The following is a 71824-nucleotide window of genomic DNA, read 5'->3' as shown; positions in this document are numbered from 1 at the left end:
GGCAATCAATAAACTATGATGTTTAAAGAAGGAAGCATCAAAATACATCAGGGTGTCAACACCTTGTTGGATCGATGTTTGGGTAACAGCATCAAGGAGGACAAGCATGGATCCAGAAGAAAACGCAGCAAAAAGAAAACGGTCTTTTGTAGAACAAGCAATAGATGAGAGAAAGTACGATAAAAGGCTCGGTGCAACGCGAGTGAGTCTTGGGGATTCATTTGCTCACTAGAGGAGTCAAAAGAATCAAAAGGTTTAGCTACGGACGCACAAGTAGCAGCCTTTCTTTGGACAGGTAAAAAGAAAGTGAAAGAAAATATTTAAAAAATAGGAAAAAAACCCTAATTCAGGTGGCACCTTCCCCTCCTTTAAACTGTTATCTTGTGTTGTTCTGTGTTTTCTTTGGTTTCCAGGTTGTAGATGGAGCCTGTTTTATTTTGAAATGCACTTTCCTCTTGTATCTTGTCTGCATTACTTCCTGTCTTTTATTGGTTCCCGCCTATTTTGTGTTTCTCACCTGTGTCTGTCTGTTAATCGGTCCTCATCAGTCCCAGCCCCGTCCAGGGTTTCTCCTCCACTCCTCCTGCTCTCACACCTGTTTCTTATTGTGACACTAGTAGAGTTTGTATTTTATTTTGGTTTCCTGTTGTCATCTTTGTCTGTTCCTGTGTTATGTTTACCTGTCTGTCTTGATATTGTCAGAGGAGTGTGTTTTAGTTTCTTTAGTTAGTCTTTTGTTAAACATGGACTTCCTGCCTCCATGGCTTCTGCATTCAGGTACACCTTCCACCATCAAACCTGACCAAGACATCATTGGAAGTTGTAACTAACATTAGCAGATGTTGTTGGAATTCATTTCCTGCGAGCTGAAGTGGTTTTTGATGATACCGTGGCAGAGTGCGTCATTTGGGGGCCTTGGTGAGGTTAAATTCTCCGTGAGGTTGGGGTTGATCCTCCATCTATTCCTCCTCTGTCCACACTCCTTCAGTCGAATGAAATTCTCAGCTGCTATGGTCTTGTGGGGTCACTGCCCCCCCCCCCCCCATGCTCCCATGCGGAACAACAAAATATGTGAGTCTGCTGAGTTATTTGTCTGACATGTAGTTTACCTGCTGTGAGACACTTGCTGCTCTACAAGTGCCTCCTCCATCCCACAAATAGGAGTGTTTGTTTTTACACACACACACACACACACACACACACACACACACACACACACACACACACACACACACACCAAACAAAAAGGCAAAGTAATAAACACCCACACAGGCTATTTAAGTTGAGTGCATTCTTAAGGCCTGTGTGTATGTTTGTCTTCTATACATGTATTGAGATCATAAGTGGATTTTTAGTCCATACTGTCTTCCGTCAAATGTCCGCAGTTTCCAACATCTAGTTATCTTCATCCTGTTTTCGTTTTAAGTTTTAGCTGAGTAAAAGAAGACACTTCTTATCTTAGCGTCCGATCTTAAAAGAACACACCAACATTTTGGGAGACACGCCTATTTTTCATCCTCCCAAGAGACAGACTAGAAGATAGACACCCATTTCCCACTGTACACACCCATATACACGTGTTTTTTTCACACCAGTACGAACCTGCCAACACAAGCCAATTGCTCCTGTTTCCATTGTAAATAGATGAGGAGTTGCCTCTTTTTTTTTTTTTTTTCCTAGTGCGTCATGACACAAACACAGTCACTGCACCGGAAAGACGTGTTCGGTGTTGCCTAAACAGCATTGGGATGTAGCATCTTGGGCTTGAACACAACCTAGTAGTCAAAGCAGCATGGAGGACAGAGATTATGTCTCTACTCGAGTCAGTTCTTCAAACTCTGAGCTGACTGAAATACGCCAGAGGGCTGCTGCTTGAGTGCAGATGTGTTCCATTTGTGACTAGGATGGCATGAAGTTGCAGAAGTTACCGGCAGAGATGACGAGCATTAATTCCTCTGCGTATACTGTTGATAGCGGAGCTCCAACGGCACATCTCGTGTGTGTCTCAGATTGGAAAAGCAAATTCTGGTGTTCACCTGGGTCTTGCGTTCCCATTTATTCTGATCAGAACCAAGCCGATAAACACCCATGACTACTACAGGTCGTTTGATCTGGAACTGACGCAGACACAGCTGTTAAGTAGCAGACAGGACCAGGACATAAGTGGGTGTTGGTGGGTTTTTTTATGAGTTGGAATATTGCTACACAGTAGATAGCTTTTGTTAGACACTACATAAAAGGATTTAGGACAGCATCCAGGACATTTAGTAAACAGGAAATGATTATTGTCAATGCCTTTCGCAAAAGTCAAAGTGATGTCTACATTCAGCACTGTCTAAAAAAACTAAATGAAAAGCACATTACTGCACAATCACTGAGATTCATTCTCCAACGTCATGTCTCTGTGCGGGGTCCGGCCAGAGGACTTCAGGTCACAGGTGATAGTTTCCCTTGCTAGGCAACGGGGGGTCTGGTGCGCTGAACTCAGCTGTGACAGGACTCCACAGTTATCATCACAGGCCTGTTCCATTGCCTCCAGTGAAGTTTCCCCCGTGGAGGGCTGTCAGGCACAGACCCTCCACCGCCACGCAGAGAAAAACTCTACTGGGTTCAGGAAGGGGTTGTGAGATGGGAGGAAAACCTTTATGAAGCGCTGGTTGGTGGTGAACCACTCACGTACCAGGACAGCAGGGTGAAAGCTCACATTGTCCCAAACTATGACATATACAGGATGCACTGTTTGCTGATCCAGCTGTTCACGTGTAGCCAGTAGCAACTGCAACTACTAGCCTACAGTAACAGACTTGCAGAGTTGCGCTCTGACATGTTTCATGCTTAGTCTTTTGAGTGGAGAATGCGGTCGACGGTTGACCGGGACACACCGTTGATTCCATTAAAGTTGACATTGTTTTCAGTCACTCTGCTGGCTTTCACAGAGTTGGATGGCATTAATTTGAAGGACCCTCTCAACAGCGAGTACTTCTTTTTTATTGGAAGAAAGAATTTTCGACATTCAAAAATTTAGAATCAAATAGATAGCCAGAACTACTTTCCTGACAGGGCGCAGTGACTTCACACAGTATCGCAAAACCTGAGCTATTAAAATAAAACGTTCAATTTCTAGAAGAGCATGGTTGACTTTGTAAGAGAGGATCATTATTTCTGGGCAAACCAATTACTGTGCAATGACTTTTGACAGAGCTTTGCTAACATGTCCCACCTGCTATCATCCATAGCGCTAAGCTAGTTAGCGTCCCAGCACCCTAATGCACACACATAGTCGAGAGGGATATTCATTGTATTGTCCGGCTCCGGTGAGGATAGACGAGAAATGTATTTTCCCAAATGGTTAGTGTGTGTCACCAATTCAACTGCACATTGATGTCATATTGGAGTGGCGCTGCACTCTATTTCTTTTTATGATGTGAGAAATGTGAAGCATGCTCCTGCCTCCACACAGGTTGACCAACCAGGAGTCAGTAACTAAGATGAGAAGGAAATGGCGCTCTCCTTAGCAACAATCTCCTGTTTATTATTATAAATGATAAATGCAGCATCTTTACGATGCGGTTGAGCAAAAGACGGTATGTGTGTACGGTTCAAGTGGGAAATAATTTTAGATGGTTCCGGCAGTTATTCTGGTCAGGCAGCAGCCAAAGGAATCCCAGACGTCAACTCCTTCCCCCAGCCTCTATTTTACCAGGATGCAACTGAATCCGGCGACCACATATACCATGCACAAATCAACGGTTAATGCCGATGTCAACCATCCATTGCTGTCTCGTTCCACCGCATCTCTTTATGTCCAAGCTCGGAATGCTGCTGCAGTTGATGTATGTGGATTGACATTTATTACACATCATGGGAATTCTGTTTTCACAATGAAGACCATCTTGTGAAGAATTTAAAACATATTTCAGAGGCCAGTAAATCATCATTCCTGAGCAGCACTCACTTTGATGTGTCAGGCAGTGTAATAGTTGTGTGTGTTGGTATAAAGATGGTATCCATGTGTATCCTTTGACCTGCTGGAACTGTCACACTTCAAACAGCAACCGTCACAATGTAGAAGGCATGAAAGGTGAAATATATGTGCCATAGCAGGTCAGAGGTCAGTAAAGATGTGAGGTCACGTTGACTGGTGTCCTCGCTCCCTCCCAGCTGTTCAAATTCACAACTGGGCAGTGTGTGTGTGTGTGTGTGTGTGTGTGTGTGTTTGAGGTGGGGGTGTTGTCATGATGACAATGTAAATATCTTTGTTCTGAGGAAGGGAGGCCATTTGTCTCCCAGAGTGTGTCCTGGCGTGTCGGACTGTTTGTGTAAAGGAAGGAAGATTAGCAGGCCAGCAACCTATTTCTGGTGTTAGATAGCAAACATGCACACATGCGTGCACGCACACACACACACACACACACACACACACACACACACACACACACACACACACACACACACACACACACACACAAACATACAAATACATACAGTTACCACAGTTATTTTTGGAGTATTTACACACACCACTGAAATAGAAATCAACATTTTACCAACACCTTTTGTCCCTAGTTAACTGGCCTGGTTTTTGACCCTAAACACACACACACACACACACACACACACACACACACACACACACACACACACACACACACACTGAATCGAGTATTTATGAGTGTGACTGTGACCTTAGAAAATCCAGTCAGTTTCTTCTTGATGTTCCAAGGCTAGATTCTGGTATCAAGGGAGTTGAGTATTTGCTATCAAAACCATCAAACACTAGAATACAGGACTGATAATATTTGTGACAACATTTAAAAATGGCTGAAAACCTGCTTCTTGACACTCACATTCTTGGATCTATATTGAGTGTCTATGTGTGTGCGCGCACACACTTTCAAAGTGTGATTCTATGATTATGTTCCTGTATGGATATGTGTTTTGTGTGCACATACTTATTATGACCTGTTCTATTTGCGTCACATTGTACTCTGCTTTAACTCAATCTGCTCCAGGTTAATCATCCTGTGATGCACTAAGATAAAAAAGTGAAAAAAAAACCAACTCGTTGGGGCTATGAGGTGACTCCAGAATGGAATCTAATTATTGACACATTGTGAAATGGATATTTACATTCAGATAGATTTTAATAAATGTGCGACTGTATGAACAGATGACCTACCGACATCTTACGATCACATCCCAGTGTCAGCTTCTATCGGCTCTTTCTCTCTGCAGCGTAGCCTCCTGCAGCCTGGTGCTTAAACAAATTCATGGAAATCTGGGGATGCAAATGCGATTGGTTAATGACTGTGTGATCTTTTATCTTTACTGGAAGATCTGGTTACACGTACAACTGATGGAAAAGTGGCGATAGTGTGGTAACCCTTTTTTTGTTTTTCCTCTCTTTCTCTGAAGGCGGGGCAAGTGCCACCACATACACACACGCACACGCACACAACAGACAGCTTTCACGGCTTAAGAGCAGCTGTGGTGAGTTGACAAAAAAAATACATTCAGCACTGCAGTAAAACCTTGAACCCACCATCATGTCGTCATCAAACCACGGGTTCCACAAGCACCTCCAGAACCGTGATATTTCTACCTGCTTTGTCTGCCGTCTCCCGTCATGATTACACCACCGCAGCGTCACTGAAAATGAAATGAAAACTAAAGAAAAATGAAAACTGTGTGTCCACCACCATCATTTGGAAAGCCAATGAACAAAGTTTGGAACTTAATTGAAAATATTTTTTATGATTTTGAGTGACCAAGGATTTCTTTGGTTGATTAAAGCCTTGGTGTCTCAGGATCACCCCTCGGGGGATGTCCCATTTAGACCTGAGAAAGATTCAGGTGGTCAAATGACAAAGGTCAAGGTCACTCTATGGTTCCACGACAACCACGGTGTGGAGTGTTTGCTGTAGTCATGTTGATAACCAGTTTTGCAGGGAAACTCCACATTAGCACTGAAAACAGACTCTGCCTTTGCTTTGCTTGCCAAAAAATACAATGCCACATTAGTATTTGTTTTTATTTACATAAAATGTATTCATATTTATCTGCATTAGCATAAAGAGCAAGAGCAACTGACCCCCCACCTCCAAAGGGAGGAAAGGAGGGAGGGAGGAAAGGAGGGAGGGAGGTGTAGACTACCAGCATTGTTTCACAATCAAATATGTTTAACTTGGAGCCTGTTTCTGTCTCAGTATAATGATCTGAATATTTTTTCCTTTCCAATAATGGTGCATTTCTTGTCACTATCTTCTACTTCTTTGTGTTTTTTTACCCCCCTGTGCTGTTCAATCTGCCTCCTGCTGATTGCCTACAGTACCAAGTACACGCACACACACACACACACGCACGCACGCACGCACGCACGCACACACACACACACACACACAAACACTCGCTGTGAGAAACAGGAACAGGGGAGGTGGGGGTGTGCTTCCTGCCTGGCTGTGTGTGTGTGTGTGTGTGTGTGTGTGTGTGTGTGTGTGTGTGTGTGTGTGTGTGTGTGTGTAACTGGCATGTTTCCAGGTGGTAGAACTGCTGGGGACTAGTTTTAATGGTCACACAAGAAGCCCGACTGTAGATGAAAGAGCCTGAAATGCAGCAGAAGGCTCCAATTACTGCTGGTATGAACTTTCATCAATATATATATTTTTTTAAACTAGGAACCCTGAAGGAAAATATCATAAATGCCTTAATGCTATTATATATATAAAATACATGTTTCACCTTCTCTCATGTATCTCATTGTATAAGTCTCATTTAATATCCAGTTCTACAGTGTGCTTGTACTTTAACAAAAACTTTCATGAAGATACTGACTGCAAAAATTGTAGTTTTTGTTTACGTGTATAAATTTGACCTCGGTCAAAGTTGTGAAAATTAGGCTACATCCTTATCTCATTTGCAGAGTGGATTCTCCTTCACATTTATTGTGCAATACTGTTCCAGCCTGTCACAGATTGATGAGAGCACGTATTACACAACTGGTCACGAAGATCTTTCACTGGTTTATGGTTGCACACATGAAATACATGAAATATACAAACGAATCTTTAAAATTTATAGGCATTGTTTAATGACGTTTGTTATGTGTTGCCTTTAGTACATTCAAAACTGGAGGTCACTTGTGTAGGGTGGACCTCTGTCAAGGTCAACTCAACCAAGCTGATGTAGAAGTGAATTTTTGGGTTTGTCAAACGCCTCTGCCTCGAAATGTGCCAGCTAACTCCTCCGTACAAGCTTCCTCCTTGCCCTCCGCTTTAGTGTACTTGACAGTGTCGTATAACTGTGAAGCAACTAAAGAGTACATACCTCCATCAAGGAGGCTGAATGGATACAGAACATAAACATAATACTATCCAAAACCTTCCCGGAGTGTTCTTCCCTACCGAGTCACCCATCTGGAACACGATCAAAATGGTCGTTCAACCATTTCACTTGAACTCAACATCTCTAAGAACAGTCTTCAAGGTCCGAGATCAGCGATTTTGATTCAGATCAAAAGTTAATCACTTGTCCCTTTTAGTGTTCCTTATCTTTCCACCAAATTTCATCCATGTACGCAAACAGTTTTTTTCTCTCTGCTTACCAACCATTACACTGGAAATGGGGCCACAGATCCAGAATATGTTCACAAGGATCCACAGGCAGACATGTTTTTCTTTCAACCATTTCACATTGAATCAAGGAGTTTTATGGAAATCTGCCTACAACATGTCCAGAAAAACCCCTCTTGTAGCTATATCCTGCTAAAGGCCAGGATGAGTCTTCATGATCCAGGATCTACGGTTTGATCCAGATCACCTTCAAAAGTTAATCCTGTAAATATCACCTTTCCCGCCAAGTTTGAACCAAATCTGTCCTGTATACAAGCAAATGCACGCCCTGTGATCACAGTATTTCCTTGGTGGAAGTATTTGCAAATTCCAAATACTTTGCTTGAAAGAGGCGCAATGGTAGTATGAACATTTCTGCATAGGAATCCTTCTTCCAGCTTTTCTAGAGGGATTACAAGGCAGAAAGTGAGAGTTAACAGACTATTTGAATGGAATCTTACACACCGTTGTAGAAGGCCGTAGAGATAAATTTCTTCCCCCGGTGCAATAATAAATCAAATTGGGTGGAGATGCGTACACCTTATTGTTTTCAGCTATAGATCTATAACAATAGCAGGTAACAGATATGTGTCTGCGGTGACGTACGCAGTGTAACACCTGATACCTGGACGAGAAGTCGGACCTGTTGGGGAAAGTGACGGTAAGCGGGTTTTATTGCCTGAGGAGCTGAGGATGATGGGATTGTTTTGTTGTTTAAACAAGTAACAGCTGTGGGCCTGTGTGTGTGTGTGTGTGTGTGTGTGTGTGTGTGTGCGTGCGTGCGTGCGTGCGCGCGCACATGTCAGGTTATGTGCAGTTACACAATGTTGCAATGAACAACAAGCTCTCAAATTGTTTGTTTGGACCCTCTGATTCATTCATATTTCCCAAACTGATACAGATCACCGTTGGAATATACTGATGGCTTTGATATGTGTGGTGACACTGGTGGTGAAGGTCTGGTTAGCTTTAGGCCCAATAAACATTTGGTAAGGGAAAAATCATGGTTTGTGTTCAAATGACCACTTCTGTACAGGTTAGGAAATGATCATCTTTTTTTTTTTATCATCGTCTGAACTTGGCGGTTGGAAACAGGAAATGAAATGGAAAGTCCTGCGTTTGGTTGACCCGTCCACTAATATATTCCAGTGCAGCCACTTTCTCACTATTGAGGAGATCTGATTTCTTTCTTCCTACTTAAATGTTTTCAGTTTAGTTTGTTTTCAATGGCTGCATTTATGACCAGTCTGGATGTTTTTCGAGGGAGGACGGTCTGGCTTGGTGCGCACACGTAAGTGAACCCTGAGATATCAGATTCCAAGACAGAGACAATTGGCGGCCCTGTATTGTTATTGTCTTTGACTGTAGTAAATGTGTATGTGAGACAAAAACACTGAGTCTGTGCACTTGGACAACTTCTTTGTGAGGACCGACTTGAGTTTTAAACAGCTTTGTGAGGACATTTTGGTCAGTGCTCACTTGGCAGTGTGGAGGTTGATACTTGACTTTGGGTAAGGTTAGACTTGGGCTTAGGGCCATGCTAGGGTAAAGATTGGGGTTAGGCACTCTGTTGTTAGGTTTGAGTAAGGGACTAGGGAATGTGTGTGTGTGTGTGTGTATTTTTTCACTCTTGTGTGAACTCTAAGCCTTGACAAACCACCTCCCAGTGAGGACGTTTTGACTTGCGAGGACATTTTGGCAAGTCCTCACAACTTTACCGGGCTCTTTGAAGGTATTGGTCTTAGGGTCAGGGTTAGAATGAGGTTAGAGTTCGGCATTTAGTTGTGCTAGTTTAGGTTGATGGAAGGAGCTATGGAAAGAATGAGCTGATGAATGTCCTCACAAAAATGAAAAAAAAACAAAAAACGTGTGTGTGTGTGTGTTAGGGTTAGGAATGAGATGGTGGAGGAGAGAGGGAATACATTGTCCTAAGTGTTACCATGTGCATCATCCATCAACATATAGATTCCATCCATTCCTCTCCTGCTTGCACAACACACTGTGCGAGTCTACTTAAGAATACACATTTGGTGTTCGTGCACGTGTGTGCACACTGCACATATTTGCTGACATTTCGAGAGCAATTTGTGGTGTTATGAAATTTTTTTTTTCCCACGGTAACCTGCTGTTCTTGTGCGTAAGGTCCTGCAGCTATTGAAAAGAATTCAAGTAGGTCTACTTTATGCTACACTGCTGGAACTTTGGGCTGTGTCAGGGTGTTCTGTTGGAACCACCTTCATAGGAAGTGTCTCAGGGGAGAAATAAGTATTCATTATAGACTGCAAAGTAAATTTTGAAGGCACCAAAGCAACAACAGCAAGTTTTGAAGCGTGTCTTAAATCATTACAAGTAGAAAGCTAGCATTACGCTATGAGCGAGCAACATCATGGACGTATGACTTTATTGCCGCCATTACTGGCTTTGCTCTTTTTTCCTGCTAAGTTCTGATGACCTCTCAAGCTTGACTTTATTTGAGGGTTTTAAATGAAAGCCTGTTTTAAAAACCCATGAACTTCGAGAGGAGGTGGTTTAGGATTCAACCATGCTAAATCATCTCTTGAATTTTAGACTCATTCCAACTGGACGGCACAGATTTTCCTCCTCTTCCTGTCCTTACGCATTTGCTGTTGTTTTTGAAAGGTCTGCATCTACACAGCGGTCAAAGCTGTCACAAAATGGTTACGTCAACTTACGACTTCCACGATTTTCATATTTCCTTCCCAAAAATACGTGCTTACAGCTCATGCTACATATCGCTTCATACCTGGAATGTAAATGAATGATGCTCACTTTCTTTTATTTCTGATGTAAATTATAAATCTTATCATTTCCGACGTGTAGCAACAGGCTGAGGGAGTCGCACCCTGGCTGGCCAATGTTGTGTCACTTGGAAATGCAAAGAATGATGTTCTGGACAATGGCCTCTTCACCACCTCGTGCTTGCTCCAGCTAACCATCCCCTTATGACTCCACCAAAGAATCCCGGACTCTCACAATGGGAACCGCAAGGCAAAGGGCACACAATCATTTCCCAAGATCATAAAGTTGTCAACCACACACACAGACACACACGTACACACACACACACACACACACACACACACACACACACATGCACAGTCAATTGTGGGTGAGATATTGCTGAAATGTTGATATTTCTGTTATCACATATTTGAATATGGCAGGTCTGGATGGGAGAGTTATTTGCCGACTCGGCCCTGGAGCTGATATGTCTTTAGACGCGGGTGTGGCTCTGTATAAACACACATATTTTACACCTTCAAGACTGAATGAAGGCAAACAATTATTTTGTGACGTGTGGAAAAATGAAAGGAGAGTTCATGAAAGCGCTGGACTGATGATGGAGCTGCAGAGAGACAAACCTGGCAACTGTTCATTTGATGTCCGTCACGCCCTCTTTTATTTGAAGGAACTGAGATTAACAATCTCAAACCGAAATCTGTTACAGTTCTGCAACAACACAGAATAAAGTTTGATAAATAGAAAACTGTCTGTCATAGGAGAATTAAGTCTGGATTTTAACAAGGGTCAATTACCGGTTCGTTATTAATAAATCAGCGCGCAATTTCAATAACTGAGAACACACTTGGTTAAAGAATGTAGTATTTGTTGGAAATAAAGTGGGAGCCCATGTGACATCACTCCATAATCAAGCCCAGCACTCAGTGATGCACTGAAAGCAGCCTCAAGTGTGGTTACGCTGTCTGAAACTTGATGCAGACAACATTGTGCGCAGTTTTAGTAGCGCGAAAGTCACAGCAGCACATGTAGCCTACAGAGCACTTGGTCAAAAGCTGTTTCAGAATATTTATTGAGCGATTGAGTTTTTATTTTAGTATTATATATCCATTCAGAGCTCATTATAACAACATTTTTAGAGTTGTGCATGTATAAATCAAAAGAAATTATGATTAAAGATGCCAAACCGTGTCTTGAGTTTCAGCTCCTCTAGTCGTCAAGTTCCTCAGAATCATTTTTGAAGTATTTCTGAGGCAATAAAAAAGAACATGTCCAAAATAACAAGTTGATTATTGTGTTGTATTACTTGGCTTGTTGTCTTGAGAAAAACAAAAGGTAGCTGTCAACCCATCGTCTCAACACTGCGTGGTTGAGTTGTGATCTCCAGATAACTGGGGTGAAACAGTAGGTCTAAACGTGGCCCTTCTCAGCTTCCGTACATCTCAGGCCCCTCTTCTCTTCTCTTGCCCCCTTTCTCAGTACTTTTCATGCCACCCTCTTCTAACCTCTCCTTTCATCTTTTTTAATTTCCTTTTCTCTCCCTTCCTCTGTGTCCGTCTGTCTAACCAGTTTTCTTTTTTCCTCTCTTTATCGTTCCCAGAGAGGAAACAGAATTGAAAACATCCCCCCTTATAATTTTTGTTCACGTTTTGACTCTGTTGCCACACACACGCGCGCACACACACACACACACACACACACACACACACACACCCTTGTACTTATATCTTAGTGAGGACTTTAATTGACGTAACACATTCCCTACCTCTCACCCTAAACTTAACCATCTCAGCTGACTGCCTGACCCTAACCTTTACCCTAAACCTAACCAGAACCTGATTCTAACCTCGACCCTAAAACCAAGTCTTGACCTTCAAACAGCCCTTTAAAGACGTGAGGACCGGCTAAAATGTCCTCACTTTCCAAAAATGTCCTCACTCTGTTGTTAAATATGTATTCTAGCAAGTACAAGAACACACACACACACACACACACACACACCTTCCTTCAGTTTATTATACCCCCAAGCCACACCCGCTCCAGCCTTCCGACGCGCGTTCACGGGGCCAGGGAAGCGCGCGTTTCTTCCAACTTCTTTTTGGGGGGCCGGTAGTTTTTGGAGCGTCGGCTGTGTCGCGTCTGGAGGCTGACCTGTGCGATTTCTTAGCATTAAGCCCACACACGGTCACTGAGGAACTTGAATTTCTTCTCGGTGAGTAAACTTTGTTCTGTGCTGCTGGATCTTTGCAGCCTCCAACACGTTCATCCAAGGTGGCTGTGAAATGTCTTCAATACTAAAATATCCTTGTGCTGAGTGTCTATCAGACCTGCAGCTGTGGAATATTTAAATAATGATGCAAATGACTTCCTCTTCACTTTATTATTGTCAGACGGGTATTGTTGTTGTTGTTGTTTACTTCGACTTGTTTACACTATTTTCATTTGCGGCTGTCTTGGGCCTGATGGGTATTTTTACACACATATCGTAACTGCTTCTGCTGAGTGGCTCCAAGTTTCAGAGGAAAGGGGCGTAGTCAGCCCCCCCGGGTGTGTGTGTGTGTGTGTGTGTGTGTGTGTGCGCGTGCGCGCGTGTGTGTTTGAGTGATGATAAACGGTTGTAACTATAGATACCCGTACGTTAACATAAAACTACATGAGAATAATATTTGCAGAGACTTCCCTGCATGTATTTAAAGCCGTTTTATTATCTGAATCTTTGCGGTTCTTATGTGTCTATGTGGTACATTTCTATCAGATTACATGGAACTGCGTTATCGAGTTGTAGATTACGATAATTGGTCGGAAATCTGCTTAGAAAACACAAAAACTTCCGTACTGAAAACACAAACTTGTGTGACGATGTATTTAATAAGAATGCGCCCTCCTGTGGTTGCAACTATCAGCTGCATGCAGGTTTCTCGAGGATCGAGAGGGACCGGGTTTCTCACACTTGGGAGATGAAAATGTAACTTTGTTATAACTCTTGCATGCATGTAAGGTGACCTTGGTTTTCCTATATGTTTTATTATTATTATTATTATTATTATTGTTGTTGTTGTTGTTTTTGTTGTTGTTATGTGGAGCCTTTGAGTGGCCATAGAGATTTGTTTTTGGGAAGGCAAACTAAATTATTTTGAGCAGAGATATAACTTTTCCCCTCAATTTAGGGATTCATATTTTTGAAGTTATAACACGTGGCCTTAAATATTACTACAATATGCGTGCGTGAGCTAGTCGTATTATAACATATACATATCTGTACATATAAGCATGTAAGATTTAACAATGGTTGCAGTGGGAAGAGGAAGAAATGGGTGGAAAAAGACTAATTCAATCATTATCACACACATCATGTTGCTATTTTTGTGTGACTTGTGCTCCAGATGTATTTGGAAAAACTTAATAATGATGTGAAATCCTGTCACTGTACTGGAAACATTCTCCTCTCTTCTAATTTTCAATGTAAATGAAAACCAGACTAGAATCTTGACTGTCCGGCGGGGCAGCAGTCAGTCAGTGAGGTTGAGGTGATGGTTTAAAAGGAGCAGATAAGGAAGTGATGGAGGGAAAAAAGTAGGAGTGTGGAGGGATGCCAAGAGATGAACAGGTGCCCCCCCCCCCATCACCCGCCCGCTGGGCCCCCCCAACTGTCTGCCATGTGGGAAACATTACTCAGTGCTGTCACAGTAGGAATGTGTCTACACACACACACGCGCGCGCATTCCTGCGTTGGAGGGAAGTCTTTTTAAACACAGCAGTTGTGTGCATGTGTCCATTTTTATAGACTCCTGATTTGAGAGGAATGCACGTGCGCGTATACTCTCTCTCTCACACACACACACACACACACACATACATACACAGGCACACACACACGCATTACAATCAGCTGCAGTGTGATTTCGACATACCTGAAACATTCATTTCCAAGCTTCGACATCACAGTTTTTTTTTTTTAGCTTAGGAACAGAGAAGAAGTTACAGTGAGGCTGATGTCACCAGGCTCGCGACCTTCAGTCTTTGTGTCAGTCTGGAGCACAGCAGCTCACTTCAGGTAGAGGTGAGGACGCAGTCAGCGTCGCCCATGCTGCTGGTAAAGATGTTTCATTTATACTTTATTAAAACAAGACTTGGATTAAGATGGGGGAGATGTTGGAGTGAGACAGATCACAAGTACATAGTCGTCATCTGAAAATGGGTCAGTGCATTTGAGAGGTTTTTTTTTTTAAGGTGATCCAAGTAAAGGAGCCTTCTCTTTCCCAAGCCGTGGAATTGTCAGGTGCGACACACCTTGTGAGTGCAGCTCAGATATAAAACTAAACTGGTGCGCACGTCTGCGTGTTGAATTAGTAAACAAGGTATGATGGGTTCGTAAGATGTTTGTCACAGGTGACAAAGCTCAAAACACAACAATAAAAAGTCAAGTGAGTGTGAATTTGTTCGATGATGCGGTATTTCTAGCTCGGAAGGAGAAGCAGGATTTACAGAAATACTCTGAGTAACTAGTTACACTGCTGCAGCTGTAGTTGTGGTGCAGTTTAATTTCTTGCTTTAAAGTCACTGAGATCAACGGTGTGTGTATAGTGTGAACGTGTGTGTGTGTGTGTGTGTTTAGGTTTTTGTGTCTTCTCTAAACAAAACTATGTTTGGTCACTGGCTTTGCTCCAGGGAAGACATGCCTATTGTGTTTTCTCTAAAAATAAACTTTAGCTCTCGGTATTGTTATTGTGCAAATACACACACACACACACACACACACACACACACAAACCGCAGTCCAATGTGCACAGACACACACGTATGTTGTGACCTGCTGAAGTCACTTTTTGGGTATTTACAAACAGTACACTTCCATTCATTTCCTTGAGTCTTACCCCAACCACCGGTTGTCTGTCTGACTTGAACCACAGATCCAGACATCAGCGTTTTATCAATTAGGGTCACAGCTTTTGTGCTTTGCTGTTCATGGGGCCTGCAACTAACCAGTACCCTGAAGTGTTCCAACTCAAGGTCTAATCCAAACCTAACCCAACCCTGCTCTGACTCTAGCTTGCTGACTTCTCAGTTGATGTTCGGTTTTGAACATCAATAGAAAAAGAGGTAAGAAAAAATGCTGATAAAACCTGACACCACATGCAACTCACTTGTTAATTAAATTGTCTTTCCCCAGGATGGAATAGGAACTTCCAGAGCTTTTATTTTAAATTTAGAGAGGGATGAGTACTTGAACTCATCCTTTAATCTATGTTTTTCAAAGGTGATCTTTTTTTTATATTTGAACAATTCCATAACACATTTTTTCCCCCTTTTTTGTATTTCACTAAATATCAGCGACATTGTCACTTAAAAAGGTCGCATTCATTAAAAAAATGAAGCACTCCAGACCGACTTCTGGTGATTCTAGTCCAGAGTGAAGGTTTGGAAGAGGAAATGTTGCATTTCTCTGCTGTACAACCTCATAAAGAGCCGGAGTACTTCGCTGGAAGATTTCTTTCTCTTCCTCAATTAGTTTTTCCATGGCCAAAAGACAGAACAAGAGAGAGAGAGAGAGAGAGGGGGAGAGAGAGAGAGAGATGTGGGGAGGGAGAGCGGGACAGTGAGAGAGACGGGGGAGTGAGATCCAGAGGCCCAGTTAAGTCTGTGGCTTTGTGTTTTATGAAAAGAGTAAAAAAGGACATTAAAAGTCAGCATTTTCCACCAGGCAAGCCGAAACACACACACACACACACACACACACACACACACACACACACACACACACACACACACACACACACACACACACACACACACACACACACTTGCACCGTGTCCCCCAGCCTCCTATTATAAGGCTGAGTGGAGAGTAGGAATGGTAGCATTTGTCAGTGTGTGTGTGTGTGTGTGTGTGTGTGTGTGTGTGTCAGCGAGGTGGCTGTTATCCTACACAGTCTACCAATCCAGCAAATTTCTGTGATCAAATGATAAATGATAGGAAAATTGAAGGGAATAATATACATAAAGAGCCACGGCGTTATGTTCCTCTTTTGAAAACAACTTTAGTAGAAACATTCCGTGGTCATTTTGAGTGTGTGTGTGTGTGTGTGTGTGTGTAAATCTTCTAAAAACATCAGTTTCACAGAGAAAAATAATAACTTGCAGCTTTGTTGTTCTTTTTTTCTCTTGTTCTTATTGCCTTTCACTCCAGGGTCTAATCTTTCAGTGACTTGAGGATGATGATGTGGGATTATCACTTAATTAGATGATGAAGATTGTAAGCATTTGATGATTGACACCTCACAGCTGTTGCCTGTGTTTTGTGAAATTAGTGTTAAGCTTATCCTTACTAGCACAGCTAAATGAGCGTGTGTGAGTGCGTGTGTGCGTGCGTGTGTGTGTGTGTGTGTGTGTGTGTGTGTGTGCACGCGCGCGCGTGTGTGCAGCCTGATGTGTCAGAGGTGAGTGCCTTCCCTGTCAGTGCTGGGTGAATCAGAGGAAGAGTAATGGAGTAAGTTTTGGCATCATTACACGAGAAAATGTAATCTATTACTTGGAAAAACATCAACATTCAGTCAGTCAAATCCCAGTAGTGATCATCTATCCACAACAAGTCAGCTGTTCTGCCATTTTTATCAGCCGAAAGAGGGAAAGAAGGAATAATAACAGTAAATTAGTATTATTGCAGATTTTGCACAATGCTTCTTCATAAGTTGAGTTATTTATATTGAACTCACACAACCACAGAAGGGCATGTATTTGCAAGTTATAGGTGTATCAAGCATAGATACTCTGAGGCAAATTTGACCCCTTTACAAGTGAAAAATGCTCAGTCAGTTTATGTTGAATGCTTTAAGATTCATTTTTCACAAAAATGGAAATGTCATTTCATCTGTAGTGTTGTGATTTTTGGAAAGATCTGATTATGTTGGGGAAGTGGTTGAATGTTTAAAATTATTTGATTTACGTTCCGCGATTTCGCAATCAGTGTTCACGAACTGCAGAGCTGCGTTGAGGATTGTTTTGAACGGACGGTAACATCCTCACTGTGCTCTTAAGGTCTGAAGTTGGCCGCGTTCGTCGACACCCCAAGAAAAGGAGCCAAATGTTGTATTGAGCTTGAAATTCTTCACCGAAAGTTGCGACGCCTTAAGTGTTGGATAGTGATTTCTTAAAGTCTGTTTGCTGTATCTGCAATAAACAATTATGATATGAATCATGGGCGGCACGGTGGTGCAGTGGTCAGCACTGTCCCCTCACAGCAAGAGGGTTCCAGGTTTGAGTCCCGGCTCCATCACAGGATCTTTCTGTGTGGAGTCTCCATGTTCTCCCTGTTCCTGTGTGGGTTCTCTCTGGTACTCCAGCTTCCTCCCACAGTCCAAAGACATCGAGAGAGGACGAGGCTGATTGATACTCTAAATTTACCGTAGGTGTGACTGTGAGTGTGAATGGTTGTCTGTCTCTATGTGTTGGTCCTGTGATGGACTGGTGACCTGTCCAGGGTGAACCCCACCTCTCACCCGTAGATGCTGGGATAGGATCCACCCCCCACCCCCCCACGACCCTTAACAGGATAAGCGGAAGAAAATGGATGTAAGGATGGAGATGTATGCCGTCAAAATTTACACCAAAAGTCCACCATTAGCATGTATTACACTCCAGACGCGCATTGAACCTCCCATGCACGCACAATTCAGTGAACAAGAGCGCTACTCTTAACTGCAGGCACAAAAGTCAACAAATGTGTGCATGAGTTGCAGCTGTGTGTGCTCTCAGTGTATCATTCTGCTTGCTCGTTGGTCCAGTCCCGCTCACTTGTGTGAAGTGTAAAAAAAAAAGCACAGAAACAATCATTTGTCTATGATTGGCCACTTTTCCATGATCCCCGCCCAGTGACCCCAGTTGCTGGAGCTTCCATAACTAAAACATGGATGTATCGAGCTATGGCGGCATATTTCAAAGTAAAATTGTAAAACTCTTTCTCACCAAACTCCAACTCAGCCACGTTAGCTTGATACATCCATTTTTTAGTAGGGTTCCCCCGGTGACCATCTCAAAATATCCTTGAGCAAGATACTGAGCCCCGAATTGCTTCTGTTGGCCCTGTGACGGACTGGTGACCCGTCCAAGGTAAACCACGCCCCTCACGCAGTGTCAGCTGGGATAGGCTCCAGCCCCCCCACCCTTAACCGATAAGTGGTATAAAAATGGATTGATGTGGTGTAATGACAGTCATAAATTTCCCAAAAAAAACACACTCAAGGAAAGTACAGACACTCCAAAAATGTTTAGAAGCATTACTTTTTCATTTATCGAATCTTTATTTAATCGGGCGGATTCATTGAGCTCTAGATCATTGTCCCAAGAGAGGCCTGACACCAGAAACGTTCATAAACAACAGGAATAACAATTATACACAGAAATAAAAACTACAGCCAAAGATAAAGTAAGAAAACAGTCATAAAAAAACATCCCATTGTAATAATTTAAAACCTCCTAAGGGGAACACAAGACTGTGGTGCATAGTAACAGTTATTAAAGTATTACAGTAAATATACTTTGTTATGGTCCACTACTGTGTATTCAGATTATTTACATGCACAGTTCATAAACGCCCAGACTTTTATGTCTGCTGTCTGCATAGTAAAATAACACCATGGGGTTTTTTTACAGTTCATGTTTGTGTTTAGAAATGAGTGTGTGTGTGTGTGTGTGTGTGTGTGTTTGTGTGTGTGTGTGTGCGTGCATGTGTTTGTGTGTGTGTGTGTGCGTGCATGTGTTGATTTTGTTTTTCTCTCTCTTCCCTCCATTTCCCTCCAATGGCATTCCTTTCCTCCTCTCCCTGTCTCCTCCCTTGCCCCGCCCTCCTTTCCCTCAGACAAACAGAGCAACCAGAGAGGGAGACCCTGTGCGTGTGTGCATGTGTGTGTGTGTTTGTGTGTGTGTGGATCAGATGCAGGTCTCCGCTTGTCCTTCCTAACTCTGTCTGCTCCATCTTTCCCGTCTGTCTTGTGAGCATCACTGTATCCTGAGTCAGATTTAGTGCTGTAGACACTCAGCTAACTTCATGTCTGACCTCCGACCTGTTGCTCTCAGCTCTAAAAATACATCTGAGGCTCATACTTCCACCCAGCGTGATATGTTACACCATTATTTGCTCATAAAAGTACACAACAGAGTCATATACTTTATCTCATCAAGTGTATGTACTGTATGTGTGTAGGCTACGTGTGTAGGATGTAGTCCTGCAGACCAGGATGAAGAGATCCCTTATCTTAATGTACTTCGACTTTCCTGAATGAATGAAAAAAATGAAATAAAGTAAATACAAAACGCTGGCCAACAAATGTTTGCTTCATTTGCATAAATTTGTTCATAAGATTGGGGTGCAAATCTGCTTCTCCAGTCTGATTCTTACAATCTGTCAGAAAATCGCTTACATGGAAGCAGGTTTTTGAGGATCTCGTTATATCTCCTGCGTACGTCCGTTCCCCTCCTTCTCAGACAGGGAGGGCCGATTTTCTCGTAACACCCTACAGCCAAATGTGCTCACACAAACTGCGGCCTGCTTCCTGCTGGCGGGTCGGCGAGTCTGTTTTTACTGTGACTCCATTTTGGCTGGGAGGGCTAATTCCTCTGCTGTCTGGCTCGGTGTGTGTTCACTCACATGTGTTTTTCAAACATATTTGTGTCTCTGCCTGCTCAGCGTCTTTAATGTCCACTGTGTTGGGAGTATAAAATCAAAATCATATGTGAGTGAGCTCTTTTTTTTGTTTTTTTTTTGCAAATACATAGCTTCGCCTGCAGGCTCAGATAAGATGATGTACACAGTGCATGCAGAGAGCACAACATAATCCTGATTATATAATTTCACAATTATCTACTTCAGACATCTGCATACGACCCAGTTTAAAGTCGACAATCCTCTGCCGCCCACCCAAACCTTCTATCACGCACTTGAGACTAAGATTAAGACTAAGTATACATGTTGGTTTCATGAATAAAATCAAATAGGCAAAAAGAACAGACACCAATACAAACACACACACACACACACACACACACACACACACATGCAATGGCAGTGATGATAATAGTCGTATCTGTAAAGAAATTCCGTCAATAGCCTACAATGTAAGGTTCAGAAAAGGACACCCTTGTCCTAATGTCCGTTAGGCATCAATCTGATTATAAAGCTGGTAAAATGCTACAAATACAAGCTACAAGCTGCGACAAAGAGCAAGAACGTGACAGATTCAAAATGCACGGTGGGAAATCTTGTTTGAAGGTTCCTTTTTCCTCTGGCTAGGTTCCAGGTTTGACCTTTGACCCTGCATGCATCTGTCTTGATGTGCTTGCGTCCTCGTTGCACCGCTCCTCAGCATTTGCACCGTTTGCAGACGTTAACAGTTAAATGCTGGTGATTTGTGGAGAGGTCAAGACTAAGGCCTCTGATCGCTGCGGATTAAAGACTCCAGTGTTGTGTATTTTTGCAGTTACAGCTTATGCTCACATGATATGAAGGCATGGATCTAGACAAAACATTTACCTCACGCGGCAGAAGCATTTTCAGTAATTTGAGGGAAGACTCTGAGACTGCAAACACTTAGATTGGCCCTGCCATTTTCACAGTTGTATACAAATGTTGTTTTTAACTTGTTGCAGATGTCGCACATGAACTCTGCTGGAATGATTCTGTGCGATATATTCTTTGCCTCTCGGGGATTTTGGAAAGATTTCAAATAATTTTAAGGGTTTTTTTATTTGTCGTATTTTTATCTGCACTAACTTTAACTCTTTGCTTCAAGAGATTCATCTAATAGGTGTTTTTGTGTGTATGATTAAAGTGGTATATCTATATGTTGCTCCAGACAGACTCCTTTCATGTCGGAGATCTTGATCCACCCCTGATTATCAGCCGGCCAGACAACCAGAATAAACACACAGGAGCCACCACCCTCCTAAATTAAAGTCTGCACATTCACAATCAGCCGGTGAGAGACGCCAACTGAAGCAGATATTTACCTGGCCTGAGCAACGTGCAACAGCTGGCAGAGACGTTAGCCTCAGCGAAGGGCAGCCATGTTGATCATCTTAGCTTTCATCCTCCTCTTCCATGTGGCAGCAGCCATCCTCCTCTTTGTTGCAACTATATACAATGTGAGTATCAGCCAAGAAAGGTTGTACATTTGCAGTACAGGGTGTGTTTGGTAGCTTTACCTGTGTGTGTGTGTGTGTGTGTGTGTGTGTGTGTGTGTGTGTGTGTGTGTGTGTGTGTGTATAGGCATGGTGGGTAGTGTCACCACCTGGACAGAGTATCATCTACACCGACCTGTGGTACTCCTGTAACGCCACCTGTTACCCCGTGGAGAACAGCCATACTTCTGATGCAGGTAACACTCACTCTTTCCAGCCCATGGGTCTCATTTACACACAAAATGGTGCCTGAAACAGTTGTGATTTATAAAAATGAATGTGCACTCCGTTATATTTTTGACACGATGATGATGATGACATGATGAGGTGGAGGTTTGATTTCAGATTCTCTTAATTTTATCATTAATATTCAAAACAACTGTATCTAGATTGAAGTGTGCCATAATTACACCATAAATACCTTGGAATTTGAAATTATATAAAATTAAAATCAACACGTGACCTTAAAGAAATTATGCTCCAAATTCATCATATTCTCCGTGTCATCTGATGCTGTGACATCACCTGTATCATCCCCACTCACACAGACACACAGAGACACACACACACACACAGACACACAGACACACAGACACACACACTGATGACACCATGTTATGGCATGAAGTCGTCAGTCTGACGATTCCTGCAGTGAAATTCGCACGTAATGAGGCGTGGTCGACTTTTCTCGCTCTTCCTCGGGGTCCTTGTGGCTCCACTGATCAAGTGTGTCAATCATTCATCATTTGTGACCTGCTTTATATTGACCAATTATGGTTAAATGTGGGCGTGTCGAGGCAGATTTCACGCGTGCACAATTCTAGGCAGGGTGTTATTTATAAAGGGAAACTACTTGTGTGTGTGTGTCTGTGTGTATTTGTGTTTGTAACAACTCCTGTCCTCTCTCTCCACAGCCTATCTGCAGGCGGTCCAGGCTTGTATGATCCTGGCCACCATTTTATGTTGTGTCAGCTTCTTTGTCTTCATCCTCCAACTCTTCAGGCTCAAACAAGGAGAGAGATTCATTTTTACTGCTATTATCCAGCTACTGGCCTGTGAGTGAAACACATGTATACCTTTACAAAAAATATATACTGGAGTTGTTATTTTAATTTTTAGTGCAGCTTTGATCATCAGTTTAGACATGAAGCGTAACCATCTAGTTATTTCCATGTACACCCTCTTGGTACATGCACGTGAAATCTTTAAAACACACACGTAACCCCAGCATCGTCTCACACACTAACGAATCACCTTGTCTAATTCTCGTCCTCCCATCAGGTCTGTGTGTAATGATTGCAGCGTCCATCTACACGGCTCAGAAAAACTCCTTCCACGTCACCAGTCTCCAAGAAGGTTCTTATGGAGCCTCCTATATTCTGGCCTGGATCAGCTTCCCCATGACTCTCATCAGCGGTCTCATGTATTTGGTGCTCAGGAAACGTAAATAGACGGTTTTCACGCACAGGCAGGCAAAATAGGAAGACTTGGACATGTATCTATCCAGACGTAACTGTTTCCTCTGTAATACTGCACATATTCTTTTTCAAACCCTTAGATTTGAAATTACTGTCAATTTACTGAACCACTAATCCACTGTTCAAGCAGTACATAAGTCCAGCGTACACACTCATTCACTACAGATAGCCACACACCACTGTCTCCTAATGGTACAGTGTACCCTTTGAATACTGCAAAGATGCCCCCCTCCCAGCACTCCCAGCATAGTGGATGGATCCACTATGCAAAGGTCAGCTGCGTCTCTACTTTCAAGCATGACGGCCGAAAAAAATATCAATCCGGAAACATTTATGAAGTCGAATCTGCCATTAACTTACTGCAGTGGCAGAACTTTGGTTGATTCAATGTTCTATTCCTCGTTTTAAAGACGGAATGTGACTTTTGTTAGCATTGACCCAGAGGATCCCCCTGCAGCACCTCAGACCCCTCCCCCTTTTGTGAGCTTGAGTGCAAATAAAAATGATATCATAGCATCAAAATCTGCCTTTAGGCACATTAGGAGGCAATGAAACAGCAACTCATGTTAGATCAACACGGCCTGCATTAAAAGGCGTTGTTTTTTGGTAAGGCTGGAGCGCTAATATCCCGCTAACCTCTGCTAGCTTAATGTTCCAGCACGCTCCAATGTGTCACCGGCTTTGTCAATGAATCAAAGCCGTGTACTTGGATGTCTAAATGATTATCTGTTATGGAAAATGATAAAGGTTGATCGAGACCAAAGTACTACAATTTCCCGTTGAGGTTAGCAGACTAGCCTGCTTCTTTTCTGGTCCTTAATAATTATGATAATAACAATAATTCCGTATGATCTTTCAAGTTTCTGTGTCTGTTCACAGCATTCTTGAAGACCAGTGCGTGCAGTGAAGCACATGCTAGACTAAATGAATAATTCTAAAATGTTGCTAACGCTAATGTAGCATGCAATAATTTGGGCCTTGGAGATGTAATTTGAGTGAATCCTCAGCTGTTTGATTGCTTCATTTTGTTCAGATACAGATTTCGCTGAGCTGCTAAGATGAATTATAGTTAAACCCCACGACCGCTCAAGCTCAAACACCGTTGGCTGGACGACAGAAGCCAGAGGGATGAGGTCTGCAGCTGGAACCTGCACAGGTGCCTTCACTGGTTCATTTGCATCAAGTTGAGGTCAAACTAACTCTACGCAAATGTACATGAATCACCCTGCCTCCTTTTGTCTCCATTTATCGGAGGCTGTCTGATATATCTGGTTTCAAAGTGTAGAACTTGTGGAAGATGAGTGAGATTTTTCTTACCGGGGACTTTCCATGGGTCCGTAATTCTTCTTCCTCTTTTTTTTTTTTTATTTGTAGGAGTTATAGAAAACAGATTTTGTTTTGTACATATTTGCTGTGTCTGTTTAGTTCAGGTAATTGCCCAAAACTTAGAAACAAGAAGAAAAAAAAAGAGGAAACATTAGGATGTAGGAGATGTAGTGAAGACGTAGATGGGATGTGATATGTAGGAATTTAACTGGCTGTTTGTATTTGTACGTTACTGACTTGTGTTTTCATGATGAACAGTAAACCAATGATGTGATATTTGGGATTTAAAAATGACAATATAGAAACACGCAAGCTTGAAATATTATTCCTTTTCATTCATCACTCTTAATTTTTTGGTCACAGCTTCAATGAAAAAGAGACAAAAGCTATTTATTTGAAGCAACTGTGTATGATTATTTGACATACAGTATTTTCCCCATCTCCTCGGGCTCCTGTTTATTCGTTCCGCGCATGTGCTCTCGCATTAAATTCCAACGCATATTTAAATCTCTCCTCCAGGATTATTTCTGACTGCGATATCGACGTGATTTCGCTCTCAAAAGGCTGTTTTTCAATTTTCTTGCTGGTGGTGCGGGGGCCGAAACATTTAAAATAAACTCGCTGGGTATTGGGCACTTCTAGGAAACAGATATATCATGAAGTAAAGTTCCTGTTTAGTCAGGAATATTAATGTCGGGCAAAATTAGAGGTAACATACAAGCCCGCTGACAATGAAGTTTCAGGGAGAGGAAGTTGAAGTAAAGATTCTGCTCTGCTGTCCCAAGATGCTTGAAAATTATCGAAATAACAAATTGGAGAATTGTGATGTTTGGTGTTTTTGTTATGTCTGTACTGTACAATGGGCAGAAAAGGAGTTTTTATGTATTGTATGTCATATTCTCCTACCTTTAATACTTCAAAATGGGTCAAAATTTGGTATAAAACAAATGTTGTTGTTTTTGTTTTGTTTTTGTGCAGAAAACCACAGCAGCAGATACTCTTAGATGACATCAGTGGTTTACCATTGGAACAATTTGGCTTATTGTTATAATTTAAGGATTTCTGTTATAAATGCAGGGTAGCGTAGTCATTATAGGCCTTTATAAAATAATAGAACTGTAAAAATGTCCGTCAGGTCATGTAAGAACATCAAAAAGGTGAAATTGGGGTGATGGGGATATTTTTCCAAACTCTCTCTGCAGTTTAGATTTTTGTAACCCTCATTAACTGCACACGTGACTCACTTCACTTTATAACAAAGACGTGGAAATAATCAATGTTATAACTTAAGAGTTTCTTTATCTACATAGGATTCATCCGGACTGCTTTTATTTTTCTATTTTGACAAAAGCTGTGAGGACACCGAGATGGGATTTTTGCTTTTATGTTCTAGACCAAATAAATTATACATCCTTGTCCCCCCCCCGTGTGTATCAGTGTCACTCGCAGCTTCTTTGCCAGAGATGTCTGCTACTGCCACCATGTGGACTGTTAGAAAACTACACCTCACAGTTGTGGTCAGGCTGCAGAAAAGAGGCACCTTCTTTCATCTCTTTGGATCCTGAAAGCTGCAACGGAGAAGAAACAAAGAACTTCATGCAGACGGATTTTTTTTGTTGCCCCTTAAATATACACTAAAATCTATTTTATAGGTTTTTGCCGAATCTGTCATTACGGGATCTGTCAGCCGCTAACTCTGCACTGTGACCATGCCTATATTTACTAATTGCTGTACTTGTAACAAAAATATCAATTGGTTTTATCTATCAATGCTACCCTGTAGGTGACCTTTGACCCTGTCTTTGATGTCTGCCCTGAAGCTATTTTTGTCATGTGACTGACTGATGTTTTGTAAGGTTTGATGTGTTATTAGGAATATAAAGTGATGTAAACAAAATTACATTAAAATTAAAAATGTCTGTCACCATAGATGGTTTGTTTTATATTTTTCTATCAATTGTATATATTTATAGGTTAAATGGTTATTTAGCAACACAGAATGGGCAAGGATCATTATTTTTAAATCAATATTTTCTACAATTATTGATCTATAATTGTAACTGCACACTTTTATACTGTAAAATTCTTCATTTATTGATTTAACCATTTAACATTTATATAATGTACAAGGGAGATGGATAAAAGCAGCTTCGAACAATTCCAAATAAGGCAAAAATTACAGCCATAACAATTACAGCAAAAACAAAAGGTAGTGGCAATGAGATATGTGGCATGTACTGTATGTATGATATATGTTCTGCATGGATGGATTTAAAAAATTTTTTTTAGGGTGATCTGAATGAAGGGCGGCACAGTGGTGCAGTGGTCAGCACTGTGGCCTCACAGCAAGAAGGTTCTGGGTTCCAGTCCCAGCTCCAGCACAGGATCTTTCTGTGTGAGTCTCCATGTTCTCCCTGTTCCTGTGAGGGTTCTCTCTGGTACTCCAGCTTCCTCCCACAGTCCAAAGACATCAAGAGGGGACGAGCCTGATTGATACTCTAAATTGACCATAGGTGTGACTGTGAGTGTGAATGGTTGTCTGTCTCTATGTGTTGGTCCTGCGATGGACTGGTGACCTGTCCAGGGTGAACCCCGCCTCTCACCTGAAGGCTGCTGGGATAGGCTCCAGCCCCCCCCCCCCCCCCCCCCCACAACCCTTAACAGGTAGAAAATAGATGGATGAATGAATCTGAATGAATAGGAACCATTCCTCATAGAACTTATTTGTAGGACACGTTCATGTAGATTGGTTGATTCAGGAGTCTTTTGCTAATTGTCTGTTTATGTGAACAAAGGGATGATGTGAAAAAAAAAATCACATTTCAAAACGACAAAAAGTGACAGAAACTAGAGGCACTGAGCTGGAGCTGTCAAGTCTAAATTGAGAAAGCAAAGATAGTTTTATTAAAATTGTAGAAAGTAGAAAGAGAGGATTGCTGTAACTGCTTAAGAATGGAAGATTGATGAGATGCTAATTTAAGGGACTGATAGGAGGAAAATGATTCAAGGGGGGATGTCTGTGTGTGTGGAGTGTGTGTGTGTGTGTGTGTTAAATTTTAAATATATTGATTCCATCATTAAATATGGGCCAGTCAGATTTTTGTCATGACATACAGACCAAACAATACTCAGAATTATGCAAGAGTAGAAATCAGCTTGTGGATTCCTGCACATATTGATGTGTATAGACATGAACTTGTAGGAAAAAAAGTGATGAAGTACAGAGAAGTAGAGGTAAGTATGACTTTTAAATATAGGAAAGTAGAAAATTATTAATTAACAAAGAAAATCATGAACAGAAATGGAAATGAAATGCCAGACACTGTGAGACTGAGGAAATAAGAGGCAAGACAGGAAATAAGGAGACACAAGAGAGAGAAATAAAAAAGAAAATAAGGTATAAAAAAAACATGCCATGAGTAAATATGAACACCAGGGAGGATTTATTTATTGATCCGATTTTTAGATATCAAAAAGAAAGCTTGACAGACGACCCCGGTCTATTGTCAGCGTATTAGAATTCATCATGTGATGGTCATGTCTTAAAAGGTGTTTTTTGGTTTTTTATGTTACCTCATTTACCAGAGTCACGTCCCAACACCATGACATTAGTTCTCGGTAACCAATCACAAGAAACAGGAGTACACAAACAATGCAGCAGGTAAAGAAAACATTATATTAAAGAATGTCACAATCTTGAAATAAATCATTTTGACTAGCTATGATTTTTCTTTACAACATATTTTTCAATTAGAATGAATGAATGAAATTTTGATTACTGTGTCATTGCATACAACCGTATCCACAGCCCACATGAATTCCAAGAGCCCGAGTACAAAATATATCATGCCATGTTTTACTGGAAAAGTCCAAGTCTAATCATCACAATTTGTACAGTCCAACAGAAAATGGGACTCTTTCCACTTCACCCTAATCACATTTAACACACAATCTATTTTCCTCCCGAATATTTTTGAATCGACCAGTACCGAGATAAACGAGATGTTGCATATAATTCGGGGCCAAAATTCCGTTTGGTTTGGTTATATATATATATGTGTGTGTGTGTGTGTGTGTGTGTGTGTGTGTGACGGGTCACAGCTATCTTTATGGGGTCATTTATTTTGCACAGCTCTCTCCTGCAACACAGCATACAGGCACAGCGACAGCGTGTGAAATTATCATCAGTCTCAGGATAATCACAGTGGAGTCCTCTTTTTTCTGTGCCCATTCTCAATTTTCTCAATAAACAATAAAATAAAATACACAAATATGTTCACATGAAATAGAAACAAAAATTACATTCAAGTGTGATCGTATAGTGCATATTGTTGTTCCTCAAACATAAGCAAAAACCCTCACACATAATCCATTATGTGACATAAAGATGATTTTAGAAATTTTAGAACATATTAAACATTTACTACAAGTATAAAAACATATCTTACACAGTATATGATTTAGAGGTAGACAAATGAATGCCAGTCATTTAGTAAAACTAATAAAATGGCTGCTCATACAGACAAATTAAACAATTAACATAATACTATGTAAACATATGACCTGCAACACAGCATACAGGCACAGCGACAGCGTGTGAAATTATCATCCAACTCAAAATAATCTGAACAACACATGAAACGAAGGTAAACATTTAAGCTAGTTTAGCATCATTACAAGTTTCCAAAACGTAGTTTCATGGACTAACAACTCACAGTAAGTGCTCAAAACAGTTAGTACAAATCACAACAATAACATTATAGAGCAAAATATAAAGTATGAACATCTAAATCCTTCAGAAAGTCTTAATTAGTGTTAATTATCCCAGACAATGCCTGAGGACGTTTTACCACAGTGGAGTCCTCTTTTCTACTGTGCAGTTCCCACGCCAACCACTAAACCACTAGACGGCGGTGTTGCGCCTTTTTTGCCATAATTTACCAAGCACAAATCTACTCCGTTACACACACACACACACACACACACACACACACACACACACACACACACACACACACACACACATGTATATATATATATATATATATATATATATATATATATGTATGTTGGATGTATTATATATATGTATATATATTCTTAATTTTTTGCTTTAACTTTTTATCTTTTGCTTTTCAGCCATTTTTCTTCAAATCTCAGTAGAACCGTGTTTTTATAGAGTTAACACGACAGCACAGGTTACTCCTAGAAACATAAAGCATAGCCACCCCAGGTAGAGTTAAGCTCTGTTGCCCATTGAGAACCGTATAATTTAGTCCACATGAATACTTTATTACTTATGAATTATTATGCTTATGAAACGCACTCATCCTGGGATTCATTTCCCACATTAAAAATTGCAAGCTACTGATAAAGTAACTGAAGAAGAAGAATTGAACCGGAAGTGCTAACGGACAGCCGCCACACCGAAATCCCTAAAGTAAAGTTACGTTGGGATGATGAAGTCCTCCAGGTATAAGTCTTTTATCACTCTTAGACAAATCTTTTTAAATGTAGGGGTTGAACGGTACCTGGCGTCGTCATTCGTTATAATTTACTTGCCCGGTTTATTAGGGTGAACATTTGTTTAGCTAGTTAGCATCTTTAGCAGTGAACCCCTTAGAGACCAGCTTGTTGGTTTATCAGAAAAAAACTGGGCAATAAAGCTATTACATAGTAGGTCGTTTTTGCTTAATGTATTTAGTGCAAACCGCCATTAAAAATGCACGTAACAAACTCAATTAAATAGTAAAAGTCTCCTTCCCAGCTCACGAAGAGTCCTTCAGGTGCTGGTGAAGTTTGAAACCAGGGGCTTCCCTTACCCCCAGCTTCTCTACTTTGAGTTTTGTTTCTGGATGCCGGTTTAGGATCATTGTCACTCTGTTATTATAATATCCTAATATTGCTGTTTTTTATAACTGCAGAATACATCAAATCCATGAAAAGTCTGTTCTGAGTCACTTACTAGTTTTTGACTCTTTGGAAAAGTTGGACAAACAGTCAGCATACACACAGAGTTAAGAAGTGCTGGTGGGCCTGTAAATACAACCAGAATAACTGTGCTACGATACAGAAAATGATTTACCCATGTGGTTAAAACACAGTATAAGTATTCATTGTTTTGTTTTGTTTTTGGTTTCATCTCAACAGAATGTGTCAGTTGGTGGAAAAAAAAAAAACATCACCTGGGGTTCAGGTTCCCTCGACCAAAAACCAATTGGGATTTTTACACTGCGCTTTGGATTATGGTAGAAAATAATCTTTACGTTGAAAATGTTTGAGACATACGGATTTGGTTTTAAGGGTTCAAATGTGCAATTATCAGGGGTGAAAATCTGATGTTAGGCTCTGAGTGAACTACATATGGGATGTTTGACTTTGCTTCGTAGCTTTGTCCTTCTTCTGTGTTCGCTGGCGTGCGATGACCTCTTTTAGCCACTTGTTAGCAACCACCTCCTTCAACCCAGAAAGCTCTAAAAGTCCTGAGTTTGAGGTGGTAGTTACTGATGTATTTTTTGCTGCAGCTTCAAATGTTAAAATATCTTAGGCAAGTGATAACCACACGCTGTCTTTGAGGCATTTAACCAAAAAACCCCATTGTCTATGAAATGAGTCAACAAGACATTCAACAATGCTAAGTAGCTCACTCCTTTCCAGGTTTTAGGACTCATTCCTGGCCTTGTACATTCACTGATGATCTGCGTGCTTCTTTTTTCTTGACAGTGAACTTCAGGTTTAGTGTGAAATGGCACCTTCAAAATCAAAGAGGAGGTTATACTCATTTGAGATGACCAACAATGAAGAAAGTGAACACAAGAAATCCAAACTTTTGTCTAGGGCATTAAAACAGAGTTCAAAGAAATCCGATTCAGAAGTGGCCCCGTGTCTTCTGGCTGAGTGAGTCCACCTCACACAACTCGACGACTGCAAAACTGCTTCCAAGTCTTTGTATCCTCACTCAAAAAGTGTATTTTTGCCTTTGAAGTACTCTGAATTTTCTGTCGCTCACAGCTTTCTGTAGCTTTTTTCCCTCTTGTGTCACATCTTTGTGATTCCAGAATGCAGAGTGAGCCAGCTAATTGTGCCCCTCTCAACAAAATACAGAAAAAACTGTCCGGAAATGTCAATTACAAACTCTCAAGTCCATTGTCCAATATAATCCACATTGTCTTTATCAGCTGTATGCTCAGTAATCCATAAACGATTTGCACCCCCCAAATATTCCATTTTGGTGCTAACATGAGTGAGCGCCAAACTGGAATAGTTTTAGCAAACATTTTAATTTGAAAACCTGCTTAATTTTCTCTGTTTTTAACATTTGTGTATAGAGTGAAGAGGACGTCCCCCCTGTCAGCGTCCTCAGGGGGAAAGATGAAAGTCTCCCGATCTGAAGTGAGAAAACAAAAAAAGAGAAAAAAAAACAACTCAGAGATTCTGATCTGTTCACTTATTTTGGCAAATTCTCCTTCCCACTACAGCTGCAGAGAATAGTGGAGCAGGAAGTCTCCAGGGTAGTGACGGAGAATGAGACCAAGCTACAGGATCTAGCAGAACTTATTCAACAGCTGGATCATGGATTCGACTATGAGAGCGTCATCAGAAGACTGGAGGTTGGTGGACTTCCTTCTGTACGATTTTATGAGATGAGAGCAAGTATATTACCTACGTTACCGTTTTGCTCACTTGCCCTATGGGTGTGGAAGACTGGTTAACCAACTCCCTTTCATGCTGTTATTTTTGTCCTGCCCAGGGGTGAAAGTGAGCCGGAACGGGCCGGAACTCAGTTCCGGTAAAATATTCACGGCCGGAACGGAGTTCCGTTAAAAAAAGTAGGAGAGGGGAGCTGTCAAAATCCCATAGTAAATAAAGAAAACGACGTCTGAAGGCGGTTTCACTCTGAACGCGGCAGACGCGGCGTGCTGCGCGGGGTGGGGCACAAGCACGCTCAGCGCTACCAAGTTGCTGGGCTTGGTTTGGTGAAACCGGCCTTGACACGGAGTCGTGCCCATGAGCACATCGCCGCATGCCAGGCATTTCTGGTCGGCTGACAGATGGACACGTGGGTCACGTTACCAGCATTGTTAGTTTTGATTGGTTAAAACCACACGTGTTCTGCTTTCATGGAATGAAAAAAAGAGAGAGAAAACACAACAGAGGGCAAAATCAAAGAACTTGGCTGCTGGCTACCTGCTTTGGCACAATGCAACGTAAAATAAGTGACATGTTTAAGCGAAAATGTGACAGAGTTGAAGAAGTAAGAGAAAAAGTTCGCAAAGTTAGACCCAGGGAAGATTGAGACTCAGAGCAAATCACTGATGAGAATGAGTTCCAGGGAGAGACTGTCTCTGTGGAGTCTACCAGTGAGAACCTATAGGAAGAATAAATCATTGAGTGATACTGATGATCTGTTTTGTCATGGATGCGTGTCTGCCTGTTCCCTGTTGTCAGCACTGTAGTGGGCAGTTACTGTAAAAAGCAGTTTTCAAAGCATTTCCAGGGGTAGCGCGGGAAGGGTGGGGCTATGGGGGCTGCAGTTGTGTGGGGAACAGACACCCGAAAACTGGAATAAAAATCACCCAAAACCATAAAACTTCATCGGCGGCGCTTTTGTTTTTTCATGCGTGCGTACAGTTCCGGCAAGACTTTTCAGCCACTTTCATCCCTGGTCCTACCTGAAAATGTTGAGACCTTTTTTTTTTTTTTTTTTTAAATTTCTCTCCGCTTTTTTCTAACTAATTCCTACCAGTTTTACAATTGTTATTTTTTTCCCTTTTTGTCTTCAAATCTAGCAGTTCCTTATAAACTCAGTGAATCCCTCTCTATACCACAGGCACGTGTTAAACTGATGACCAAGAGAGCAGAAGCGGCAATCGCCCACACAAAGAAAACAGAGAAAAAGGTTTTGATATTCATCATGAACTGTGTCATTAATTACCTTACGATACCAAAAGATGCATAAGAGCCTGTGGGATACGCCGATAGAACATTATTACTCTGCCAAATGTGATGAATCTCAACATTTCTATGTTTTTCTTTTTCTTTTTTTTACTTTCAGAGTTCCCCGCTGTTGCTTCGTGAGGTGGACGTGATCAGGTATGGAGAAGAGACACAGTGGTTTGGACTTGAAGTCATTTGGATGTAATCAGTCCTGATGTCACTTGACGTCTGCCCCTGCAGGTCTGACTCCGAGGATGAACCCATAATTCTATCACAGAGTAAGAGCCCAGCAGCAACATACGAACCAATGAATGGTTCTCATTCATCGGGAAGTATTTAACGTGTTCACTGGTTTTCTCCTTCAGCGGATGGACAGAGCATCGATTTCAAAGACAAGTCCAGTGATGTCATTCAAATTATGGTAGGTGAAGTTTATTCTCTTCGTTGTTTTGAAGAGCTCGTTTGGAGAAGAGATTCCGCATCATCAGCAGCTTTGTGCAGTTAGGCTGAGCAGCAGCGGCTTCTGCCGAGACTAGAATTAAAACCGGACTTATCAGAGCACGTCGCTGTTGCAACATCATTTGAAGAGAACGGATTTTGACGAAAGGACAGAAGGTCACTTTCCCGCTCTTTTATGTGCATTTTCATTTTTCACAGAAAGAAAATGGTTGGAAACCTACGAACGGGAGTGAATCAGGATTTTTAAGCTGGGGGGGAACGTGAATGAATTAATAAATGCAAATAAATTCAATGGAAATCAGTTCGGTGAATAAATGATGACATACATCAGTCATGCGATGTCCCCGGAACTCTTCCAAAAGCCCATAGCTGTAAAATTAGCTGTTAGAAAATTCTTAAATATCATTCAGTCTTTCAATAAGTTCTACGTCCATCGCGTTGGTTTGGTCCCCTCCATTTGTATCTGGGTTTCTTTGAGGTTTGACTGGCGTTCTGTAATGACATCGTCTTGCTACGCCGTCGTCTCCTGCAGGGGTAGACGGGAGAATGAGCGCACCAGTTACTGTTATTCAGTGTGAAGCAACCACGAAAAGTCCCATAACAGCAGCGGATGGAAACAGGCATCATTTTATACTTTTTTTTTTGCGGAACTTATGACAACACGGTTCAAATTCGGAAGGAAACCTGACTGGAGACAATTAAAAACAAAGTTTTTCGGTTTTTTAGATGCTTATGGCTGATACTGTGTTTGCAGTGTGGATCCACAGCAGCTCTCACAAGTTGGTGTACCATTAAACGGATGCTGAACAGTGTTGACTAAAAAAACAAAATAAGATTATTTTTGGATGCCTTTGACGAAACCCATCCCTTGTTTATAAATTATGTTTTTAAATCACAATTTAGCACAAAAAATGGTAAACACATCTGCCGTCAATACTGCTTTCATTTAAGATGCTGTGTTCTTACATAACAATAAAGCAGCGAATCCAGTCGGGTTTTTAAATAAATACTCCTGGACGTCTCTATCTCGAGTAAATTAAAATATATTGAAAAGGTTCAGGATGATTGAACTTTCCTCTCCACAGGAAACCACCAGAAAGGCGCTAAAGAAGATGCGCGCAGATAATAGAGGTAAGCTGTTTCAAATCTGTCCCCTTTTATTTTTCTGACCACATTGACAGTGTAGAATTGTCATGATGAACGGTTACATGTTTAATAGTCTGAACTATCTATCTTTCGCTACTTTTAAGTCTCTCCTTTTTTCACGTCCCCTCTGGTAAAGCGCTGACGTCCGCCATCGAAGATTTAATCGATGATCTGCCTCCTCCGGTTCTAACTCCTTATGGCTCTCCTGAGCTGAAGGTGGGATGCTTTTACTACTTAGCACGCATAAATATTTCACGACATACACAAGCAAGCCGAAAAGTTGTCCATTTTAAATTCATATTTCCGTATTTTTTTTGTGTAATTCAGAAACCCGACATGATCATGAAGAAACAGCCAAATGTTGATCAGGGACAAGAAATCAAGGTTGAGAAGTTGAAGGCGTTCAAAGAGACGAAGGCTGAGCAGATGAAGGAGGAATGTCTGTCTCCCAGCCATGGCAACAAGCCCAAATCCTCACCTTCACAGCAGGTCTCACTCACACACACGCACACACCAAGCCCAAATGAATAATTATACGTTGCTGTATTCACATTTCCTGCTCTTTTTCCACCTCTAAGGATGAGCTGGCATATCCTCCCCTTCCGCTGACCCAGTTCCCCTCCACCTTGAACATGGAGGCTGCCTCATTCAACATCCCCCTTAAGGTCAAAGTCCAGCTGGCTCTCATCAAGCATCCTGGTTGTCTCTCTGTGCTGTGGAACACGGAGGAGAAAGACCCCTCCGAGGCGCCCATAGAGAGTTACAGGTGATGAGCGGCGCAAGCTTGTCGTCCTCACTGAGCTTTCAGCTAAACACAGTGCAGGATGACATCATTTCCTGGGGGAGGTACACCGTGGAGGGCAGTGGTTCTCAGCTGGTTGTTCGGGATTAGAATTGCGTTGCAGAGCCATTTTGATTGTGTCTTTGAGGTGTGTGTTTGTGGAAAAAACATCTAGGAAAGAGGTGTACACAGCAATTCAGATCCTGTGCTTTTATTTTGAAGGAAATCCATTTCCCACGATGGAATGTAACAACGTGTTTATTATGAAGATGATTATGCTGATGAAGAATTGCTACTGACAGGACATTCTGTGTTATACAGAGTTGTCCAGTTACATGAAGCTACAGCTGTATTTAGTAGTTGATTTCTTTCTGGTGAATTAATGCTGCTAATTTGAACGTATTAAGAAGGAATATTTTCTTCACGCTCTGCCATCTGCTGGCCACTCAGGTTCACTGTGACACTGTTGTCTAATGTGACTTGTGAATTTTCGAGACTTCGGTCCCAGCTCAGTCGGTTAAATTCAGAAGTGTAAATCAAGCCCCAGGATCCGTCTCTTAGCGGGATTACGCTAAAATGTGCCGACTTCAATGGAATCAGGCGACAAGGTGGAGCGTGAGCTAAGATTGATCCATCTGAATGATGGGGTCTTGTAACTTTGACCCGTTTCTTTGCTGTTGACCTTTTCCTCACTTCCTCATGAAATATTGACAGGACAACACAAAGCCCAGAGAGAACAGGGGAAAAGAAGAGGAAGATTTTTTTTTTCTACATTGTATTTTTTATGTCAAGAACGAAGTTCAAATGTTGAAGGGAAAAAACTTCCATCTAGGAGTAAGCTTTAGCCGTGTTACTGGTATGAGCTGTCCGATAAGAAAGCAGTTTCCTTTCTCAAAATGGTGTTTTAACTTCAACGTAGAATTTAGACTTTAATCTCATTGTGCCCCGAACCCCCCCCCCCCCCAAAAAAAAAACAGATACTTAAAAGTGCCTCTCTCATTTATTTTCACTGTATTCCTCAAACTTATATTCTGATGTGGATATTTGGAGATCATCGTGACAAATTTCTAATATTAATTCTAATTATTTGGGAAATATTTCCAGATATAAACGGTGATGCCCCATTTGTAGATGGACGTATAGTAGAAGTGCAGGTTAAGATATTAAGATGGTTTCATGTCTTCAAACATTCAAGACACATGAAGCTAAACACAGGTGTTGGTTTTTGTTAGCTTGTTTCGATGGAAATCGAAACTGCAGATGCCAACATCCGAGGCCGGTGGTAGAAGCCAGATGGCGACAGCATCTGGTTGATGTCAGAATAGTCCAGTTATCCACTAGAACTTTCTGGGTTGCTCGCTTCATCTGCTCTCTCTCTTTCTCTCCCTCTGCGGCAGCATCCTCATGACCATGGAAAAGGTGAAGGGTTCTGGCGTTCTACCAGATTGGAGTACCTTGGGTGTGGTGCGGGGCCAATCCCTGCCCATGTGTGTGTTCATCACCAAGTACAAACCTGGGCACAAGATGTGTATTGCGGTGGTGGGCAAAGACGTATATGGCCGCTATGGACCCTACAGTGAAGTGGTAACAGCCATCATCCCTGAATAGCTGAGAGGAGGATCCGGGACCACGTCAGACCGCGTCAGTTAGAGCAGCGACTGTGCTGATGGAAGCGCCCAGCCTTCATGTGTTGGTGCTGTAAATTAAAGTTCCAGGGACCCTTAACAGATGAGCGGTACAGAAAATGGTTGGATGGATCCAAATACAGTGCAGTGGGATTGCTTCCAAATGTGATGCTTCAGTGAAGAAAGTTACGTTCTTGGCACTTTGTTCTCTCTTATTATGACTGACACTTGTTTATTCTGCCTGGACACACACACACACACACACACACACACGCACAGAATATTTCTAAGGTTTTCAGTCAGTTGCCGGTGAAGCCTTAAATGATATAAGTTGTGCCATTACATTTTATATTAAATGTTCATTTGTGAAAATTAATGCTTTAATAAATTTGACAGAACAGAATCCTAATGTCAGACTGATTTAATGGATGTAATGGAACCCACAAAAATGGGGCATCTTTTCCTTCTTCATTAACCTCCCCATCCTTGAGGCTCTCCTGAAGGAAGCTAATGAAGGGTTACTCAAACCGCTCTTTACTTTCGACCGCTTTTTTCATTTTTTTTTTCGTGTTGAGTAAAATAAAACAGTCTGTGTAGACGATCAGTGCTCAAACGTTTTCCCCTGGAGGGCTGCAGGCTTAAAGTAAACATAGAGGGACGGGACTAAAAAAAAACCCCATCTACTTTCTGGTATTCCAGAAAGTAGAGCACTGCAGCAATCAATTCTGTAGGTAAGAAAAACATGCATTGATATCTCCATGTTGGTTCAAGAGTGATAAGTGGCTCAGAACATATAAACAGGCTACCAAGATTTCCTGGTTAGACGCGTAGATAACAGTTTTTGCTAGGTGACATGCGTGAACCCAACAATGACTGCACTTCCAAGAAGAAAAAATGAAAATCTTTTCATGTCTAGGGATGATGTCACCTCATGGGAGCGTATAATAAGAACAAGGAAGGTCCTAGAATTGACCCTTGAGGCACACCATACTTAACACAGGCAAAAAGGAGACACGTAACCTCACATAACTTCTGGTGCATATATAGGAGTAGAGTATAGGAGTATTCAGTAAGGCTGCCCCCCCCCCCCCCCCCCACACACACACACACACAGCAGAGTGATAGTGCTCCTAAGACCACTGAAAACACACACACACACAGTGGCTTAATCAGAGCTGACAGTGGAGGAGAGACAGGGTGATGAAGAAATGATGAGGCAGTGGTGAAGTGGAGAGAGAGTGATTCAGGAACAAATGTGCTCCTGGAAGTTTTAAAGTGAAGTGTCGGCAGAAAGGTGACCTGCTTTTTTAGTCCTGTCCCTCATGTAAAATAGATGGTCTGTTTCGCATTAATTTAAAAAATTTGAAGTATTTATTTAATTATTTCCCCCACCAATAGAAGTCAAACACCCAACAGCTGTATGTCAGGAGTAGTTCTGGTATCAGGACAGGTGAGGGCAGTGGAGAGGTCAGGCTGTCAGGTGGAGCTGCAGGAGTGACACAAAGCAGGCCCATGCAGGGAGACGTTGGACATCCACAGAGACGCTGTTGCTGTGTACGAGTTTGACTTGATGTATTTACACGACAGGTGAAGTAAGTAAGAAACTCATTCATTCAAAAAAATTGAAAGAAATAAAACTGAGTGAGCTAAAGGTTAAGGTTTGTGTTAAGTGAAGGTAAACTATGATTTTATGATTTATTGCATTATTACGCATGATTTATCTTTGAAATATTGAATGTTGTTCAGTCGTTGATATTTCGCCCCTTGTGTGTTTAAGGTTATCAATCTGCTCGATCTTATTTCTACTTCAACGTTTTAATAGGAAATTGTGAAATAAAGGAGGAGAACAAAAGAAAAGCTGAGTTGCCAAAAATGCCTCCTGTACCCACTTTACTTCCAACTTCCTCACGATACGGTTAACAACAGCGCACCATTATACTTTATTACTGATTCACTTTTCTGGTCTGAGCTGACATTGCGCTTCACCATTCGAACAGACGCAGACATAAACACAACAGAGTACTCGATGGTTGAGGAAGCTTTTATTTCCTGCATGTAGCCTTGACCTTTAGAGGTCAAGCCATCATTTTAAAAGGTAAGAGTGATTTTCTTTTCTTTGCCCGGCGGTCAGAATGAGTGTCAGTAGCGCTGGCATTGATCAGTAGAAGTTTGAATACACAGAAACAGCCACACCACCGGTTCGGCTTCTGCTTTGCCAGATAATGTTTTGTTATCGTTCTTTCCATGCCCACTCACAAAAACATCTCTGATAAGAGAGCAACAACTATTTCAGAACAGGATATTAAATATATACTTTATAGCCTCTATCTGAATCTTAGTTGCAGTCCAAAGGTCGTCATTCAGTCAGTGTGGACTATGACAATTATTACAAAACAGGCTGTGCTTTTGCCTCAGTAATGCTAACGTTTGTGAGGTATCAAGCGCGATCCAGTAAATACTCAGAAAGAAGTCAGTCATAGCCACAGATGTGTAAAAACAGAATCTAGTACATTCCAGAATGTAGGACCGCCCTTCCTTGGAACACAGAAATAACTTGTCTTGGAAAAGCCAGCCATCTGCAAAATCATCAGCAGTTCATCTGCGGTGAGAGGGGGCTGGGATATGTGCTACATTTGGGAGGAAACTCTAAGCGCTGTGTTTTTGGGTTAGAAAGCAGACTTTTGCTCCATTGACTAAAGTTTCTGTGCAACAAGGGAGGGATCTTTTTTAGCCATTTTTCTCCCTCCCTCTCTTTCCCCTCTCTCTGTGGTCCGCCATTTTCCTGCTTGTCTGTGCTCACACACACACACACACACACACACACACACACACACACACACACACACACACACACACACACACACAAAACTGGGTTCCCGCCCACAAACAGCTGGCTTGCTGTGTCCAGTTTTTCTCCCTGTTGTTCTCATCTTCTTTCCCTCCCAGAATGAAGCCACGCTGCCACACAGACAAAGGCGAATGTATTTCATCGTTCAGTTTCTAGGTTTGTGTTTGCGTCGGTGTGTGTGTGTGTCTGTGTGTGTGTCTGTGTTTGTGTGTTTGTGTCTGTGTCTGTGTGTGTTTGTTCAATGTTTTATTACTGTCAGTTTGGAGCAGCTGACATCTTTTTTTTTTTACTGCATGCTTGTGAACTCAGGTAGTAATTGTTCAACTGGAAATGTGTTTTCAATTCTTATTAAAACTACAGATCCCCTGAGCTGCAGCTGAAGGAGTAACACCATGGGAAGCCTCTGTTCTGCACTGAGGAGGAGTAAAATAAGTAAAGATGGTTCTTACAAGCCTGACCAAAATACAAATGAGATTTCAACCCAAGGCGTCAGCAGAGAAACGTCCCCTCTCCTCCTGAGTGGGCTACATATGCAGAATGAAGCTAAGGCTGCAACAGAAGCTCCAGAGGATGAGACGTCCTCCAAGGAGACCGGTGCAGCGGAGAGTAGAACCCTAGCATGTGACAACACCATGGGTGTGAACGTCCAACGGTGAGTCAGGCTTGTTTTCTCTTTGATATTCCTATACCGTGTTCAATCAGGGTATGTACTTTGTATAAATAACTACCTTATATATGAAAAAGCTTATTTAAGGCCGTACCTGGTTATGTGCATGTTTAGTTTGCAAGTAAGTACACACAAATACTCTCCTGAACTCCCAAATCCCCTTTTTCTTTCCCGCATCACTTCCCTGGGACTCCAGAAAGAGCTAATGGCATCTCATTGCTGACAACAGGTACAGCAACAAAACAACAGCGAAACTGACGTTCAAAAAGTGTCTTGTCCAAACTGGTCAACACATTCTTTCGTCAACGTACCCTCTTGTAGTCTTGAGCGCAGGGCTGGAAGGCAGAAGAAGACCTGGATTAAAACAGGATGATGTGTTTCAGAAATTTGTAAACGAATATTTCCGGACAGTTTTGCTTTGTTGCTGTTGCCATTATTTTTCATTCTAAGTGTGTGTCTGGAAACAGGCCAAGTCACATTGTGTTGCCCGTGTCCTCGGTTCCTAAACACAATATGACACTTATTAAAATAAAGGAGGTAAGCACGCTCCCATCCCACACTGTTTGGTGAGCGTTGCAAGCGTCATCACAATGTGATTATATTAATGAAACCCATAACTTTGTCAGTTTGAACACCCAGTACCTTTTCATAATTGAGTATAGGTGAAGGGGACTTGCCAACTTTTTTTGGAGTTCGGGTTGAAAATGTTAAATGTAATGCATTCTTGTTTTGTCCTTTGTCAGTCCCTGCCTCGCCCCTGTCCCTGATCTGTCCTCAGAACTGACTGAAGAAGAGAAAGGTGAGCTAAAATTGATCTTTTCCATCCATCCACTCATTTTCAACTGCTTGTCCTGTTAAGGGTCGTGGGGGGTGGGGGGGTGGAGCCTATCCCAGCAGGTACGAGCGAGAGGTGGGGTTCACCCTGGACAGGTCACCAGTCCATCACAGGACCAACACATAGAGACAGACAACCATTCACACTCACAGTCACACCTACAGTCAATTTAGAGTATCAATCAGCCTCGTCCTCTCTTGATGTCTTTGGACTGTGGGAGGAAGCTGGAGTACCAGAGAGAACCCACACAGGAACAGGGAGAACATGGAGACTCACACAGAAAGATCCTGTGATGGAGCCGGGGCTCGAACCTTGGACACTCTTTCTGTGAGGGGACAGTGCTGACCACTGCACCACCTTGCTGCCTAATTGATAATTTGATGAAGAAAATATTTTCTTAGGAATCAGAAAAATCTGTAGTAAAATCTGGTCAACTGGACGTAAGTTTATCTTGAAGACGTTTCACTTCTCATCCGAGAGGCTTCTTCAGTTCTAGTGAAGAGTGTGGAAACTCCAGCTTATAAACCTATGTGGGAGTGGTCAGTGCTATTGTGGTGGAAACGACCCTCCCGAGACTCACCTGGCCTCCCCAAACGACAGTCGTTGTGCGGTGTCAGGGAGTTTCAGGGGTGGTCGTTAGGGAGTTTCACCGACCACTCAGATGCTAATGGGCTGTGCTGGCAGCAGCCGTTCCACATGGGTCTTTCAGCTGAACTCTTTGGGGAAGCTTTGAAAGGACTTGGTTGTAAATAGGTGAAAGGAAATGTCGCAGTCCACCTCCTCCGTTCAAAGATGGTTTCTCTATCCTGACGTGGATGGCTTCTTTAACTCCTCTTTCAAACCATCTGTCCTCTCTGTCGAGGATTTGGACATGGTCGTCCTGGAAGGAGTGGCTTTCCTCCTTGAGGTGGAGGAAAACCGCTGAGTCCTGTCCTCCAGAGTTGGCTCTTCTATGTTGGGCCATGCGCTTGTTGAGGGGCTGTTTGGTTTCCCCTATGTAGAGATCCGTGCAGGCCTCACTGCATCTGACAGCGTATACCAGATTGCTTTTCTGGCTGTGAGGGGTGGGATCTTTGGGGTGAACCAGTCTTTGTCTCAGAGTGTTGTCTGGTTTAAAAGACACAGGGATGCGGTGCTTATTATAGATTCTCCTTAATTTCTCAGAAACCCCTGCCACATAGGGGATCACTATGTTTTTTCTCCTGCCTTCTTCATCTTCCCTCCTCCTGGAGCTCTCCTCCTTTCTGGACCTGGAAGAGGATTTTACAAAGGTCCAGTCTGGGAAGCCACAAGTTTTAAGTGCTCTTTTCAGATGCTGCTGTTCTTTTTTCCGGCCTTGGACGCTGGTGGGGATGGTCTCCGCTCGGTGTTGCAGCGTCCTGATGACACCTAACTTGTGCTTCGATCTACGATGACCTGGATGAATGAGAACCTACACAGATTTCTTAGGAATGTTAAAAGTACTCAGTTCACTCCTCAAATTCTGTATTTTATTTATAACCTATATGGAGGCCTTAAGAGGCAAGTGGGAAATCTTAATTATTTTAATAAGAGTACTAGAGTTTTGTTTTTGGGACAGGAAATGATCTATAACTACGGATGTGATTACTATTTTTTTTTAATTTTTACCTTTATATATTACATAAAAATGTATGAATATGATTTTTTTCAGCACCTCCACCAATGATACTTTGGATTACTGTATCATAATAACAAGGAATGCCATGTGATCGGTCCAGTGTCGGCGACTACTTTCAAAGGCTTATGGATCCAGTGTGACCACACTTAGACTTCATTGAAGTGTCACTTGTCAGCTGGACTAGATCCCAAATCTCAGGACCGCAATGAATACTGATCATTATGCCAAAACTTGTTTCCCACCTACTTGCTGGATGGAAAACAGAAATAAGAAACAAGGAAGATTATCTAGTGGTCTGTCTTTTCTTTTGCAGTTCTTAGGTCATTAACACGTTTAAATAATGGATCATCAGACTTGCCCAAGCCGCCGGTCTCGAAATGTACAAAGATGCGTGGCGTCATGCGATTGATTAACTCTCTTTTTGTAGAAGCTGAATGGGTCAACAGCAACAGGGCGAATCTCATCCAGAGCATCGAGTTAGTGATGCCAATAGCCGACGAAATGCTTGAGCGGCGCGCAATCCATAAAGAGACCTACTCCAAAATCAGGGCTGCCGGGACCCCCGAGGCACAGATGAGGGAGCTGTACTCAGCTCTCACAACTCCAAAAGTCAAGTCCATCTTCAGCAGAATCCTCAAGGAGATTCAGCCAGAAATATGTGAAAGTAAGTGCGGCTTTTTTGACATCAACCATGACCTTATACATCTATATCAACAATAATCTTGGTGCGTCACACACAAATTGAACAGTTTGGGAGCTGATGTCTCAAGCCAAAGCCAATGTAGAAAAACCAACAACAATGTTATTCTCTATGTTGAATGGATCCGACAACACATTGAACTGGTTCTCCCTCAGCCCATGCTACATCCTCCGCCACCTTTGGGGAATAGTTTTATATTATCATGCTAGCATTTCTTCCTTGGCGGAGTTATTTATGTGATTACTGGCATGCGCCGTGACGTAAAGCATGTGAACAATAAATACTCTTTAAATGGGTTTTGACATTTTGTAACTCTTTTGTTTCAGCTGATTCCATCGAAGAAGTCATCCAAAGGCATAAAGAGTCTTTGAAGGCTAAGTGCCACTATGAGTTTGAAGGCACTGAAAGGGACCAAAAGCATAAAAAATCACTGGAAGCCATTTTCACTGAGCTTCACATAATACAGGGAGAGAGTGATCAAGTCAAGAAAGAACACGAAATTTGGGATATTCAACGTAAGTCAGGGAATCAAGCACCCATTGGCATAAAAATTCACTGTAATGACATCTTCAGATCAACGCCAGAAGATGATAGGCCGGACCAGAAAGACGCCATCAGGACTGTCATGACAAAGGGAATAGCTGGAATTGGGAAGACAGTCTCTGTGAAGAAGTTCATTCTTGACTGGGCGGGTGGAAAAGCCAACAAGGACCTGGACTTCATTGTCATGCTGCCATTCAGGGAGCTAAACCTGGTCATGGGTGACCCCTTAAGCCTTGAGACACTTGTGAGAGACTTCCACCCAGAACTGAAAAACATCGCAAGAATATTTGCGAATCACAAAGTTCTGTTCATTTTCGATGGTCTCGATGAAAGCCAACTGCCTATGAATTTCAAGACGACAAAAAAATTGACAGAAACCGCCAAGGAATCCTCTGTGGATGTTCTCGTGACGAACATCATCCGGGGGGATCTTGTTCGGGATGCACTTGTGTGGATAACCTCGAGACCGGGAGCAGTGTGCCGCATTCCTCGAAAGTATATATACCAGTGGACTGAGGTCCAGGGGTTTAATGATGAACAAAAAAAAGAGTATTTCAGAAGGAGATTTGAGGACAAAAGAATCGCTGAGAGAATTATTGATCACATCACAACGTCCAGGAGTTTGTACATCATGTGCCACATACCCATCTTCTGTTGGATTGCTGCAAAAGTTATCGCGCATATGCTGTCGAAAGCAGACGATGCTCAAGCTGCAAACATAAAGATCCCCACAACTCTCACTGAGATGTACACATACTTCCTTTACACTCAGATTCAGATAGCCACTGAAAAGTATGACGAGCACGAGGCCAGCATGGAAGAGACCTTCAAGGCAAATGAGGATTTCATATTTAAATTAGGAAAGTTGGCATTTGAATATTTGACAGAAGGCAAAATCATATTCCGAGCCGGTGATCTGAAAAAATACGAAATCAGCATCGACAAAGCTGGAGTTCACTGCGGTTTGTGTACGGAGATATTAAAAGAAGAGAGTGTGATCAGTGTGAAGAAACTCTACTGCTTTGTGCATCTGACAATCCAGGAGTATTTCGCTGCTCTCTTTGTCTACCGTCAGTTTGCCTGTAAGAAAATCGATTCACTAATTCTGAGGGATTTCTTGCTGCAGGGGTCTGAAGATGAGCTCAAAGAACTCTTGGATTCAGACCCAGTTGATATCCCTCTGGATGAGCTCATGGAGATCTCAATTGCTAATTCAACCCAGAGACAAACGGGAGAGCTGGATATGTTCCTCAGGTTCCTCATTGGCTTGTCTCTGGACAAGACGCAAGAAATGCTTCAAGGTCTGATTGAGCAGACAGAAGAACACTCAGAAATGATAGAGAAGATAAAAACAAATCTAAAAGAAATTGATTTGAATGACTGCTCTCCTGACAGATGTCTGAACCTTGTCCACTGCCTGATTGAGTTGAAAGACAGCTCCCTACACGATACTGTACAGCAGTATCTGCACTCAAATCCCAATCCGGAGTCTCAGCTCTCCCCTGTTCAGTGCTCTGCTCTGGCTGACTCAGTTCTCATGTCCAACACACCTCTGGATGAATTCAACCTGAAGAAATACAGACCATCATATTTGGGTATATTTAGGCTGATCCCAGCGGTGAGGAACAGTAGAAAAGTGAGGTATGTCGGTCGGTAAAACAACTGCTCACAAGGGCCGACTCATATCGTGTTGGTGCGAAGTCTGGTTCAGACTGTGCCTGGGGACAGGGTGCTTATTTGTACAGCGTGCTTATTTGGCCCTGGGGCAGTTCGAGGAGGTGGCCTTTGGCACAGGGCAGTTGCAAGCGTGAGAATTTGTTTTTATCTGCTGCGTGCCTTCCACCTGCTTCCTGTTTGCTGTGGGTTGAACCAAGTAGGGGCCCCCCGGGTCCACAGTGTCACTTCACTACATGTCTTTCAAGGTTTGAAACTAGCACAGATCTGAGTGTAGGAGTGTTTTTACAATAGATAATAAATGAACTGTTAAAACACCTTAATTCTTACCCCGAAGGTGCTTCAAATACACCAGTAATAGTACTGCAATCGTAGTATTCCACTCATTTTCATACTCGTGGATTCCTGATACTGATGAAGTGATAGAAATGGAAATGTTGATTTCTTTGCTTATAATCCACTGAAAATACAGCCGTTACTTCCTTTTTAACTTCATAAAAAGTGAAAATTTCAATATACCACCTTACAGCATTGCAATATTTCGCATCCTTTAAGTTTTAACGTGATACACATCCTATCGCCAGATTCTTGCCCTGATGAATGATTTAACATACATAAACAATGCGTTTAAGGATTCCTCGTCAGAACTGTTCCCCGACCGTTGAATGATTGTCTTTCTTTTCGTCAGGATTTCAGGGGTAACTTTAAATACCTGGGTTTGTGGACCAATCTCTTCTGCCCTTCAAATGCCAAACTCTGTGTTAACTGAACTGCACCTGACAAATAGTTCCTTTCATGACAAGGGGATGGAGGCCTTGATCAGTGGACTGCTGCACCCTGAGAGCAAACTAGAAGCTTTAAGGTTGGTGAAGCTAATGCGATTGTTTTGGCTAGTTGTCCTCTTTTCTTTATAGTCATGCAGAGGAATTCATTGAATTATATATATTTTTTTGTATTTGTAGTTTCTCAGGTACGGGACTCACTAAAGAAATGTGTGAGAATTTGGCATCCGTGATCGAATCAATCCAGTCAAATCTAAGAGAGCTTGAACTGAGCGGGAACATACTGAGGCAGGCCCTGCCTTCTGTGCTCCCTGTCGCAAAAAGCCCAACTCTCAGGACGCTAAGGTCGGCCTCACACACTATTCTTCTGCGCTATCCTTCACTCCAAGTTCACTCACAAGTTTATTTTGTCTTTCCACTACTCACAAATAGGCGTCTTGACCCAATAGAAACATCCACCGTCCCTTTTTACCAGCTGCGTATAGTTAGCGTGAAACGATGGGTGCCTGATGGCTAACTGGCATAATTAAAATTTCTGTTCACAAAGCCTCAAGTGCATCCATCAGCAGGACCATGTCCACCTTCTCGTCCAGCTTTATGGCGTTTTTGACAGTTTTTCTTTTGTGTTGTAGTTGCTGTTACTTGCTAGTTGCCATGAGCCTGAAGCTGAGTACGTGTGGCTGGCTCTTTTGGCATTCTTGGGTCAAGAAAGAAGTCAAAACAGAAATGTTTCTGTGAGCTCAAGACACCTATCTACGGGTACCTGAACGGCAAAAACTCTTCCCGGGTGAAGTGTCACTTTTTTTTATGTCAGTATTAATTATGAAAGCAAAATATCACATGGTAATTTCAGTATAAACATGCTGTATTTGTGTGGGACAAATGTTAGGTTAAAACAACTTGTTTTTAAATTCTTGATGGGTCAATTATCACGGTAAGGGGTTACCGTACGCGTTATTCATCTTTTAGCATTCAATATCGCTCTCAATTTCTTCTACGCGTCTTCCAGCAACAATCACTCCACTCTCTTGGTTCATCTGTCAGTCTGGTGGAGTTTGATTTTTTTTCCTGTTGTCATAGAATGTCTATCATCTCTGTGTACAAAGGCTGAACAGAAATTACGATACAGCACACATCCTTCAAGAATTGGGGACCATAATAAGATCCAACAGGTGTTACCTTCGAGAGCTGGAACTGAATCACACCTGTATTAAAGACTCAGACCTGGAGAGCCTGGTAACTATCATGACCAGCAAGAACTGTGCACTGGAGATACTGAGGTAAATGATACACATTTAGTTGAGCTAAATATTAGCACTATTTTCAAATATCCTGCATATTAGGTTTTCCCATTGCTATGAAAGTTTATGGAGTTCGCATCACACTGGCGGATGAAAATCTTGTTATACTTGCCGTGAATTGTTGCAACCACAACCGAATTGTATATATTTCTATATTTGTTCTTAGTCTCAGTCATAACAAAGTTACGGAGAAAGGTTGTGAGATGTTGGCCTCAGCACTGAGCTCCACAGAGTCCCACCTGATGGAACTGGACCTAAGCTACAATGACCTTCTGGACTCAGGAGTGAAGACGCTCTGTGACGCGCTAATGAATCCACACTGCGGTTTGACTAAACTAAGGTCAGTGTAGAAGATGGATCTCATTCTATTTCACTTTATTGACAATATATCCTCACGTACCAAATGAATAATTAGATATGATCGATATGGCACAGTACAGTTGCCAGACAGGAAAGCATGCATGTATGAGGACTGCAGGGTTCCCTTTGGGTGTCGTTGACTCGGCAGAATTTTTCAGAAACTAGTGGACTTCGTATCACCAAAGATGGTGAAGGAGTGCAGCAGAATCAGACCAACAAGAAACCATTAAATTCTGGGGCAGTTTAGTCATAGTGACACCTTGTGGCAGATGTTTTTGTTACACTTTGATGTTCTCCGAGTGTATACTATATACTATATATATATATATAGTATGCATGATCATTATTACATTGGACTGATTGCTTCCTTTAGGCTGCTTCCTGCTCTCAAAGTGTCAGCTGGTGCGATGTATAGTTCTCCAAAGAGAAAGGCCGATAATAGAATGGGACTCATGCCATCTTAACTAGAGAAAACAGCTGCTGATAAGGACATCTGCCACATACCTAAAATGTCGGTTGTTCGATATCTGTAGGCTGTCATTCTGCAGAGTGACAGGAGATGGATGCCGCGCGCTCGCCTTGGCTCTGAAGTCTGACCACTGCAGCCTCAGGGAGCTGGACCTGAGCTTTAATCACCTCTCAGATCAAGGAGTCAAGCTCCTGAGTGAAATACAAAGAGATTCACGCTGCAGTTTGGAGAAACTCAAGTGAGCTCAAACAGATCTTTAATTTAATCTGAAGCATGTTGATGTGCATCCGTGTATGTGTGTGTGTGTGTGTGTGTGTGTGTGTATGTGCGTGTGTGTACATGCACACATGTGGTGCTGGAGTCTCACCCCTGTACCTGTTTTATTTTCAGTGTGGACCACAACGAAGAATGCTGGTTTGATTTGAAACTGCTGAGACAGTGTAAGAAGATCATTTCTTCTATAGAACTTTATGAGTACATGGCACCTCTTTGACAATAATGTACGAGCAGAGACATTTGTGCAGAGACGTTTGTGCAGAGACGTTTGTGCACATGCTTTAGTGTGATATTTTCTATGTAAAATCTAGCAGTCATCATCAGCCACTTTATCAGGTACAACAGTTTGTTGTCAGTGTTGAGTACTGGAGCCTGGGAAAACAAAAATAAAAAGATAAGACGACAAAATGTGGAGAAAAACTTGTACCTTTTCAAGAACTAAGTCAAGATGCTTAGAATGCGGTCGGTGCCATTTCAAGATTAAATTCAGACCATCCATCCATCCATTCATCCATCCATCCATCCATCCATCCATTCATCCATCCATCCATCCATTCATCCATTCATTTTCTTCTGCTTATTCCTGTTAAGGGGGCTGGAGACTATCCCAGCGGGGACGAGGCTGATTGATACTCTAAATTGACCGTAGGTGTGACTGTGAGTGTGAATGGTTGTCTGTCTCTATGTGTTGGTCCTGTGATGGACTGGTGACCTGTCCAGGGTGAACCCCACCTCTCACCTGAAGGCTGCTGGGATAGGCTCCAGCCCCCACGAGCCTAAACAGGATGAGCAGCAGAAAATGAATGGCAGATGATTCTCCTGTGCTGTAACAGAGTGATGTAGGCTACGTGAGACTGTTCTCCTCTAGACTCACAGAACTAACAAGTAAACCAAGAACCGAGCACAGGTGTAAAGAATACTCTCTGTAATACCGTACTCCAGTAATGAATTGTTCTTTATTGCAGATGCCTGCAATTTGACACTGGATCCCAACACTGCAGCCTTGCATTTAATACTGTCAGAAGGCAACAAAAAGGCAGTATACGCGAGAGAGAAGCAGGACTACCCTGATCATCCGGACCGTTTTGAAAATGCTGGAGTGCTGTGCAAAGAGGGTCTGGCTGGTCGCCATTACTGGGAAACAGAGTGTGTTTCAGCCGATGTAGGATTGGCCTACAAAAGTATGGCGAGAATGAGCAACAGTTCGGTGGACTTCTCATTTGGACAAAACGAAAAGTCTTGGTGCTGGTCGGGAGAAGGTTGCTTTTGTCACAATGACTCCTCAGTGGAGCTTTTAAACTGCTCCACAACGTCAAGCACCATAGGAGTGTATTTGGATTGGCCGGCAGGTATTTTGTCTTTTTTCGAGGTCTTTCCTGACGAACTGATCCACCTCTACACTGCTCACACATCTTTTACTGAACCACTCTATCCTGGTTACTTTTTGTACGATGGATCAATTCACATCTGTAAGATAGAGTAGAAAAGAAAACCAAAATATTTGTGCAGTTTTCAAATTCCGCCCTCCAGTCAAAATTGTGTTTTTCCATAGTTAATGTTTGAGCTTCACTCTGTAAAGTGACACATGTACAGTGTACATTTTTCTGTATATGCTATATATTCTTATACTGTTTATTATTTTTATACTCTGTATATACAGTATATATATATATATATTTTTTTTTTACTTTTCTATCTATCTCATTTAAGTCCTTGCACTATTTTCTGTCTCCCCCCCCCCCCATCCTGCTGTAACAAGAGAATTTCCCTAGAACAGGATGAATAAAGTTCATGTTGTGTGATATTATCTTCCTCTGTACTCATTAAAAACCTGGATTCAAGAGTCGGGCCGATGAGCAGGATTTGTCACATGATGAATATTTTTGATCCTGGTCCATTTTATTTTGAAAGCAAAGACAAAGATGGCAGGAATGTTTGAAGCCTGCGGAGCGCAAATGCTGAGCCTTGACATCTTGTGTCAGGCTTGTATAATCAAAATAAATATGCAACCTCTGATATGCGTGGAAAGCTTTTTTTTTAAATATATGTGATGCAGCTTTGTCACCTACTTTGCTGCATTCTACTGATTAACCACTAGGTGGGGATACTTACCAGGGAATGAGAAAGTCGGTACCTCTTACAGGCCTGTCGGTTCATACTGTGGTTGTGCTTGTATGCAACATTTGAAAGCATAAACCCTCTACACGACTGTCCTTTGCTCACAGGAATATTTAATTCTTGCTTAAAATTTCAGGGTTTCTTCATTTTAGAACAACACACAAGGAATTTAAAGCCTTATTACATTAAAAAAGGCGAGTATATGGAGTTTTAATGGATGATAATGCTCTTTTTCTTCTTCATATTTAACACTGATGTGCACAGGGACCTTGGAACAGGTGGGAGCAGATGGGCACACACACACACACACACACACATTGAAGAAACAATGAAGCAATAAATCGAGCTAAACGTTCTCTTGGAGAAAACAGGATCAAATCCTTGACGCATAAGTCACCTTCTGTTTGAGATTATTTATGCATATTATTTATTCATATCCTCATCTTGACTTGGTGTCTATACCCATATGTTGTCGAGGTCAGGGAGTGTCTCCTGTCCAGAAGTTTAAAAAGTTAGCGGGGTCACCCCAGGAAAGAGATTAGTCCTCTGGGGACCATGAATGGTTTTAGAAATTTGCACAACGATCCATCCATTATTGAGATGATTTTACGCTGTGATTAATTCACGCCGCTTTCAAAGCACGGCGAAATTTGTAGTGAAACGCGAAGCTGCAGCTGTTGGATTCATTGTCATGCATCACATTTCCAGGCAGGCATTTTAAGCCAGTGATGCTATATTTTTTTTAATGTTGTTATTTACAAAAAACCCTGTGTTTACAAGCTGGAATCTATGTTGCAGCTCATGTGCACACTAAACTGGCTAAACTGATTAAACTGAAATTTTAAAATCTACTTTCAACACTTTTCCAAAAAAAAAAAATGGATAAAATGGATTAAATTAAACTAATATTTGTGGCCACAAAGAGAAGGAAAAAAACTGTGATCATAATATATGATCAATTTACAATATAACTAAAATTTGATTAATATGTACCACAAGCTATAACTTGTTTCCGCAATATAATTATTTTTTGGCCATTTAATATAAGTTGTTCCTAGAATTTAATTAATGTCTGAGGAGGCATTAAAACTTGTTTTTGGCCCCAAAATAACAACATAACATGGCCCTACGCTTTGATTTATGGAAAGTTCTATCTTGTGTTTAACAAAATATAGACAGTTTTCTTAAGGGTGGCATGGCTCAGAGGTAGAGTGGCCGTCTAGCGATCGAAGGGTCGCTGGTTCGATCCTCACTTCCCCCAGTGACCACGTCCAAGTATCCTTGCACAAGATACTGAACCCCCAGTTGCTCATGATGCGACGGACTGGTGACCCGTCCAGGGTGAATCCCACCTCTCGCCCCATGTTAGCTGGGATAGGCTCCAGCCCCCCCGTGTCCCTTCATGGATAAGCAGTAAAGAAAATGGATGGATGGATGGACGGATATTTCTCACACTCAAAAGCTCCATAAAATAGCAGGAAGCAGGAATGTTGTTTGTTAAAAGAATATTCATGTTTTTCAACCTCTGTGGAACACGTTATTAATTATTGATTAACTATTCTAAACTGCTGCAAACGGCCTTTCAGGTGTGGTCCCCAACACTCCTCCTTCAGGCTCTGTTGTCAGTCTGATATCAGCTTCGTCTCTTGCCTCAACATGAACTCCTGCATGGCTCTGCTCAGACCTCCGCCTGCTGCAGCTTTTTTGTCCTCATTTCATGGTTTTCATTGGCCCATTTGCAACTGGCTGATAGATTTATCAGCTACAAAAATGCAGTTGAAAGGTTTGGATAGAAGCCAAGTGTGAGATAGTCTGGGAACCGGACAAACCCACTGGCTCATGTTTTATTAGCTTTGGCAGATGGGATTTGGTCCGTAGATGTCAGGCTAAATCATTGCCGTATACCCAAGTAGCAAGTATGAATAAGATAACGGACCTGGGAATATATTCATAAGAAATATTCCCAAAGTACTTGCATTCATGTAACTTCCACCTATTAAATGACAGAAAACCCTGTGATTGTGATGTGTTGCTGTCACTTTTATCAATTTATCTTATCTGGCGTCATTGTATTGAGCGACCTTGGGGTTACAACACTGGTGGCAATAATAGAGATATAGCTAAACAAACAAATAATGGCTGTCTTGCACAATTTTGTTCCGTTCACGAGAGGAGGAATAAATAGGATTTAGATCCCCTCATGTTCGTCCACCACTACGCCGATGACACTCTGGTCTACGTTTCTGTCCAACCACATCCCTCCCATTCTAAACCAACTTCACTGGCTCCCTGTACTAAACTAGATTCATTATATAAACCACCAACGTAGCCTTCCTTGACCTTACCCACTCTTATTTCTCAGACCTCTTCCAGGACACCCCCCCCCCCCCCCCCACACACACACACACTCCGCTCCCTGTGCTCATCCTCAGATCAACTGTTATCCGTCTCCTCCTCACTCTCCAGCACCGTGGGCACGAGGACGTCCAGGTGCACCTCTCTAAGGCTCGGGAACTTCCTTCCCTGACACATTCGACTGTTCAAGACTCTTCATTCTGATCCCACATTAAAATGTTGAAACTAGCCATTTGTTATTGGACTTTTGCTGTTTTAGTCCACCTCCTAAATGTTTTCATCCTTCCTTCCTTTGTCTCTGCAGGTTTTAACACCATGTTGGATTGAGCTGACTTGTTTCAATTCTGTTCTTTTGCACATGCAATGATGTTATTCTCGTTTCTGCTATGTTGTAGTGGTTCATTGTAAATAAAAATCTTTATCAAAACAGCCCAAAAATGTGCCTCGATTTTGAACTTGGCTAATAATGTGTGTGTGTTTGAGTGAGTGTGTGTGTGTGTGTGTGTGTGTGTGTGTGTGAGAGAGAGAGAGAGAGAGAGAGAGAGAGAGAGAGAGAGAGAGAGAGAGAGATTCTGAGTGGTATGATGACCAGAGGAGCTGCTGGCAGCTGAGTTAGCAGCATCAATCTTTCATGGTTCTTGTGTTTAAATTGCTGTTATCTGTCACTTGTTTCACTTCTCATGAGTTGGAACGCGTCCACCACTGATAGAGCGACACACCAAGTCCTGGTGCACCCTGGACTTTCAAAGAGTGACACAAGGCACTGTGATTGGTTTGAATAATGTCACGCCTGAAACACACATATGACCATTGGGTGTCTAATGACTGTTTCTTTGCGCCATGGCGACTGCTCTGATTACAGGCCCTCTAAATACCAACAAGTGCTCTGGCTAAGATTTAAAAAGAGTTAACATAAACACCATATCTCTTCTGATGTCAAGGTCAAATGGGTGTGTGTATACATGTGTTTAAGCGCAGCTGATGACCATGCTGGGTAGACTGAGTCGTGCAAGATAATGTGTGAGGAGTGTGTGGTTTTACATGGAGCCGTGTGTTTTCTAGACCGAGAAATGTGGTGTGACAGCCGGACCGTTGACAATACAGAACTTACAGTGACAGGGTTAACAATGGAGGACACCTGAAATACTGTATTACATGGCTCATTTCACCTCTTTCCTGCACCTGTTCAGTCGTTTTGTTCTCTCTCTCTCTCTCTCTCTCTCTCTCTCTCTCTCCCTCACACTCACACACACACTCACATTTAGATCATATTATATTTCATCGATATATTATTATCATTATTATTATTATCAGATTTAGATAGTATACAAAATGAATGAGAAGTTTTCACTGTGTATGTGTGTGTGTGTATGTAAGTGTGTGTTTCTCTAAGGAGCAGCAATCCCTACAATCATAACGAGTACATCTTTACAGCTAGCTAGATTGTTATTTACTGTTTTTTTATTTTAAACTAATTATACGTCTTAACTTAAGAGTTGCCTGAGTACTGTTACTTTGCAAATACAAATGGAAGTGACTGTGGTGATGAGTGGACCCTCGTGCACGTGTTACGGACCAAATTACTGTCTGGATAGTAATAATAATCACCCTTGACATGCATAAATGGGTTTACTGGTAACCAGACAGAATGAATCCATATCCATCAGAATGCAGAAGGCTTGGGGTCTAATTACAGTTGTCTTATGAACCAAGTCATTTTAATTATAACTCATTAATTATTAGTTTGATTCAGTTCAAGATAATTTGCTTTATAGATTTTTTTTTTTGCTTACCGGTTGATGCACCTTCAATGTTTTTAATTTTGTTGGCTATCCTCTGTTCACAGTTGGTATTTCTGTGTCTTACAGTAGTTTCAGCTACAGAACTCTTCAGTGGGAATCGCTTGGTGATCCGTTTTAATCCTGCCCTGCCCTGCCCTCTGTGAGAAAATGGAACACAAGCATGGGAATGAAGGGGAGCAGGCAGCAGCAGCAGCAGGATAGGAAGATGCCTCTGTTAAGATTGTTAATGCAACATCCTTGTTTGACAAGGTTTCACATTAATATTTCAAAATGTGAGCTTTCACATGTAAATCACTGAATGTAAAAGCTTCATTTTTTCAGGTCCTGTGAGCAGAGGGACCTCACCGTCTAAATGAAAAGGTCAAGTTGTTTTTTTTTGGACAGATTATACTGTAGCAGGCAGTGATTGACTTGTGTAATTTCTGAAAACCCTCACGGAGTGAAGAGGCCCTCCCAACTAGCAGCGGTGTTCCGTCAGAGTGAGTGGATTGCATTTGTATGGGGTTGTCTAAAATAAACAACAACAACAATCGGTGGAGAAAATTCCTCTTAAATGAGGAATATATTAATTACATTCTCTGAAAACAAACATATTTAAAGCTTAAATTCTGAATTAGTCAACTAGAAGACTCTTGTACCCGTGGAAGTAAAAAGAAGCCATCCTCACATCAAAGCTGTCTAAAAAAAACTCATTTCAGGAGTTTTCAGGAGTTAAATCTTGTTTCTATTTCCTCATGAGAGTATCGTGTCGTCTGTCCTGTCAAGGATATAACAAAGAGTTTTTAATTTTGCTCCTAAATGTGTAAAGTGGGACAAACAGCAGATGGAAGCTGAACAGTTCACAATGAAAAAATAACATTTACAACACCGCATCTTTAATCAGCGGGTGGCGGGCGGTTGCAGCTCTACAACTCACATGCACATGCACTTTCTGGTGTTTTACAAGCCTCTATACACCATGATTATACCCCATATATACAAAAGAAAGACTATTTTCTAAAGGTGGAAACAAAAACATGCAACATTTTCCACCTTTTAGATTAAGAAAACAGTGGTAGACGTACTCAGATGTCTAAGACCGATAAGTGGGGCGACAAGGGTACGAATCCTGACTTCATTTTCTGCCTGTCTCCCTCACCGTAGGTGTGTACGGGTATACTCTGGAGTTGGAAGAAGGCTCATAGAGTTTGATGTTTCTTTTCTTTGCCATCATTAATATTTGATTCAGCTTACCATCCCCAGAAGGTTCAATCCAAATGAAAGCCAGAATAACAGCATCAACAACTACAAACGCAGCAGCAGCTCTTAACAGAGGTGACCTGTGTGTGTGTGTGTGTGTGTGTGTGTGTGTGTGTGTGTGAGAGAGAGAGAGAGCTTGTGTGCCCATTATATAATGTCCCACCCGAAGAAACATGTCTCTAGCATGAGAAATGGAGCGAGGAAATACAAAAGACTGAATTGGTTGCAGGATTTTGATGTCTTTATTATAAAATCATATCATGAATTGTCAAATAGGAAGGTAGGAGGACACAAACACACAGCCTTCTCGCTGTCTCATCAAGCGTGTGTTAATGTGTTAGTGGTTGTGCAACTTGGTTTTTGGTTTCGATGTACTTGAAAGACACACACACACACACACACACACACACATAAAAACAACAGTCCTCACAACAGTAGGAAAATAAGCTACAATCATGTACGAGTGACTGATGCCATCTAGTGGGCATCGTAATTATGATGTAAAATCAAGGAATCGTGTCACATTAATGAAAAGTGAGAAAAGCCCGTATAGGGAGATGGAGGTAGAAAGCTGTATTGGGAGGTTAAAGAAGGGGTTACCATGGATACCAGGCAACTGCATCAGGAGCTACCTGCTGAGCTTATGTTATCAGTGTGTTAAGTTCAATAATTACGATGCACTGGAGTGTATGTATGTATGTTGGCACATTTATACCTATGCCACTTTTGGAAATCAAGTTTACTGCTTTAAGCTTTCTACTAAAAGTGAAATATTAAACGTTGAACAATGGCATTCATATCCTGTGTCAGTCGATGAGTTTCTCTGCTCGAAGAAGAACTGCCTGAAGAACTGGACAGCTCTCTGTTCATATGACCCTCTCCTCCTCCTTGAAATCCGCTCTGTAACACTTTGATGTCAAGCATTTTTATCAAAAATTCAGATTTGCACTTCGGCGCCATCGTACACGACCTGTCCTTACTGTCATTCTTCCTCCGTTGTCTCCTTCATCAAACTCTAGATAATTGAACTTCTCATCCAGAACCATTGCATTCAAGTAATTTGTCTCCAACACATCCACACCTGTCACCTGATAAACCTGTCTGCTATCCATCAATCTTCCACTCCTGTTTTTGGCCCAAAGAGGTGAAATTACGTGGTGAGATGATAGCCTGTGTGTCAGTGCGCTAAAGTGGTGGTAAGAGCAAGAAGAGAGTGATGCCAGGAGTGATAGCTTTTGTAAATCTCTCAAGACCAACGGGCAGAGGGTGGATGAGTATAGAGGAATGGAAGAAGGGACCAAAAGTGAGGATGTGAGAACAGAGGAGAAGATCAAGGTGCGGACAAAAGCTGCGTCCTAACTCACGAACAGACGGCAGGCACAACGTAGGAGGTGAACAGCCTTTCTGACTGCTCTGTTTGCCACCTTGCAGGTTCTTGCTTTGATCTCTGACTTTGATCTTACAGTTTCAGCTCACTAGCAACTGGCTAGCAATGTTTAGATAGAACGCTTGAGTTTATGATTCTGAAGACAAAAAAATCATTGATCGTATTGAATAAATCTCCTACAAGGAACATGTCTCATTACTTAATAAGTTATTGGTATGTGGAGTTGAATACACCTTTTTCATAATAATTACCAATTTAGATCATTCTTTTTTAACGTCAGCTCACACAGTCGGATGTATTCCATATCATCTTATGGACACAGAGCAAAGTTCCTGTTAGAGGGGATTCACTGATACATCTGAATATTTGAGTACACTTTGTGGTTTTGCAGGATGACTCATTTTGTACATGAGATACTGTATATATCATTTCCCCTCAGGCTGTTGCCAGGGTGGTTGCGTAATCAACCTTTAAAATGAGCAGATCAACTTTAAGGACACGAGACCTGGAGCTTTAACTGGAATAACTTCTCCTTTAACCTTGTTTACAAAGCTGTTTGAACCATGACAGCAAACATCAAACTGCATTTGTTTCACATTTGAATCACATCAAACGTGTATCCCAATGCACATTAGCCAGGTTGATTTAAATATGCTGAGTCTGTGTGTGTGTGTGTGTGTGTGTGTGTGTGTGTGTGTGTGTGTGTGTGCACGCGCTAACGTGTACTTACTGTGGTGTCCTAGTTTTTGTCTCGCACTCTTTGAGGTCAAATAAGGAGCAAACATTCCACATCGGGTAAGGAAGAATCATACCCACAGGCATGCAAGCCTACACACACACACACACACACACACACACACACACACACACACACACACACACACACGGGCAAACACACACACACACACACACACGGGTACACACAAACACACACAAAGGCAATTAATTTGGGTTCTACATTCAGATTGGTCATGCTGTCAGAATACATTTGCATAGATGCAATTAAAGCAACATCATCGTCCACATAATCAATGACAAACCACAACAAACAGTTTCCACTGGTCCTGCAGGCAGGGAAACAAACACACACACACACACACACACACACAAATTCAGAAAAGTATATATACATAAGGAAGTTTATAAGTTGTCCACATTTACACACACACACACACACACATACACACAACCATTTACACAAACACACACACATACTTACAAAAAAAAATCACACAAGCTTAAAACACATGAAGTCTAGAACAGTGTTGAAAAAGAACCCAGAGAGAGAGAGAGGGGTGTCACATACCATCACCATAGACAGGTCAGCATATGATGACACAGCCAAGATGGATACCACAGCCAGCGGTCCTGCGCGCGCACCACACACACACACACACACACACACACACACACACACACACACACACACACACACACACAGACACACACACACACACACGCACACTCAGAAACAATTTATTGCGAGTGAAGAACAGACATCATGGGATCTGACGTGGGCCGGGGGTTTTCATCTGATTGGCCGTCACATGCACTCTGGTTGTCGTGACAACGGCTGTCCCTGCAGGACATCAGTAGCCTGAGCTCGGCGTGGAACCGAGCTGTGACACTGATGAGGGACTTGGAAACTTTTTTTTTTAAGCTTCCATATGGATTTCACTCTCTGAAATTCATTTGTGGCAGCTGTTTTATTTAGTTTTGTCAAATCTCTGATGACGGGACTCGACGGTACGAGCTGTCAGCTACTCAAGGCTTACTGGACATGCTGAGGAAACGTGAAACAAAGCATTGAACATTTACATTTTTACCAGCAAGAGCTCTTTCCTGGAAAGAATGACACTTTTACACCACTGGAAACACACTGGTATTACAACTATATTTTTTATAAGTAGGGATGTGGACCACACAGGTTTAGCAAGCCAACATGTTGAGGACATATACTGACCAGTTGTCCATCTTAAAAAAGAAGACATTGTATGTTTTATGTGCCCCGAGATCAGTGAGGTCTGAGTTTCTCAGTCCTGCTGTTGAAGTCTCACACTGAAGTCAAGATCGCTGCCCTGGTACCTTTCGCCAAGACGATTTTTTTTTTAAACATTTTGAATTGGTTTCTTCGGAAAACAGTGCGTTTAAAAAAGAGGAAATAACACGTTCAATTACTATACTTTCATTTTCAACTTGGAAAAACTATCCAAAGTCTGTCAAAAGTCCGTTGTTCATTCGACTCACTGTCACCTCCCGAGAAGAAAATAGCTGCTGTGAAAAAGAAAAGTGCGGCGATGCAGAAAAAGCACAAAACATTTACAAACATTTACTTCTAGCTGGAGAAAATGAATTGGGAATCAGTGATTGATGGAGATATAAATCTGGTCTTCTATGCGTTATAAGGAATGTAACCTATACGGACGAGTCTTTAAAGGACACAAAACACACGCTCCACACACACTTGATATCATGTTACTGGCGTCGTATCTCACTCTGGATTCACTGTGACATAGGCTGTCTTCCTCTCCTATGAGAGGGAAACGTGTGTTCGCATGAAGCTCAGTGGGCGTGAATTAATCGCTGCTAAAGTTTCAGGTAAACTCTGGAGTATCTTAAGTACAGGATTTTTGCTTTACATAGTTTTTATTTTCTTGACACACACGGCCAGTGAATTAATGTGCGCTAGTTAGTTTTTCTTACAGCACAGCTAAGTGAGGCATTGTCCTGATGCTGCTGTATAGAATATTTTGAAATATTGCTAAATGAAAATGTCCTATTTCACCCTTCCATGTATGTGTGTGTGTGTGTGTGTGTGTGTGTGTGTGTACTTGTGTGTGGTTGTTGCTTAATCTGATTCCTTTCCATTTTGCTGAAAATAGTCCCATTAAAAGGTGATTCTGCTGCCTCAGAGTGTGATTCTCCAGCTTGGATAATGAAGCCGCAGGAGACACACACATTCAGAGCAGAATTAAATCATTTCACACACTCTCTCTGCCCCCCCCCCTCTCTCCCTCTCTCTCTTTCTCTCTCTCTCTCACACACACACACATACATAGGAGACCCATAGTCTGTGTCTGGAGTTAAATCACTTGACCTTTGACCTCTCCCTGGACCAGTGAGAACATACTTGATACCCTGGCGCAGCCTAGATGACAGCCTATAAATAGCAGGCAATTTAACAAAAGAGGAATGGGCATCTCAAAGATTAATGACTTCGCTCGACATGCATTTTACTACTTTTTGTTCTATCATTCTTTTCTCCTCTCTTTCCTTCTATCCTCTCTGTTCTGCTGCCTCATTCTACTTTTTCATGCTATTCCAGCAGGCTTTGACTCTTATTGTCTTTGCTTGTGTGTGTGTGTGTGTGTGTGTGTGTGTGTGTGTGAGATCGTAATACTTGTAACCCTAACCTTAACCCTAAACTTAGGAGGAACTATTTTATTCTACCCTATGGCTCTAATCTCCTGTTCAGAGGTGTGTAAGCGGTCACGCGAGTTGAACCAAAACTTCCCTCATTACTGGAGTTGAACTCTCACAAGTAAGAAGCCAGAAATCATTAAGTCAGCAAACCACCGGTTCAACGAGCAGCTGCAGAACCGTGATGTTTCTACCTGCTTCGTCCGCCATCTCACGTCACGTTTGCACGACCGCAGCGAGATTGTTGAGCTTATAGTGAGGCGTTAACGTCTTGTCGACATGCTGAACTCAAACTATGTGTTGGCCATCATCCACTGTGGAGTGATGGTCGGGATTCTACCCAGCCAGCGGAGGAGGGAACACGGACCAGATGCTGCCTCCTGTCAGACTGGGGTAGCTGTTCTCACCCTCAGCTGGTCTGTTTCATAAACGTTGTATTTATATCTTTTTTCCCCCTTTTTCTATTTTGTGTATTGAAGAGTAAAAGCTTTAAGTTTAAATCGTGTTTTGAGAAATCGCAATTTTTTTTTAACGAGTTAGCCTGCTGTTATTCATTATGCTTACTGAGCTCATAACACCACCTCTTCACATCCTTTGTTTCATTATTAGACACGCTTTCTTTCACCCATAATGTAATTTTCACTTGAGTGGAAATTACGTCCTTGGAGCTACTTTTTCCACTTTGTAAGGTCCTTCACCTGCTCTAGTTTCCAGTCTTGCTTTAGAACCATCAGTCAGGTGTTGAAGATATCCAGCCACATCAGCCCACTTGCTTCTGTTCTTATTTCATTTCATAACCAAGGCACTTATGCCTTCTACTTTCTCTGGAGGGAAGGAGGTTCAACCTCATGAAGGCAGATGGTTCCAGATATTTTTTTGCCTGCTAGAAATCTGTGACGCATCTCAGCTCACGTCTTCAAACTTCGCTCACGTCACGCTCACGGGCTGAAATACCAGCACCAATTTTGCCTCTTTTGTCAGTGAGCTCTCGAATCATGTCGTGTGAATCCCGACCTCAGCTACTTTAGCCAGGGTTGAGCCTCTGTCGACGAATGTTACCGACAAGATGAATGGTTCAAAAATCACCTTTATTCATCCTTCTGACCTGGTTGACAGAAGATCATCAAACACTTCAGGTTCAGGGTCGTGCTGATTTTGTACTGCGGGGCAGTTAATCGCATTCACCTCATTTGCTTGATTAGACAGCCACTCAGCAGAATAGAAACCCAGCAGACCCAAATGTGCCCCGCCTAAAGAGCCCTGGAAGCTCTCCAAGTGCTCAGGTCTTTGCAAATCACAGACCCTTTAACCCTGCTAGCCCTGAAAGTGTGTGAGGCTCAACACACTGGAGCGCATCTGCAAGCTAAAAACCCATTTGACAGGCAAAAGCACATATCGGTTTGTTTACTGTCAGTGAGGGTTCACCCCCCCCCCCCAACCACACCCCCACACGCACACATTCTAGATTGTGTCCAGAAGTTTCTAGCCATGATATATTTGTTAAATATATACAGATGGATAACTGCAGATGCTAACATGTGACTTTTATCTGTAGTGGGTTTGGCAATGATGGGAACACAAACCCTGTGTGAACGCAGTCATGTGTGGCCTGCTTCTGGTACTAAATAGTAATCTGTAACGTGTATACCGTTTAGCAAACAGTAACCATCAGAACACGGCCCCTGACCTCCATGCTGCTTTCTACTGTACTGCATGATGTTCTCAGGTTCTCAGTCCCTTCAGTCTTCTTGTCTCTGGTATACTTTTGGGGAAGTTTGTCACGAACACCCACTGGGACTTAAGGATGAACCGAAAAACTTTTGGTGTGAAAAGGTGAAAGGGCAAGGTCACCTCTCACATACTGTGTGTGATATTTCTGAGCACTTTGAAGGACTTTTACCACATTTGCCACAAACGTTCATCCATTTTCTACCTCTTATCCTGTTAAGGGTCGCGGGGGGGGCTGGAGCCTATCCCAGCAGCCTTTGGGCGAGAGCAGGGTTCACCCTGGACGGGTCACCAGTCCATCACAGGACCAACACATAGAGACAGACAACCATTCACACTCACAGTCACACCTACAGTCAATTTAGAGTATCAATCAGCCTCGTCCCCTCTTGATGTCTTTGGACTGTGGGAGGAAGCTGGAGTACCAGAGAGAACCCACACAGGAACAGGGAGAACATGCAGACTCCACACAGAAAGATCCCGTGATGGAGCCGGGGCGGGAACCTTGAACCTTCTTGCTGTGAGGTGACAGTGCTGACCACTGCACCACCGTGCCACCTTGCCACAAACATCCACTGGATTTGGTGATCAAAGGTTATTGTCACCTCACATGAACACGATAGGTCAGGGACACCTTTAGGAAATTTCTCCAAATACTGTACAAATTACCACTGGGACTCAAAGTTGACAACATTGAAAAATGTTGGTGGTCAAATATCACTGTGACACATCATGCAGGAATGTGGCCATCATTTGGTATTTGTAGCAAACCCTGTTTGTTGAATGAGCCGTCCAAGAATAAAAACCACTGACAGCACGGTAGAGGCTGAATGATGTTTGAAAAATTCCAAGTAGGTGAAGTGGAGGAAAAAAAAATTCATTAAATTAGCTGATAATTATGATTTTTGTGTGGGAGTTTTCACAAGTTTGGTTTTAAATTGCCACCACTTCAAATGAAGACTGCACTTAGACATCCGTCTTCAACTGTAATCAAAGTTTGTGGTGAGCTTTGATTTTGTGAGTGCAGTCTGGATGCGGGTGGAGGAGCGTTGAATGGAACCGCAGAGTTATGACTGTGGGTGTGTCCGTATCGCTGTGAATGTACGTATGAATGAATTTATGTGTTCCTAAGTGTATATGCATGCACATATATTAGAATATAAGGGCTGAAGTGTGTGTGTGTATGTGTGTGTGCGTGCGCGCACGTATATATATCTGCAACTGCCCTCCGGCTAGGGGATCATTAAAACACTTCTTTAACATCAAACATCATTTGCAAATGAAACTATTCCTCACACTCACACACACACACACACACACACACACACACACACACACACACAATCAAGACAAGGAAAAACTGAGGTGACACTTTAACAATGGGATGACCGCGTCACAGCTATTCCATGTAAATTGTAGCTCATACACACAAAAACACAAACTCACGTTAATACACACACACACACACACACAACTGCCACACACAATTTTGATCACTTGGATGAACAGAGACATAATTCAGTTGGGTGTCTGCATGTATGCATATTTCTGTAAATGTGTGTATCAGTGTGGGATTATGCTTACACATGCATATACCGCACAGTACAGTGCGAAAGTCCAGCCAGAGACAGAAACCAGAAGCCGATAGGTGGGGCAGAGGTTACGTATACTCCGAGATAGTGTCGTGACTCCTGTCCAAACACAGACGCAGGAAAGGAGGAAAAAAGAAAATCCAGCAATAAAAAGAAGATAAAAAGTCAGAAAAATAGAGAGAGAGAAGAGAAATTATCAGCTGAACATGACCCGCTCACTGGTTCGTTTGGTGCTTTACAAGATGCTTCTCTATTGTTTTTATTTAGATGTATCCCGTACTCAATATACTCAGTTTTTTTAAAAATTCATTTTGCATTTCTGAATTTCTATTGAGATTGGATCCCGTTGCAAGTTGTGAGAACGAGCAATGAACCGCTGACAGACAGGAGTTGGGGTTCCATCAGCTTATTTTTAAGTATCGCATTGGAAAACTGTTGTTGGAACTGGCAATAATCAAAATTTAAAACAAAAAAACGAAATAAGTTTGGACTCAAAGTGTCCTTTTTTCATAACTTTGACCAAATGGACCTCAATTCCTCAGCCTTCCTTCTGCTCTGTTGTTACAGCCAAGTGAAACATTTCCTACATAAACATCCTCTCCCGACATTGTGAGGCCTTTTCTTTTGCCCTAACCAGCTGAAGGATGAACCTAATGTACATCTTCTTTTTTCTTTTTTTTGCACATATCCACAGTTGGCTTGAAATTCGCTTGACGAATCAATCGAAAGACAATTAACGTTAGAGATCGGCTAAATACTTACCACTAAGAAGGGTATTGGATCGCTGCCATTGGTCTGTTAATGGCATAACTCAAAAAGTTGTGGATACTTTTTGAGGGATTTGGCTTCTGAGGGAACTTGTGTTGAGGTGCGATGGATCGGGTTCTGTATCGATCAAGATTTGACAATTTATATCGCTTCAGCAGAGGTACGTAATCTCAGGATGCTCTCTATTCAAGCCCTCCGAGTGCCCCCTCAGCATGCTGTCGCTGGGGAGCTGGTGGAAACAAGAGTACTGTGGAATCAAGTCAGTTATTTAGCATTTAATGATCACTTCACAATTATTCATGAACGGGACTATCAGAATCTCCATCATATTTTTTGGGACATAAATGCGGTGGCTCGACATCATCCACAGCAGCAGTTACCCTTGCAGAGCCTCTCAAATAAGGGAAGGCGTCCAAACTCATCACCACCGTCATTGATGGAGTTCGGCGGAAAAACCTAGAATGGTTAATAAATGTCAGACTTAATCCATAAATGATTCAAATCTACAAGCAAGTCATTTAAATTGGCTCTGCTAAAACCAGGCAGGACACAAAGAGCTGAAGCTGGAGGAGAAGGCCCTAATGAGGACGATGGTGGCAAGTGTGTGTGGGTGTGTGTGTGCATGTGCGTGTGCATGTGAGATAGATAGATAGATAGATAGATAGATAGATAGATAGATAGATAGAGAGAGAAAATTAGTATAGCTTTCATCACTGACACACAGTAAAGCTGTAACGAACCAATAATTTAAATATCTGAAGTCTCAACGGCCGTCATTTTGCAGTAGGAGAGGGACAACATACCAATACTGCAATCGATCATGGTATTTTCTCGTGTGATGTGATATTGTTACATTGGCAGTGGTATATGAGTGTGTTCAGTTACACTGAGCTACGCACTTTGTTGTGAATCGCCTCATTTCAGCGGTCAAATTCTGTGCAAATGACGCAACTGTGCCATGATTAAAGACATTGCTCTTTGGGGGAATACTTTTTTCTTCAGTTACAAACATATTTCACACGTCGTGATGTAGCTTAACTGGATTGTCCCATAATATATTAAAAAATGCAGAATCGCCCTGTTGTGATATGCCATTATTTTGAGCAAAGAATCGTATCAGGAGCTTCTTTGTGATTCCCACCCCTATTTTGCACGGACCCTTGCTGGATTTCAAACTTTTCTAGAGAGAAAAGACCTTGGAACCGTGCTTCACGGTGTCCATGAAGGGGTTAATTTTTTAAACTGCAATAACAAGCTCAGTTAATGACAAACCAGCTCCCTAAGATTTTCTCAACCTCTTGTGCCCTCCAGGCTTTATTTAGCATTTAACTTTAGCGAAAAAGGACATTTGTGATTAAAGGGAGGTTTGGCTGGATTTGATTAAAGGGTAAATGGCGTGGACCTGACTCAAAGGTTTATTTTTCTCCCCCCCCCCCCATTTACTGATTAATTAGGATATCTCTCATCCAATTCCTGAGGCCATGGCAGAATGCAGTGTCAGAGTTTTTTTTTGTTTTTTTTCCTGCCTTCGGTTTAAATACCACAACACAAGTGAGTTTGTAGACCGTTCAGTGGCGGTCAGTGTGAGAAATGCAATGGTGAGCAGATGAGCAACAATCAATAGTGAAAAGCCTTTAGTGGGGGATGGGGAGAAATCCACTGAGTCAGGGAAAGTTTGTGTAAATTGATGATTAAATCCACATGAATTAAAAAATGCTTGAATTTAAAAGTGATCAAAACTGTACAGCGTACAGCAAAGAACCCGAATGAATAAGAGAATATGATGCACCTTTTTCTAAATTACTACTTATTCAGGATAATCTGTAGTATTTTTTTCTCTCTCACACACACACACACACACACACACACACACACACACACACACACCGTGTGAAAAGAAGTGACCCTTAGCTTCATTAAAAACATGGCGTCATGACAGGTGAAAGTGGTGTCAGATGTTTTTTTCTTTTTGTTGTTGTTAAACTGGGCCTGTTGAAGCTTAGGGACACTATTTGGATGACCAACATGGAAGCATTTTTCTGAGAGTAAAAAAATGCAATGTGTAAAAACAAAACAAAACAAAAAACCTCCATTAGCAGAATTGTGAGTCGATATTTACTGCATTTCATTCCTGGTTGAACTATGCCTTTAAACCTGGGTATTACATAAACTTCTTGTGACATTCAGCATGACATTTGAACTAATGGCTGCACCACATTCAGTCTTTGTTGAACTTGAGAGTTGTAAACTAATGCAGTGGGAGTGAGTACGGTTGGTAATCAGCTGCAGGGAGGTGCGGAGTGATCAGTGCCAGGTGAGATAATTGGCACAGCTGCTGTCTGTTGAATGATTGTTCTCTCTTTCAATGCAGCAGCATGCTGGGATTCTGATGACTGACACACACACACACACACACACACACACACACACACACACACACACACACACACACACACACACACTCGCACGCATGCACGCAGAGAGTCTTTGTTCAAACTCTTAACAGGACTTGTGTGTTGTAATGGTGTGCACCGGAGAAGGGGAACTATCAAAGTGCATGATGGGAAGCTTGGTTATGTTGCATGTTCAGAGGCATAAATAAAACACTTTTTTTTTCAGAACATTTTTCTGTGGTGTGCTGCACAGTAGCAATGAGTTTGCACCGATCTTTTCATGATGTGTTAGCGCAGTCAGTCGAGCTGACATTTGAAATGCCTTAAAACTCTCTTGCATCACATTGTTTCCCTTTTCATCAAAATATACAAGATAACTTTGTTTATATCAAAATCAAAACAATACAAATTTTTATGTTGCAACCCAACAATATTTTGACATCCACCCATCACGCAATCTGCAACTTTTAGCGGCATGAATGTCCACAAGCTAACACGCTTTAGCTTGCTAACTAGCAATGCTGGAGAGGCTGTTTACTTTCCTCCCGTCAGGGATGTGTACCCATGTGCACAAATCAAGGCACCACATTTCATGATTACTATAACGACTCCAGTGAGACTGCACCGCTCATTGAGATTTTGATTGCCGCTTCTAATAAATGTTGAATAAAAAGCACAACAACGCCATTTTGATTGCTGATTACAAGAGATCATTATTCTCATCTTACAATAAGAAAGTAAAAGAGACGTCATTAGAAATATGTCGTTTCATGAGAACTCCACTCTGGTGTTTTCATTTCCTATCCTAATTATTTCTTCTTTCCCTCCGTGCTTGTATCTATATTTCTGATGATTGCGGGAGAGGAGTTAAAAGGTCAAGTGCTGCACTTTTTAACTCATCTGAACCACGTCTGAGCCTGTTAGAGCCTTAAATATCCCAATATCAAACATTTAGAGTGCCGTGGCATGTTTATGACCTTCAACAGCTGTAAACAAATCACCGAGTCAATACTTGTCACTTAAAAACTGACAAACTTAAAAAAAAAAGTATTCCAAATGAACAAATGTTAACTCTATTAAAAGGTTTCATATTGATTCTCACATGACATTTGGACTGTTGTGTTTATGCATCTCTAATCAAGAGCTCAAACAGCACGGCTTAATAACAAAGCAACAATTCCTTCCTACTGTGCTCACTGGTGTGTGGTGACCTTCTGTGTTACTGCACCGACTCCTCACATGTTCAGTTGGTTTGACCGCACCGTTGGTCCACGCAGCAACAATTGGACTCCAACCAGCCCACTGCATGGATTAAAAGACAAGTTAGTCTAACACGTTTGTCTAGACTTGAGAATCCTGAGGCGGTAAAAAAGATTATTATTTTTTTTTAGAAAACTCAGGCACCTACTCTGAGAGTCATGTGTTAGAGTCTGCAGGGTATGACAAGTAAATCAGCATTAAAAGATAAAAATTGAATATTAGAAGCCAAAGTAAATAGTAGATTTTCTACACACACAAAACCCAAGACGACCAATTAGACGGAAACACAGGAGAGGAAGCGAGTGAGGCTAAATCTCTAATTGGTCTGATGTTGGTGTGTGTGTGTGTGTGTGTGTGTGTGTGTGTGTGTGTGTGTGTGTGTGTGTGTGTGTGTGTGCCAGCTTGTATGTGCAACACGGTAATAAGGCTTTAGAGAGCCCCTCATTATAAAAGGCTTTTGCAGCTGTTCTTAATTTAAAGCAGGGGTCTTCTAGAAAGGGCCATGCTACAGGAATGTCACTAAAACTCTCAATTGGAGGAGATGATGTCCGCGATGTCTCCAAGAATGTCATCTGGCATTACTGTCACCAACGACCAAACATGACATGCCACCACCCACAACATTCATCCTTGGTTCTCAGTGCTTCTCCTCCAGGAGAACACATGTCAATGAAGTTGTGTGGGCTGAGCTTTATCTGTTTTTGCCCAACCTCTGAATTTACTACTGTTTGCATGTATCAGTCTGTCAGCAGGAGTAGGCTAAAATCAAAAGCCCACTTAGATGAAATATGGTGGAGGGGTGAAGTATGGGTCACGGAAGAACCCTATAAAACTTGGGACAGATTAGTCGCAGCACCGCCCTGTTGCAACAGGAAATCACATGACGTATAGGTTTTGATGTACCCCTCTTAGTGGGTCGACCAGAACCATCTCAAATTTAGTCAAAACACTAAGATCTTGGTGATGGGTCACTTTGAAGACTGTGAGTTTTTGATAAACGGTGTTACCATGGCGAAGCAGTAATTTTGATATTTCACCACACAACACAATATTCAACTTTGGTTCTCAGTGTAACTGGATTCAACATGATCAGAATCTTTCCAAACTTCCTACGTTTCAAGCTGAATTCAAATATAGCCACGGCACCACCTAGTGGTTACAGGAAGTAATCCTGATGTAAGAATCATTTTGTCTTCATGTGATGTGCAGCATCATATTATAGAATAGGGTTTTATTCTCTAGCCCCACCTCGTGGATCCAGGACATGATATTTACACCAATGTGCACACGTTAGTCTTCTCCTTCAGGCAAAATCCAGATATCATCAGGTTTCACCTCCCTCTCCCTCTCCAGAACAGACACAAACTCCAATGTGTGCTGAGGGTGCGAGGTCCCGCTCATCACAGCTTGTGGCTTTAATCGAGCCTGGGCACGAGAGTGCCGGGGGTTAAAAGTTCATCTTTGCGGAGGTATTCGCTTGCTTTCTAGTGTTGTCATGTTTTCTTATGTAGATATCATTGATGATAAGTGCTACACAAATGTACTGAATAATAACTTAGATGAATCATGTAACATGGTTCCTCCTCAGGAAGACGGCGCTGCTGTTTGAGATACCCTGAGCCAACTGTTGTGCTCTCCATATTTGAGATAAATAATCCTGATGTTTCGCAAGTCAGGGAATACGAATCAAACCAGGAATGTACAAACAACAACAACAAAAAAAACATTTCATCTCGTTTATTTGGCGCAGGCTTTTATTAAAAATGACTTAAGATAAGTGGAAGCTGATATTGAGAGTTTTTGGTGGATCCGTCTTAACTGGCAGCATGTTAACTTTAACTGTGCAGAAATTTATGGTGCATGTGCACAACTTGTCACTGTGATTTGTTGTGTTTTTCCTGCAGCAATGTCACAAAAACACAATCCTGTGTATTTATTGTACTTGGCAGATAGTGAGGTCCTGGTCTCTGAATTGCTGCTAATCTAAACATATGTAATATTTATTTCGGGATCCCCTGAAGCAATGTTGATCTCACACTCCTGCTTCCTGCCATGAGGTTCATGCAGAAAATATTTTGTTTTTGCTGGCAAGAACATGAACACAAAAGATCATGTCACTACTAATAACAGGACTTTGCCTTGAGTGGTAGACATTTTGTACACAGCACACTTTCAGTTCATTTCTGTTCTTAGATTTCTCATTGTTTTCTAAATTCTGTTAGCGCATGGCTGCTAGCCATTTTGACTGGGAATATTTGATTTTCTAGGCTACATCTCGTCAATTTTACCTCACACAAATGCAAGTGTGTGTGTGTGTGTGTGTGTGTGTGTGTGTGTGTGTGTGTGTGTGTATGTATACATTTTACAAAGCAGAGTG

General features: G+C 41.9%; 3 protein-coding genes across 7 annotated transcripts; all 3 read left to right on the top strand.

Annotated features, from left to right (window-relative positions):
- Nucleotides 1-12423: 12423 nt before the first annotated feature.
- Nucleotides 12424-26263, top strand: emp2 (epithelial membrane protein 2). Of its 2 annotated transcripts, none has more exons than XM_086185691.1 (5): nt 12424-12579; nt 21219-21503; nt 21628-21736; nt 22454-22594; nt 22821-26263. In XM_086185691.1, the coding sequence occupies exons 2-5, from the start codon at nt 21426-21428 to the stop codon at nt 22988-22990; spliced, it is 498 nt and encodes a 165-aa protein (XP_086041817.1). In that variant the 5' UTR covers nt 12424-12579; nt 21219-21425; the 3' UTR covers nt 22991-26263. The 2 variants fall into 2 exon arrangements, with proteins under 2 accessions (XP_086041817.1, XP_086041816.1); XM_086185690.1 differs by having other exon boundaries at nt 21215-21503.
- A 3443-nt stretch (nt 26264-29706) lies between these two features.
- atf7ip2 (activating transcription factor 7 interacting protein 2) lies at nt 29707-37692 on the top strand. Of its 2 annotated transcripts, XM_086184444.1 has the most exons (13): nt 29707-29816; nt 31067-31240; nt 31672-31735; nt 31822-31953; nt 33174-33242; nt 33399-33436; nt 33521-33558; nt 33646-33701; nt 34825-34870; nt 35022-35101; nt 35213-35374; nt 35464-35651; nt 37064-37692. In XM_086184444.1, exons 2-13 carry the CDS (start codon nt 31089-31091, stop codon nt 37272-37274), a joined length of 1236 nt encoding a protein of 411 aa, XP_086040570.1. In that variant the 5' UTR covers nt 29707-29816; nt 31067-31088; the 3' UTR covers nt 37275-37692. The 2 variants fall into 2 exon arrangements, with proteins under 2 accessions (XP_086040570.1, XP_086040571.1); XM_086184445.1 differs by lacking the exon at nt 31067-31240 and having other exon boundaries at nt 29731-29816.
- A 1086-nt stretch (nt 37693-38778) lies between these two features.
- LOC147245354 (NACHT, LRR and PYD domains-containing protein 3-like) lies at nt 38779-51365 on the top strand. Of its 3 annotated transcripts, XM_086185433.1 has the most exons (14): nt 38779-38883; nt 39289-39386; nt 40238-40295; nt 40500-40791; nt 41550-41605; nt 43708-43944; nt 44307-46164; nt 46886-47059; nt 47160-47324; nt 48086-48259; nt 48447-48620; nt 49174-49347; nt 49500-49549; nt 50351-51365. In XM_086185433.1, the coding sequence occupies exons 4-14, from the start codon at nt 40532-40534 to the stop codon at nt 50866-50868; spliced, it is 3840 nt and encodes a 1279-aa protein (XP_086041559.1). In that variant the 5' UTR covers nt 38779-38883; nt 39289-39386; nt 40238-40295; nt 40500-40531; the 3' UTR covers nt 50869-51365. The 3 variants fall into 3 exon arrangements, with proteins under 3 accessions (XP_086041559.1, XP_086041561.1, XP_086041560.1); XM_086185434.1 differs by lacking the exon at nt 39289-39386 and having other exon boundaries at nt 38815-38883; XM_086185435.1 differs by lacking the exon at nt 40238-40295 and having other exon boundaries at nt 38814-39386.
- The last annotated feature ends 20459 nt before the right edge of the window (nt 51366-71824 follow it).

The sequence above is a fragment of the Aulostomus chinensis genome, chromosome 18 (genome assembly GCF_037954235.1).
Source record: "Aulostomus chinensis isolate RoL2024-O1b breed Wild chromosome 18, RoL_Achi_v1.0, whole genome shotgun sequence".
NCBI lineage: Eukaryota > Metazoa > Chordata > Actinopteri > Syngnathiformes > Aulostomidae > Aulostomus > Aulostomus chinensis.
This window is presented reverse-complemented; position numbering and strand designations above follow the sequence as displayed.

Bases quoted from the DNA above. Each gene is read 5' to 3' on its own strand.
- emp2 (XM_086185691.1), top strand. From the start codon at position 21,426: ATGTTGATCATCTTAGCTTTCATCCTCCTCTTCCATGTGGCAGCAGCC. The intron at 21,504-21,627 runs GTGAGTATCAGC...GTGTGTGTATAG, and splicing joins TTGTTGCAACTATATACAAT to GCATGGTGGGTAGTGTCACC. The intron at 21,737-22,453 runs GTAACACTCACT...CTCTCTCCACAG, and splicing joins CAGCCATACTTCTGATGCAG to CCTATCTGCAGGCGGTCCAG.
- atf7ip2 (XM_086184444.1), top strand. From the start codon at position 31,089: ATGGCACCTTCAAAATCAAAGAGGAGGTTATACTCATTTGAGATGACC. The intron at 31,954-33,173 runs GTTGGTGGACTT...TCTATACCACAG, and splicing joins GCGTCATCAGAAGACTGGAG to GCACGTGTTAAACTGATGAC. The intron at 35,375-35,463 runs GTCTCACTCACA...TCCACCTCTAAG, and splicing joins AATCCTCACCTTCACAGCAG to GATGAGCTGGCATATCCTCC.
- LOC147245354 (XM_086185433.1), top strand. From the start codon at position 40,532: ATGGGAAGCCTCTGTTCTGCACTGAGGAGGAGTAAAATAAGTAAAGAT. The intron at 47,060-47,159 runs GTTGGTGAAGCT...TTGTATTTGTAG, and splicing joins AGCAAACTAGAAGCTTTAAG to TTTCTCAGGTACGGGACTCA. The intron at 49,550-50,350 runs GTAAGAAGATCA...TCTTTATTGCAG, and splicing joins TTTGAAACTGCTGAGACAGT to ATGCCTGCAATTTGACACTG.